Consider the following 72,089-nt stretch of genomic DNA (forward strand, 5'->3'; position numbering starts at 1 on the left):
TTATATTGCCATGAAGGTCAGCTTGTCAGGTTTGTTCAATGAACTTGACTTGGAAAAATTTCTTAAGTGTTGAAATCAAGGTTTTGATGATTCTTGTTATCCAATTTCAAACATGTTAGGAGCTAAATCAGTCAATGACCCAAAAATAAAAGTTATTCCTTATGTCAAACACTACAACTTTGCTTTAGTGAACTCCTCCATGCAAGTTCCCTAACACCTAGTTCCAAATTGGTCAAACATGTCACTTTTAAAAGAGGAAACACATCAAAGCATGGCTTAATGACCAAACTAGCCCTAGCACTAAATACCAAAGTTGTTCCTAATGATATCCTAAGCATGTCTGAGCAATTTGCAAGATCATCCTATCATTTTATGCAGTGGTCACTCATAGAGCTATCCAGGTCAACACATGAAATATCACTTAAGTGCTTGATCATGAAATGTGGCCTTCATGAACAAGGTTCCTTTTGTTAACCTAAGTGTAGCTAAGGTGTTTTAGTGACTAGCATTACCCACTTGCATTCATTTGTACAAGATCATATGCATATGTTCCAAGAAACACGAGATAACAAGCAATGTTTCATATGTTTCGATCAAATGTTTCAATTGTAAATGATGATTTATGAATGCTTGATGCTCATGCTAATGTTATGCAAGTCAAGTTATGCAAGGCTAACACCCGAGGTGTTACAGCCCCTCCCCCTTATAAAAATCTCATCCCGAGATTTGCAAGACCTACCATTCTTGGAAGAAGGCGGGATAAACTTCTCGTAGATAATCTTCTCTTTCCCACGTAGCATCTTGTTCACTATGATTGTTCCACACCACCTTATAGAACTTAATAATCTTACTCCTTGTCACTCTCTCCATCTCTTCTACTACTCGAATTGGCTTTTCTTCATAGGTCAAATCCGATTGAAGCTGCACGTGGGTGGGTGCAATCGCTTCTTCCGGTACTCGAAGACATTTCTTTAGCTGAGACACATGGAACACATCAAAGATTGCACTCATCTCTGGTGGTAGTTGTAGCTTATATGCAACATTTCCTTTTCGTTCCAAAATTTTGTATGGCCCTACATATCTTGGTGAAAGCTTCTTTTTCATCCCAAATCTTTTCACACCTTTCATGGGTGATACTCTCAAGTATACATAGTCACCTACTTCAAAAGTTAGTGGTCTTCTTCTTCTATCGGCATAACTCTTCTGTCTTGATTGAGCTGCCTTCATGTGCTGTTGGATGATACATACTTGTTCTTCGGCTTCATTGACAAAATCAATACCAAAGTATCTCCTTTCACCGGGCTCAATCCAATTCAATGGAGTTCTGCACTTTCTGCCATACAAGGCTTCAAATGGAGCCATTTTGATACTCGCTTGATAACTGTTGTTATAGGAGAATTTAGCTAAAGGTAACCATTTCTCCCATGAACCTTTTGAGGATATAACACAAGCTCTAAGTAAATCTTCTAGGATTTGGTTCACTTGCTCCGTCTGTCCTGAAGTTTGCGGATGATAAGCTGAACTTCTGATTAGCTTGGTTCCCAAAGCTTGGTGTAAGTGTTCCTAGAAACGAGCTATGAACTGTGGTCCTCTATCCGAGATTATGGTCCTGGGTACTCCATGCAATTTCACGATCTGGGATACGTATATCTCAGCGTATTTCCCAACTATATACCTCGTGTTCACGGGTATAAAGTGTGCTGACTTGGTAAGACGATCAACAATGACCTAGATTGAATCATGACCTTGTGGCGTTGTTGAAAGGCCTGTAATAAAGTCCATACTGATTTCCTCCCATTTCCATCCTGGAATAGGTAATGGCTGAAGTAATCCAGCGGTTTTCATATGGACGGCTTTCACTCTACTGCAGTTATCACACCTAGCAACATAGGCTGCGATCTCTTTCTTCATCTTAGTCCACCAAAAACGGATTCTTAGATCTTGATACATTTTACTACTACCCGAGTGGATAGACAATTTGGACGAGTGAGCTTCTTCTAAAATTTGATTCCTTAGCTCACGGTCTTTTGGCACCACTAGTCGGTCCTCAAACCATAATACACCTCTTTCGTCCAATCTAAAATGTTTGGTTTCTTGCTCTTGCATTTTTCTCTTGATGTGACTTATTCCTACATCTGTTTGCTGTAGTTCTATGATTTTGCCCTCAAGCGAACAACTAATTGTGATATTGTGTAGTACAGCAGGATGTAGCAAGTTGAATCCATCTTCCAATAGTGCTTCCATAGTGTTGCAATGGGACTTCCGACTAAGTGCATCAGCTACTACATTTGCTTTACCCGGATGGTAATGCACTTCCAAATTGTAATCCTTAATCAATTCCAACCATCTACGTTGTCTCATGTTCAGTTCTGGCTGGGTAAAGATATACTTGAGGCTTTTGTGGTCAGTATAGATATGACATACATTGCCCAACAAGTAATGTCTCCATATCTTTAATGCATGGACAACGGCTGCCAGTTCCAAATCATGTGTAGGATAGTTGACTTCATGTTTTCTCAATTGTCGAGAGGCATATGCAATTACTCTCCCTTCTTGCATAAGCACACATCCCAAACCTATTCCTAATGCATCACAAAATACATCAAAAGGCTTTTCAATGTCTGGTTGTGCTAGCACAGGTGCTGTAGTCAACAAAGTTCTGAGGGTGTGAAAAGCGGTTTCACATTCTGGTGTCCATTTGTATTTCTCATCTTTCTGAAGTAGTCGGGTCATAGGCTTAGCTATTTTTGAGAAATCTGGAATAAACCGACGATAGTATCCTGCTAACCCTAGAAAACTCCGAACTTCATGAACCGAAGTTGGGGCTTTCCACTCCATGACCTCTTGTACTTTTGATGGGTCTACTGAGATTCCGTCTCTCGATAAAATGTGACCTAAAAAAGGTACTTTGCTCATCCAAAATTCACATTTGCTAAACTTGGCATATAGGTTATGCTCCCTCAATCTGGATAGGACAATCCTCAGATGTTCTTCATGATCTGACTCATTTTCTGAATAAATCAATATGTCATCGATAAACACGACCACGAACTTATCTAGTTCGGGCATGAATACCGAGTTCATTAGGTACATGAAATAGGCTGGGGCATTTGTTAGTCCGAAAGACATAACCAAATACTCGTATAAGCCGTACCTAGTAGAGAAAGCGGTTTTAGGTATATCCTCCGGTCTGATCTTTATCTGATGGTAACCTGATCTCAAGTCAATTTTGGATAATACCTTTGCCTTCGCTAGCTGATCGAACAAGATGTCAATGTGGGGCAATGGATATTTGTTCTTGATGGTCACAGCATTGAGTGGTCTGTAATCTACACACATTCTCAGTGACTTATCCTTCTTTTTCACAAACAATGCTGGGCATCCCCACGGAGATGAGCTAGGTTGGATAAGACCTTTGTCCAATAGATCTTGCAATTGAACTTTAAGTTCTGCTAACTCATTGGGTGGCATTCTATAGGGCCTTCTGGATATGGGTGCGGTACCTGGCACTAATTCAATCTTAAATTCCACGTCCCTATCCGGTGGTAGACCTGGTAATTCCTCTAGAAATACATCCGGAAACTCACAAACCACTGGAATATTACATATGGTGGTGGCTTGGATAGCACAGGCTAAATGTTGGGGTTCGAAATCGCGGGAGAGTGGAACTAGAAAAGCATTCCCTCCCGTGGGTTCTCTCAACATAATAGTGCGGGTGCTAGTGTCAATAAGAACACCATGATCCTTCATCCAATTCATGCCTAAGATTACACTTATCGACAACCCCGGCAATATTATCAAATCTGTTGTGTACTCTCTCCCTTGTATCAAGATGAGTACGTTTTTGAATATCTTTTTGGTAGTAACAGTACCCCCTGCTGAACTTATGTTAAAACCCCCTTTACTTACTTCTATAATTTCTTGATCATGTCTAGATGCAAATGCTTGACTCATAAATGAATGAGAAGCTCCCGAGTTAAATAAAACAACTGCGGGATGCTTGTTGACGAGAAACATACTAGCCGTGACAACTTCCCCGGTGGGCACTTCCTCCACAGCGGTATAATGCACTTGTCCCTGACGTGCCCTGGCATTCACCTGCCTCTGATTGTTCTGATTTGAGTTGCTATTCCTCTTGGGGTGGGGGCACTCCTTGGACCAATGACCCAGTTGGTTGCAGTTGAAACAAGGTTGATTACTTCTAAATCCAGTGGAGCTGTCCTGATTGCCATTTCCTTTTGGTAAGGCAATAGTGAACGCCTTACAAAATGGTTTTTGTGGCCTGTTATTCTGAGCTTTCGGTGGTGGAGGCCTGAACTTGGATGCTGGTGGACGGAATTGTGGCCTAGCTGTGACAGGCGCTTTTGACTAGAAAGATCCGGATGCATCGGCCTCATATGCCCTCTTGCAACCTTTAGCAACTGCATGCAGGTTGTTGTGGTTTTCTTGGGTCAAGGCATCACTAATAAACTCATTATACGTGGCACATCTAGAATTTGCCAGTCTTCATTAATTTGGTACCCAACCCTCGCTTGAAACTCTCAATCTTTTTCTCTTCAGTATCCACGAAACTTGGAGCATATCTTGACAAGTTGTTGAATGCGTGCATATATTCTGTGAGTGACTTTGTTCCCTGAGTGAGCCTCATAAATTCGGCTGCTTTCATGCGCATTAGGCCCGGGGGAATATGGTGTCCCCTAAAAGCCAGCTTGAATTGATCCCAGGTCACTCTCGCATCAGCAGGCAGAGACGACATGAAGTGTGTCCACCAGATTCCTGCTGGTCCTTGCAATTGATGAGAAGCATATTCTGCTTTCAGGTGCTCTGTGACCCTTAGCAGACGAAATTTCTGCTCGATGGTATTTAGCCACTCATCGGCCTGCAGTGGTTCCTCAGCCACCTTGAAGATCGGAGGCTTCGTGTCTAGAAATTCCTTAAATGAACTGTGCTGATTTGGCTCGGCCCCTGGTTGCTGTGGATGGCCACGAGCAGTGTTTTGCGCGATGAGGCGTAAAGCTTCCTCCATTGTCCTTTGGCTCCCTAGGAACTGGGTAAAGAATTCCTGAGCAGACGGTGGCGGTGGGGGTGGCAAGTCATCCTGGTTGCCATCCTGGCTGCTACTAGCTCCTGCACGGGTGCGCGTCATCTACGAAGTTGCAACAATAAGCGATTATTGGTTGATGCCAAGAGATTGCAGATGAATTAGGTACTCATGCCAAATTGAAATTACTGGAGAAATTTTCTCAAAAGCACAATAAAAACAGAGGCATAATAATTCATTCTCGCAACATGACATCGCCAATTTGACCACTTATCGTGTTCATAACGCATGCAATTTTAAAGCGTGATTACCGACAAAGTACTGGAATTGCATTGACATTCAACCAAACGTGCGATTAACATTACATGATAGTCTGGTTACTAATGCCAACTTCGAAACTACCGGTCCATTACACGAATAAAGGTGATACATGAGTCCTACTACGTGCTAAGCGACCTAATCCTCATCATGATCACTATCGAGGTCAGATGCAGAATCACCTCCTTCCTCAGGTTCTACTTCTTCTTCACGCTCCACTTCTTCTTCCTCGTACCCTTCTAGATCCATTTCTGCGGCTCCAGGTGGTACATAAGGGTGGAGCTGATTGTGCAGTAGATGAACCTCTTCATGCAGATTATCGTTGTATTCTTCCGCATTGGCCAGCTGCTGTCCCAGCTCAAACTGTCGAGCCCTCAGGACATCTTCCCTGGACCAAGCTACATTTCGCTGGTGAGTTAACCGAGTCATTTCTTCAGTGAGCCTCTCTATCTCGGCGTCGTGCTCCCTCTGAAGCTGACGTTGGTCTTCGCGGGCATGACCAAGAGCACCAGACACACGTCTGAGGCTACCTTCAACTCCATCTAACACTCTCATCACTGCGAACATGGCGCTCAGGTAGGGTTATCGCTGTTCTGCCCTTCTGCTGCACCAATCTCCAAAGATCTTCCTCTTGCCTGCTGCCATGAGTTAGTGGAGGGATTACCTCTTGGAAAGACTCCAACCAAAGCGGCTGCCAGCTCCTGAGGAAAACGATCCATGATATCCCTCAGGATCCCAAAAGCTGCCCTGCCAGCTGCTTCTTCAGCAGTCCTGCCCGTCGACTCATAACACCAACCTGTCCACTCAGAATCGTCACCTCGGGGACGAACAACGGCCTCCACAGTAACTAAGAGACCCTCTCCCAACCGCTCATTCGCCCAGAAGTAGCGGGGTTCCATTCCATCAGGATAGCCTACATAGCTGAGCACTCTCCACAAGAGTGTAGGCATCCCAAACTCTCCAAGGAACGTGTGATGTTGACGGGTACGTGGAGCAAGCTGATGGCTAGGAGCTCTGCCTCCGGTGGACTTGCGAGCAGTCTGCTTGGTGCGTGCCATCTGCACCATCAACATGTACCCTTTTGTGAGACAATGCCATAATGGATAAGAGTTACATAACTGAGTAAGAATTTTATAAGGGGAGGAACCATGTAGTTATGTGAATGGTAATTTAACATGATGCATGCTCATTCCGTACGTCCTTACAAACTTAGGAAAAATTTGTTTCTAACGGTAGACACGGTGGCATACATACGTTCTCTCATATATATCGTAACTAGTCGAGCTACACGTTTCGTTGTTAGTGTACCTGCATAAAATTTCATTTCAGCCCTAAACCCATAACAAAATATGCAGAATGTAATTGTAAATACTTTCATATATGTATCCCCATACATATACTTCCGTATCAATCTACCCAACAATAATTTAAACCCATAATTAAATACGTACCATATACACATGCAAGCATGCATACATAGTCGTACCAAAGCTAACTCTTCCCGACCGCACGCTCACATCTTGCGGTCATACACTCATCTTACCTTGGCGTAGAGGCATTTGATCCATACATTACCACTCAAGTGAATGGCATCCATACTATAGCACGCCGTATGGACGATGAAGTAAAAACCCCCATGTTAGTACTTAAATAGCCACCTAATAGTCCTTACTTTGGGTATAAGGAAAGTGATCATTGGCACACTTTAGATTTCAAATACCTATTATATAACTATTAGTTGCTAGAAAAGGGTTTTTGGAAAACAAAAACTTTTATTTTAAATACACTTGTGACAATTAACGTTGAACCCTGCTCTGATACCAGCTATCGCAGAACCGACCAATTTATAAGAATACAAGTACAATGGCAATCTGCAAGCGGTCGCACTATCATACTTGAACCCATATAAACCCGGTAGTCCGTCGAGTACCACGACGGGTCTCGATAAACGATTTATAACAACCAAAATCGTACAGGATTCAACATACATACCACATATTACATAAAGTTCACAGATACTTTTCATCATCAGAGTACGAATAAAAGTTATTACAAACCAAGTTTGATAAACAAAGCGGAAGCAAATAAGTTCGAAGATAAAGTTTCCAACATAGTTTGATACAGTGCCAAGCCAGATCACGGTCCACAAAAGCAAAGATAGGAATTACTAAAGAAGCCTGCCCAAGGCTTACTCCTCATCCACAGCGGGATAGAAGCAACTCTTGCAATAACCATGATACACAGTGCCATCTGCAACAATAGGAAAATAAACCCTGAGTACGAGAAGGTACTCAGCTAGACTTACCCGTCATGAACCAGAAATAAAATGACTCCAAGGATTATGCAAGGCTGTATAAGTGGGCGTAACTTGACAACATTTTTGCGTAAAAGCAATTACCCGTTGTACAATTATGATTCCTTTATCAAGTGAATTATGACTATCCATTTCTAGATTAGCAACTATCCTGTGCCAAACATGTGGTATATTATTTAGAATCATACAATAGTAACCATAGCAGGTATTGTAATTCCATATTCATCTGAACCATCATGTTTCATAATATAGTTACTACGATGTTGGGACTAGCCAAGTTTCTCACTATCTAGGAGAGACGGCGATTCAAATCGATTTCAACCAGCTGGGAATTTATTCCTAACACAAACCCAGATCTATCAGCCACGATAGTCTTAGGTCACCTTTGGTACAACTCAGGTACACATTTCGCGGGTCCGTACCGCGTCGCACAATCTGGAACACCAGATGCCAGGATGCTCAGGCCAAGCCTGCCCTTGGGCTCAGTCTGATCGTTCCCCGGAAGGAGCGCACAACAGAACGGTTCCCGGCCTGAGTTGAATTACTCGACTTCGCGGTCGGAACGAGTTATCCGGCCAGCTAAGTGAGAGGCATGCGTTCAATCTTGTCAGAAGCGCCAACAACGGTACGGTCCTTAATCGACACAAACGGGGATAAATCCACACCCAAGACCTTCATGTCTTATCGCTTCTCTATCGACTTCCCGTCCGGTCTCAATTTACTTTTACCACATGGTTCTGTTCCACGATAGCAGATATAGCCAACCGTGCTCCGGTATCCACCTATATCTCGCAGGTGACAGGACATCACCCGACTTCTACCGGTCTAAGCATGGCTAAGCATATATTCGATCCTGGACCTATACCGGTTAAAGGGTTAATATCTGGACAAGGAATGTACATGCATCAAGTGGTTTCATTCAACTCTTATAACCTAATGCATCAATCATAAATACGTAAGTAAACATTTGTAAATTACTGGGAGACTTATAATGCTCCGGGGCTTGCCTCGCAGAAAGGAAGTAGGGCGATGGTCAGGACACTCCGGAAGCTCCTCAGGGTTCTGCTCCACGCCTTCGGGAGCTGCGGCTTGCAGATCCTCCTACGGGTTCCCTTCCTCTGCTTCTTCGAATTCCAGCAACGTGATCTCTTCCTCCGATCCTAGATGCATGAGTATGGTATAAGTATTACGAATGCATATATGTTAACAAGTGCATCACGTTGTTTGAGTAGGTGCATATCTCTTCTCGATTATTACTTAACTACTTCTACAATGCATCGATTATGCCACAAACAGTAGCTACTTGTTTCACTCATAACTGGAGTTCTACAAATCCAAAAACAGTGATCCTAGACTTTCTGGAAAGCTTATCAAATTCTCCACAACTTTGTTATTAACCATTTTTACAGTCTACATCAGTTTCAACATGCAACTCATCACATTCTAGAATCAGTCCGGAAACTATTTAACATGCAATGTAAAGTAAAAATACTTCTACTTCATGTAATCATTCAAAATTTGACAACCTAGACTCTACCACCAGTTTAAGCATACCAAATACAGTTAAGATGATGTAATGGTGAAGTCCAAACTATTTATTTAAATGCCTTTATTATTTTATTTAGATATCTAGGTTAAATAATAAACATATATCAGATGTACTTCATAAATTCTCAAAAATTTACAGTGCCTTACTAATGCTATACAAGGACTACTATAGAAATTTCATGTCATTTTACTAAGTAGAACATCCTATATAAAAATGATAAGGAAGCAAGGCTTGAAATAGCATAAATGGAAAATCCTATTGAAAAGTGTCAAGCAACAGATTTCTTATTTTTCTTAACATCCGTATGGTACTAGTATCACCTCCAATAAATTTCATGAATTTTGGACTCATAATTAATTTATAAAAATTCATGCAAGGATTAACTATTTATAAAAGAAAAATCTATAACTATAGATCTACACATGCACTGGTCCTCAAATTTTTACCAGAGTTCACATATGCTAAGACTAGCTTACCACAAAAATTTCATAATTTTTGGAGCACAGGAACTCTAGATATTAAATAAACAAATTTGAATGCATTCAAAAGCACATTTGAAATCCCTATTTAAATCTCCAGAAATTTCTACTGTACATGTTAAAAACATATTTTTCCTAAATACTACACTTCCTAAGGAACACTACAAAATTTATTTCACAAATTTAGGAGCTACCAAACTAAAGATACAAAAATAACAAAACACATGAAATTAGGGTTTAAATCTGAAAAGAATGAACTAGCTTTCTAATACCAGTCACTGGCAACCGGGGCCCACCGGTCAGCCGGGCCCGCTTGTCAGCGACTGAAAACAGGGGAGGCGGTTCCGTTCGACGCGGCACGGCCCTAGCTCGTCGCCGGTGAACTGGCCGGCGGTAGCGACTACACCTATAAGGTCTACTCATTCACCCACAATCGGTGGTGGCCTTCATATGGATCGAAGGAGCACCGAAGCACTTCACCGCCGACCATGGCGGACGGCTGTGATGGCACGGTGGGGCGGGACAACGGCAAAACGCCGGTGACGACCTCGGTGGCTCGATCTAAGGCTCGGACGAGCACCAGGGTACTACGGCGGACCTAGCGCATCAGCTATCATGCGGAATGGTAGACTACAACGGCGTGGCCATGATGACGGACCACGGCGGCGAACTCTGGCAAAAGCGTGTGCGCTGCTGCGGCTTACCAAGCTGGAACAGTGGGCAATGGGGGACGTCTGGAGTTGCTGGGGTGACGGTGGTGCTGTTGCGGTGGCGGAGGAGCAGCGAGGACGAGCTGTCGTCGGCAATGGCGCCGGCGGCTCCTGGTGCGGGAATGGCTGCAGCAGCGGCGAGGAGGAAGGCCGGGAAAAGCGAAAGGAGGGCGCGGGACGGCTCGGACAGGTGCTGACGGGGTTAAGGCCGCGCCTAGGCGCGTCGTGGCCTGCGTGATCAGAGCGCTGGCGACGCGCGGCCGTCGCCGGGGACACGCGGCGCACGGGTTCTGCTGGTGTCGGCCACTGAACGTTGTGATTCAGTCGATTTAGACCAGTAGCGTGATGCCTGACAGCGTGTTTTCCAATTGACTTATCTGCTAAACCGTGGCTCCAACTCGTAAACCGCCTTAACAAAAATCCTAGCCCTATGTAGCAGCTTCAAATATTGTTCAGTGATCGTGTTCCAATTCTCAACCGAATTCAAGTTATATTGCCATGAAGGTCAGCTTGTCAGGCTGTTCAATGAACTTGACTTGGAAAAATTTCTTAAGTGTTGAAATCAAGGTTTTGATGATTCTTGTTATCCAATTTCAAACATGTTAGGAGCTAAATCAGTCAATGACCCAAAAATAAAAGTTGTTCCTTATGTCAAACACTACAACTTTGCTTTAGTGAACTCCTCCATGCAAGGTCCCTAACACCTAGTTCCAAATTGGTCAAACATGTCACTTTTAAAAGAGGAAACACATCAAAGCATGGCTTAATGACCAAACTAGCCCTAGCACTAAATACCAAAGTTGTTCCTAATGATATCCTAAGCATGTTTGAGCAATTTGCAAGATCATCCTATCATTTTATGCAGTGGTCACTCATAGAGCTATCCAGGTCAACACATGAAATATCACTTAAGTGCTTGATCATGAAATGTGGCCTTCATGAACAAGGTTCCTTTTGTTAACCTAAGTGTAGCTAAGGTGTTTTAGTGACTAGCATTACCCACTTGCATTCATTTGTACAAGATCATATGCATATGTTCCAAGAAACACGAGATAACAAGCAATGTTTCATATGTTTCGATTAAATGTTTCAATTGTAAATGATGATTTATGAATGCTTGATGCTCATGCTCATGTTATGCAAGTCAAGTTATGCAAGGCTAACACCCAAGGTGTTACAGATTTTGTGGAGGGGTTTCCATGTGTTGGTGGCAAATCTGTGGTGCTTACTATTGTTGATCGGTTCTCCAAGATGGCTCATTTCATTGCCCTCAGCCATCCTTATTCAGCACAGTCTGTTGCCCGGGCCTTCTTTGAGAACATTGTGTGTCTTCATGGATTTCCATGCTCCATTGTTAGTGATCGAGACACGGTCTTCTCCAGCAGCTTTTGGGAGGAATTGTTCAGACTTGCTGGGGTGCGGCTGCTACGCAGTTCAGCTTTTCACCCACAGACGGATGGCCAATCTGAGGTGACTAATAGAATCATCGTCATGCATCTGCGGTGCCTAGCTGGTGATCATCCACGTTCATGGCTGCAGTGGCTGCATTGGGCGGAGTATTGCTTCAACACTTCTTATCAGTCTGCCCTCCGTGCCACCCCCTTTGAGGTTGTCTATGCCCGGCCTCCTCCAACCTTGCTGTCTTGTATACCGGGGGCTGCTAAGGTTGTTGCTGTTGATCAGCAACTTCGTGACAGAGATGCTTTCTTGGCGGATATTCGTGATCGTCTCCTGCTCGCGCAAGATGTGATGAAGGAGCATCAGGATCATAAGCGGCGACATGTGGAGTACTAGGTTGGGGATTGGGTTCTGCTCAGGCTTCATCAGCGTTCAACCGTTGGCATTACTTCAGCTTCTCCTTCCAAGCTGGCACCTCGTTTAAAGTGTAAATTTGTTGATGATTTCCACTATATAATCCCTACATGGAGTCACATCAAATTGGCAATTTGCTTTCTCGGGTCTTTGGGGAAAAGTTGGGGAACGGTTTTGGGTGTTTCCCCTCCAAGAAGCATCATGGCTAACATGAAAAGGGTACTAATTAGTGCTAAATTGGACAAACATAAGTTGAATTAACCAATAAACATGATGAACAGAACCAAACTTTGATCCTCGATTAGTAATGTAGACATGATATTGGGGCTACACATAATTGATTAACACACCTAATACAAGATTAATTAGCACTGACCTTAAGATGAAGATGTCCCTTTAGAGCAGCTGAAATCCTCGTGCCTGCTCAGTGCATGCATGCAGCACCAGCACAGGAGTTGATGGTCTTCAGGCCCTGCTTGGCTCAAAACCTTGATCGTTAGGTAGGGATGTTTAGAAGGTAATTATCTAAGTGAATAATTTAGTTAGCACCCTATATTTTTTGTGGCTATGGAGGACCTAGGCCAAGGAATCGGTCTTTGGGCACGCTTCCGATCATGTGCGTGTAGGTGGGGTTGTGACCCCCAGGCCACTGGTAACCCCTGTTTTCTGGGTCAATGTTGTTAAGCTAAAATCAACTCTTAACATGCTAATCATGGATTGTGGTATACAGATACCGTCAGATTGTGCTAGAGAAGGTTTTTGAATATTGTTACACTTGTAACTTTTTCGATTATATTGCTATTGAAAGTATTCTAACAAGGACAGCCCATATGCAACTTCATATGTAGATCCACCTGGGACGTTCATCATCTAAAAAATTGGAGAGAGATGAAATCCTCAATAATGCATCTTGTGGTTTAATCACAACAGTTAGCCAAAGGATACAAGAAAGCAGTAGCTATTATTCAGAAGGGCGAACATAAACACCAATTGCATCAAGATATATCCCAGACCGCCCAAAGAAGCCAACAATGCTGGCGGTTTTGTCTCCTCGAGTGTGAAATGGGGTTCCTGTTGGTTGCCCGAAAGGTCCATAGCTGCATAAATTAGTCACCAGGGTGAGTGATGTTATAACAACGTCCGGATGAGGAGATAATAGCCCATAAGTCCCAGAAACCTCCTTCACATACTCTGAGGGGCCAAGATCAATCTGCAGATGAAGAGAAAACAGAACAATCAAACTGCATATCCTCCCAAAGCACTATACAAATGGCTTTATGCTCCTAAGTTTGTCCCAGATGCCTGTTATTTGTCCAAAAGTCACACATGCATCAATCGCAGCATCCATCAGTAGCCACAAGCTCCGATCCCGGCCACACAAATTTGTTAGTGTTCTTGGGAACTATTGTGTTCTAAACTGTGCCTAGGTTGTGTCGTGCCATTGAACTGTTTAAGCTATTATAAACATGCTATATATGATCAAGAAAGATGTCCATATGCTACCCAGTGCAAAAAAAAAACTCCTTTAAGCAAAAGAACAAAAAAAAAAATTCAAGCGACCAACACCACCCCAAAATGGCATGCTGTGTTCCCTCCCTTATCTGTCAAGGTAACAAAAACTGAGTGCATCCACAACTGCCGCACTACAAATTTTCACACTTTTCAGACTTTGGGGTGCCACCATGATGTCACAAGTGCAACCTCCATCTCCTCCACCCCATGGCCCTCTCCTTTGAAGGACGACCTGGATTAAAGACAATGAGCAAACTTTAGTGGAACTAAAACAAAATTTTATTTCCCCAAGTGTCGTTGTTAAACAAAAAGAAGAAAAGACCTCCCCCCATCCCCGCCAGCCAAAATTTATATCTAATGGATGGAACTAGTATCTCTTCAATGTATACTGCAAAGTTCATATACTTTCCTCTTGCAATGTCCAGCAGACCAAATAAATTATTTCGGGCTGGCAAACTATAATTTTGGGGTTTTTTTTATCTGAAAAGAAGTTTAATTATTCTCTTAATATGGCAATGACTTTTGTACATGGAAGCACTGTATAAGTAATTAGGGTTCATCTATTGTGGGATTTGGTAGCGGGACTTGATTCAATTTATTTTGGAACTGCTTTGAAATTAACAAAAGAATTGGCAAAAGCAAAGATTTATTTAGAACTAGCTTTAACTTAAAACTTGATATGGTATTGGCAATAAAATGCTTTCACCACAAAGAGTATCCGCCCCCTTATTTATCAATGGAAAAGAAGGTATGTAAACAAAATGTATGATAGAACTCTGAAACACATGGCAACTGTAAACAGGAAAGTGGGGTAATAGTACTTTCTCGTTGTCCTCCTCTACCAAAGTATTTCCCCAGTGTTGTCCATCCTCCAACATTTCATCTTCGTAATATCTTATCACCTCAAGCTTTAGATGGTTGGGATTCAAATCGATTGCCTTCCTCAGGGCTAAATCAGCATCCTCCACCTCACAGACTGTGGAACCTGTACAGCGAATCCTAGCGATGATATGCTTCACTGAAGAGAGGTTCTCCAAGCCAAGATCAAAATCACCATATGCATCCTTTCTCTCCCTCACTCTAAATGTTAGCTCAAGGGTTTTAAGATTTTGCATAGACCCTGGTGCAAAAATAAGCCCCATTTTATCATTATGAAAGTGAAACTCAGATAGACAATGGAATTTTCCTTGATCAGTGCTAGTGATGATCCTTTCTTCAGCAGAATTAACAATAAGACAAAGGAACTGCAGAAACGGCAAGCCTCCAAGATTTTGGAGATCCTCCTGTCGTATCATGTTGAGTGTAATGACCAGAGTGGTCAGATCTGATAACAAGGGGCTCATCCACCTTGGCAATCTAGGCACCCTTCCTAAGAAACTTTTGAGATACTGGGGAAACCATGCTAAATCCACAGTGAACTCATTGGATATTCCTGTAGAATCAATGTGTAATTCTTGGATTTTCTTCAGGTTGCATAACGAATCAACCAATGGATTCTTGTGGCTCTCATGCAATGTGCCATCAAGTGAAATATGGAGGATTCTTAGTTCTGTTAGACTGCCTAATTCTTTTGTGAAGTTTGCACAGCTACTGGAGCCAACCGATGACAGCAATTGTAGAGACACTCCATGTTACCAATCCCAGGTGGTAGCACCACTGCCTAATTCAATATATAGGTGCATCAGTCGTCTTAGCTGAACAACAGTTGAAGGTAAATGACTTATGCTTGTTTGCTTCAAGTCCAGGGTTTGTAAATAGTTTAGATTCTCTAGTACCTTTGGGAGGTTGGTAATACCTGTATCCCTTAGTCCTAGATACCTTAAGTGAAGCAAACTCCCAACACTGCTGATCTGGTTCTGCAGGTCACGACAACCTTCTAAGTCCAATACTCACAAAACATTGAAGCTTGAAAGAGGAGACATCAGCCTAACAGCACCAGGGAACACAATAAGTGATCTCGCGTGGGACAATGAGCTCTTCATTACTGTTATTATGGAGGGAAAATCGACGAATCCTCTTTGGAAGGTGTGCTAGCTTGTGACCATGTGACACAATGACAAAATTTTCTTTGGTTGACAATGATGTGTTAGGCGCCTTTGGTGTCCCAGCATAGCAGGTCCCAAGCCCTGATAAAGGAGGCGGGTTGTGTTAGGCGTGGCGAGCCAATGTAAAAACTTTGGCTACTTAAATGGAGATGAAACCCGAAAGAAAATCGTTGGGGCGTAACCCTCTTAGCGACGCGCCATATCGGAACCCGGGTATGGTGTTAAATGGGCAAGGGCCGGGTCGTCACCCCCGTGACGCGCCGTGTCGTGATCTGGGCATGGTGTCAAGTAACCAAGGATCGGGTCGTCGCTTCCTTAGTGGCGCGCTACATCGGCGCCCGGGTGTAGTGAAAAATGAGCAAGGGTCTTCGCATCAGAGTCGACGGGTGCGAAGGGTAAGGAAGCTAGTCGAACCAATTAGGATCCGTTTAGGTAGTTGGAATGTAGGGTCACTTACAGGTAAGTTAAGAGAATTAGTTGATACCGCGACTAGGAGGCGTGTAAATATATTATGCGATCAAGAGACTAAATGTAAGGGTCAGAAGGCGAAGGAGGTGGACAATACAGGTTTCAAGCTTTAGTACACATGGACAATCGCGAATAGAAATGGAGTATGAGTTTTGATTGATAAGAGCCTCAAGAATGGTGTGGTGGGAGTGAGAAGGCAAGGAGATAGGATTATCGTAGTCAAGCTTGTCATTGGTGATATGGTCTTGAACGTAATTAGTGCGTATGCCCCCCAAGTAGGCCTCGACGAGAGTGCTAAGAGACAGTTCTGGAAAGACTTAGATGGCCTGGTTAGAGCTATACCTAGTAGTGAGAAGCTTTTTATAGGAGATCTTAATGGGCATGTAGGTACTACAAGCGCAGGTTTCGAGGCAGTTCATGGAGGTTTTGAGTATGGTAGTAGGAATCAGGAGGGGGAGGAAGTTCTGGACTTTGCGGTAGCTTTTGACCTGATGATAGCCAACACTTTCTTTAGAAAGAGAGAATCTCATCTAGTGACCTTCAGTAGCGGACAACACTGTAGCTAGATTGACTTTGTCCTCGCAAGAAGAAAGGACAAACGAGCATGCTTGGATTGCAAGGTGATACCGGGGGAGTGTGTTGTTTCTCAACATAAGCTTTTGGTGGCAGATTTTCGTTTTCAGGTGCGTGCCCGTAGGGATAAACAAGCTAAGATTGAAAGAACAAAGTGGTGGAAACTGAAAGGGGAGACGTCAGAGGTATTTAGGGAAAGGGTTATCAAAGAGGGCTCTTGGAAGGAAGAAGACATAAACAACATGTGGGACAAGATGGCAACCAACATTCGGAAGGTAGCCTCAGAGGTGTGTGGAGTTACCAAAGGAAGAGGACGCGAGGCTAAAGATACTTGGTGGTGGAACGAGGAAGTCCAAAGGGCTATTAAGGAGAAGAAAGAATGCTATAGACGCTTGTACCATGACAGGAGTGTGGACAACATAGAGAAGTACAAGGTGGCAAAGAAGACTGCAAAGCGAGCTATAAGTGTGGCAAAGGGTAGAGCGTGCAAGGATCTTTACCAACATTTGAGTACGAAGGAAGGAGAGAAGAACATTTATAGGATGGCTAGGGTTCGGGAGAGAAAGACACGGGACTTCAACCAAGTTAAGTGCATTAAGGATGAAAGGGAGCATCTCTTGGTGAAGGAGGATGAGATCCGACATCGATAGCAAGAGTATTTTGACAAATTGTTCAATGGTGAGAATATGGACACAACCTTTCAGTTGGATGACTCTTTTGATGACACCAATAGGCGTTTTGTGCGGAGAATCCAAGAATCTGAGGTTAGAGAGGCGTTGAAAAGGATGAAAGGAGGTAAGACGATGGGACTGGATGGTATCCCAATCGAGGTGTGGAGATGCCTCGGGGACATAGCTATAGTATGGCTAACCAAGCTGTTCAACCATATTTTTCGATCGAACAAGATGCCTGATGAGTGGAGGAGAAGTATATTGGTACCGATCTACAAGAATAAAGGAGATATTCAAAGTTGTATGAATTACCGGGGAATTAAGTTGATGAGCCATACTATGAAGCTATGGGAGAGAGTTATCGAGCATCGCTTGAGAGCAATAACGCGGGTCTCTATGAACCAATTTGGTTTCATGCCCGGAAGGTCAACCATGGAAGCCATTTTCTTAGTAAGACAAGTTATGGAGCGGTATAGGGAGAAGAAGAAGGACCTACACATGGTTTTTATTGACTTGGAGAAGGCTTATGATAAAATACCAAGGAATGTTATGTGGTGGGCTTTGGACAAACATAAAGTCCCAACGAAGTATGTCGGGCTCATTAAGGACATGTACAACAATGTTGTGACTAGAGTTCGAACAAGTGATGGAGACACGGATGACTTCCCGATTAGGATAGGACTACATCAAGGGTCAGCTTTGAGCCCTTATTTGTTTGCTTTAGTGATGGATGAGGTCACAAGGGACATACAAGGGGACATCCCTTGGTGTATGCTTTTCGTGGACGATGTAGTGCTAGTTGATGAAAGCCAGACATGAGTGAATCAGAAACTGGAGTTATGGCGGAAGACTTTGGAGTCCAAAGGTTTTAGACTCAGTAGAACTAAAACTGAGTATATGAGATGTGACTTCGGCACTACTACTCAGGAGGAGGAAGATGTTAGTTTGGAAGGTCAAGTAGTGCCAAGGAAGGATACCTTTCGATATTTAGGATCAATGCTACAGAGGGACGGGGATATTGATGAAGATGTTAGCCATAGAATCAAAGCAGGGTGGATGAAGTGGCAGCAAGCGTCTGGTGTCCTATGCGACAAAAGGGTACCACAGAAGCTAAAAGGCAAGTTTTATAGGACGGCGATTAGACCTGCTATGTTGTATGGTGCAGAATGTTGGCCTACGAAAAGACGACATGTTCAACAGCTAAGTGTCGCGGAAATGCGTATGTTGCGTTGGATTTGCGGTCATACAAGAAGGGATCGAGTTCGGAACGATGATATACGTGAGAGATTAGGGGTAGCGCCAATTGAAGAAAAGCTTGTCCAACACCGGTTGAGATGGTTTGGACATGTGCAACGGAGACCTCCAGATGCACCGGTGCGTAGTGGAATCCTAAGTCAGGATAGTAACGTGAAGAGAGGCAGAGGAAGACCGAAGTTGACTTGGGTAGAGGCAATAAAAGGAGACTTGAAAGGATGGAATATACCCAAAGACTTAGCCTTAGATAGGAGCGCTTGGAAGACATCTATTCACGTGCCTGAACCTTGATCGCTTCTGTTGGGTTTCAACTCTAGCCTACCCCAACTTGTTTGGGACTTAAAGGCTTTGTTGTTGTTGTTGTTGTTGTTGGCAATGATGTTATGAGATCAAGCAGCATATCATGCACACGGCAAGCTTCTACCATTCCACGAGTATTAATATGTTCCGGTTGAATAAGGCTCCTGTTGATGAGCTCACTGAAATAATGGTGCCCAAGATTATGTAATGTTTCAACATCGTTACCATGGATAAAGCCTTCGGATATCCATCTTCGTCTCAATTGATCTGTCAAAATAGTGTAATCCTCTGGAAAAATACTTAGGTACAGCAAGCAAGGTTTTAGATGGGATGGTAAATCATAATAGCTGATAGATAATATTTGCCGCATGCTCTCTATGCTAGGAAAGTTTTCAGTTCCAGAACCAATGGAACTATGCACAATGTCCCACTGACTTATATTCCTTGGTTTATTAGCCAAGAGACTAGCTATGGTGATGATGGTTAATGGCACTCCATAACATTTTCTCAGAATTTTCTCAGATATTTCTTTCAGTTCTGGGTAGCAACTATCTTCATGAGCAAATATTCTTTCGTAGAACAACTTCTTGGAGTAATCATGGGAAAGGGGTTTTAGTTTATAGACTGTACCACCATTAAGAGAGCAGCATGATGCAGCAACTCCAGCTACACGAGTTGTTGTGATCACTCTGCTACCACAGTTGTTATCAACCAGTGCATCATTGATCAAATTCCAAGCTGATTCGTCCCAAATATCATCAACTATAGTGAAGTACCTGTGGTTTTGTGTAAGAGCATGTTACCAATGTGACTACATCCAATTTTTCCTTGGAAACATTAACATGTAAATGGAATGAAATAATAATCCAACATCTTCTGGAAAGGAACTAATGCAGTGATAATGCTCACAATCTCTTATCCATAGATTCTATGTTTAAAATTAAGAAACTTTGTGTGGGACATGATGTGATAGAATATACAGTGCGCATATATTGATTACTGCGTTACCTTTTATGCTCAAGAACTTGTCTGATTTTGTTGATGATTTCCACAGCATTCCATGTTTAAATGTTAGTGTAAATTTGCTCACTAACTTGACGGAGTAAACTGCTTATGATTCTCTTCAAATCAGGCTTGAGAGACACTGGCACAAAAGCATTGCATTCGAATTGCCCCCTCAACTGTCGGTACATCACATCAGCAAGAGTCGTCTTACCCAAACCACCGACTCCGACAATAGAGATCACTTTCAGTTTCTTGGATGCGCCCTCCCGCACCATTAGCAATTCAGCTAGCTTGTCATGTGGGGCCGCCCCTATGCAAAGAAATGGCGCGCCCAAGACATACGCCGCGCCGCCAAGCGCCCTACTGGGGCCGCACCGTCTCCCTCTGGGCATGCAGGGCAGGTTGAGCCGGCTAGTGGCTAGGATAGAAGAGTATCAAATCAGTTCCTTAGATTAAGGAACAATTATCTCCTGGTTTGTTAGCCTCTAAGGCCTATTTAGTCTGGTACGGTGGAAGGAAATAAAGACAAGCAAGTTATTATCATCTAACCTTTATTCTTCCCTTCTTCCAAACCGGCTAAGACAGAGGGGTAAAACCTCGCCTTAGTCACGGATCGCGACTACGAACTACGTAGTCGGGGTCCTGCTACCCTTAATGCCGACGCTCTTGACAACCTGGTATCACGATCCCGGCGTTCCTCGCCTGTGCGTGGTACTTCTCCACCGCCGCCACCCTCTGCATCTTCATCGGTCGCCGATCGCCGCGCCTCCATCATGGGGGACAACGCCGACCTCAAGGCCACTTTGGAGACCCTGGCCGCCATCCTCAAGACCCAGTAGACCTCGGTCGAGGCCAATTCCCGGGCCATCGAATGTCTGGCAGCCGACTCACGATCGCCCTCCGGCAAGTCTGTCACCGGCGAGCACCACCAGGACCGTCCGCCACGGTTCCAGAAGATGGATTTCCCGCGGTACGATAGCAAGTCCGATCCTCTCATCTTCATCAATAGGTGCGAGTCGTATTTTCATCAGCAGCGGATCATGGAGGAGAAGGTGTGGATGGCATCCTACAACCTAGAGGAGGGCGCCCAGATGTGGTACATCCAGATCCAGCAGGACGAAGGCATCCCGTCCTGGCGGTGTTTCAAGGATTTGCTGAACCTCCGTTACGACCCTCCCCTCCGATCCAACCCGCTCTTCGAGCTGGCGGACTGCAGGCGCACCGGCTCCGTCATCGAGTACCAGGACCGCTTCCAGGCACTCCTTTCCCGTGCGGGGCCCCTTGACGAGGCTCAACGGGTACAACTCTTCACCGATGGCCTGCTACCGCTGCTCAGCTTCGACGTCGAGGTCCACAACCCGTAGACCCTCGCCGGCACGATGAGTTTGGCCCGCAAGCTGGAGCTGCGGGAGCAGTACACCGCGACGCCACCCCGCGCTGCCACGCGTGGCCTCCTGTCGACGCCCGTTCAACGTCTCGCCCTTCCAGCGCCTCTCACAACCACATCGAATACTGCCATCGTGGAGGGCTGGTCGATCAAGCGCCTCACCACAGCCGAGCAGGAGGAGCGCCGCCGCTTAGGCCTTTGCTACAACTGCGACGAGAAATTCGTACGCGGTCATAACAAGGTCTGCAAACGCCTGTTCTTGCTGGACAGCATGGTGGATGACACGGAGGAGGTCCCGGAGTCATCCGAACCGGCGCCTGCTGAGGAGTCGCCCGTGTTCTCGCTTCATGCCATAGCGGGTGTTCGTTTCAACGACACCATGCAGCTCACCGACAGCCTCGGCGGTACTTCGCTCCTAGCGCTCCTGGACTCGGGGTCCACACACAATTTCATCTCCAAGTCTGCGGCGCAGCGCACTGGCCTCCCTCTACAATGTCGCCCCCGACTCACGGCGACAGTGGCGAATGGGGAACACGTCTCCTGCGTGGGCGTCATCCGCAGGGCCGCCATTGCCATCCATGGCGACACCTTTCATGCCGATCTGTTTGTCATGCCCCTTGTATGTTTTGACATGGTTTTGGGCACTCAATGGCTGGCAACATTGGGCCCTGTCCTCTGGGATTTTGGTGCCCGGCGCATGACGTTCCATCGGCACGGCCAGCCGGTCTATTGGCAGGGCGTCCAGGGCCCCGAGGCGACCACCATCTGCACCACAACGGCGACACCATCTCTGCTGGACGAGCTCCTCGCCGCCTTCGCCGACATCTTCGACGAACCGCATGGGCTGCCACCATACCATGCCCGCAACCATGGCATCACTCTTGTTCCCGGTTCGCATCCAATCGCGGTGCGCCCCTACCGCTTCCCGGCCACGCACAAGGATGAGCTAGAACGCCAGTGCGCCGCGATGCTGGCGCAAGGCCTCATCCGACGGAGCTCCTCGGTGTTTTCCTCCCCCGTCCTCCTCGTCAAGAAAGCCGATGGTTCGTGACGGTTCTGCGTTGACTACCGCGCCCTGAACGCCATCACCGTCAAGGACGCCTTCCCGATTCCCGTCATCGACGAGCTTCTAGATGAGCTCCACGGTGCCAAGTTTTTTACCAAGCTCAACCTGCGTTCGGGCTACCATCAGGCCCGCATGCGCCCCGACGACATCGCCAAGACAGCGTTCTGCACCCATGACGGTCTGTACGAGTTCCTGGTCATGTCGTTCGGGCTATGCAACGCCCCGGCGATGTTCCAGGCCCTGATGAACGACGTGCTGCGCCCTTTTCTTCGTCGATTTGTACTTGTGTTTTTCGATGATATTTTGATCTACAGTGCATCATGGATGGATCATCTTTGCCACCTACGGGCCGTCTTCGCCATGCTGCAGCAGCACCACCTCTTCGTCAAGCTCTCTAAATGCGCTTTCGGCGAACGCTCCATCGCCTACCTGGGGCACGTCATCTCCGACGCCAGTGTCGCCATGGACCCCGCCAAGGTGCAGGCGGTCTCTGACTGGCCCCCACCCCGCTCGGCGTGTGTAGTGCGGGGGTTCTTGGGCCTTGTGGGCTATTACCACAAGTTTGTCCATGACTACGGCGCCATCGCAGCTCCGCTAACGACGCTGTTGAAGAAGGAGGGCTTCACCTAGAATGACGCCGCCGCCGCGGCCTTCTAGGTTCTGAAAGCCGTGATCATCTTGGCCAGGCTCCTCACGCTTCTGGACTTCGCACGACCCTTCGTTGTCGAGTGCGATGCGTCCACCCACGGCTTTGGAGTGGTGCTAATCCAGGACAAGCACCCCATTGCGTACTTCAGTCGACCGGTGGTGCCCCGACACCACTCCCTCACCGCCTACGAGCGCGACCTCATTGGCCTCGTCCACGCCATCTACAACTGGCATCCATATCTTTGGGGTCGTCGCTTCACGGTGCGCACAGACCACTATAGCCTGAAGTTCCTCCTCGACCAGCGCCTTGCCATGATTCCGTAGCACCATTGGGGCAGGAAGCTGCTCAGGTTCAACTTCACCGTCGAGTACAAGCCTAGCGCGCTCAATATGGTTGTGGACGTGCTCTCCCGCCGTGATATGGATGATGGCGTTGTGCTGGCCATCTCCGCGCCGCGCTTCGACTTCATCACGTGTCTTCGCCAAGCTCAGGCTATCGATCCAGCCTTGGTCGCCATCCGGGACGAGATCGCCTTAGGATCGCGCGCTGCCCCATGGGCTCTTACCGATGACCTGGTGACATATGACAGCTGCTTGTATGTGCCACCGACATTGGTCCTTCTTCCGGGGATCATGGCCACCGTGCATGAGGACGGCCATGAGGGGGTGCAGCGCACTTTGCATCGTCTCCACTGGGACTTTCACTTCCCCGACATGCGCCACCTCATCTAAGACTTCGTGCGTGCCTGCACCATGTGCCAACGCTACAAATCGGAGCACCTCCACCCGGTTGGTCTGCTCCTGCCCCTTCCGGTTCCGACGGTGGTCTAGGCTGATATCGGCCTCGACTTCATGGAGGCGCTACCACGTGTGCGGGGGAAGTCCGTCATCTTAACGGTGGTGGACCGTTTCAGCAAGTACTGCCACTTCACCCCCCTCGTGCACCCGTACTCGGTGGAATCCGTGGCCCAGGCATTCTTCACCGACATTGTACGCCTCCATGGAATGCCATAGTCCATGGTGTCCGACCGAGACCCCGTGTTCACCTCCACATTTTGGAAGGAGCTGATGCGACTCATGGGCACCAAGCTTCACATGACATCGGCGTTCCACCTGCAATCGGATGGCCAGATAGAGGCGGCCAACCGTGTCATCACCATGTACCTGAGGTGCTTCACCGGTGACCGCCCTCGTCAATGGCTCCGCTGGCTGCCATGGGCTGAGTACATCTACAACACGGCGTACCAGACCTCGCTGCACGACACGCCCTTCAGGGTGGTCTATGGCCACGATCCTCCAACCATCCGCTCCTATGAGCCCGGGGACACGCGCGTGGCTGCTGTGGCACAAACTATGGCGGAATGTGAGGAGTTCTTGTCGGTCGCGCGGTACCGGCTGGAGCAGGCCCAAGCTGTCCAGAAGCTCCATTACGACAAGCATCACTGGCACATCTCCTACGCCATGGGCGACTAGGTCCTACTCTGCTTACGCCATCGCCTAGTCGTGTCGCTGTCCCAGGCACCCAAAGGGAAGCTGCAGCCATGCTTCTTCGGACCCTACCGCGTCACGGAGCTCATCAACGACGTGGCTGTCCGCCTCGCCTTGCCCCCACGTGCCAAGCTCCATGATGTCTTCCACGTCGGCCTCCTGAAGAAGTGGGTGGGCAACCTGCCAGATGCTCCGCCACCTCTCCTAGCCATGCACAACGGTGCGGTAGAGCCGGAGCCAGAACACGCGATGCGCGCTCGCCTGGCCCGTGGGATCCACCAGGTGCTCATTCAGTGGAAAGGCGAACCTACTGTCTTTGCTACGTGGGAAGACTTGGACTCCTTTCGTGACAGGTTTCCATCCTTCCAGCTCGAGGATGAGCTGCTCGTCGAGGGGGGGGGGGGAGAGATGTCATGTGGGGCCACCCCTATGCAAGGAAACAGCGTGCCCGAGACATACGCTGCGCTGCCAAGCGCCCTGCTGGGGCCATGCCGTCTCCCTCTGGGCATGCAGAGCAGGTTGAGCCAGCTAGTGGCTAGGATAGAAGAGTATCAAATCAATTCCTTAGATTAAGGAACAATTATCTCCTGGTTTGTTAGCCTCTAAGGCCTATTTAGTCTGGTACGGTGGAAGGAAATAAAGACAAGCAAGTTATTATCATCTAACCTTTATTCTTCCCTTCTTCCAAACCGGCTAAGAGCAGAGGGGTAAAACCTCGCCTTAGTCACGGATCGCGACTACGAACTACGTAGTCGGGGTCCTGCTACCCTTAACGCCGACGCTCTTGACATAGCTCTTCTCTTGGCCCACTGATTGCAATGAGCTTTGCTGATTCTTCATAGATACCGTGCAAACAACGGTCAATTTCTGGAGCGGTAGAAGCTGTGATGATAGAACTGTCAACCTTGTACCTATTGCGTTGCTCAGCCACCTCGACTAGCATCCTCATATCTCTGATTTCTGTGGCAATCTAAAGCCGAGTCTTCACTTCTGCCAACAATGTTAAGCTCCTAGAGATGAATCCTTTGAATCTGTTACGAAACGGTGTCTGTTCCTAACAAACACCAGCGATCTCATCAACAGATGAATAGAACTAGCAGTTAACACTACGAAGGGGCATGTCCCTTCGGTAGTAGACTGTTCTAGTGAATAGTTACATTTTCCCGAACAGTCACGTCCGTATGACGCGACCCTTCACTTGTATATATATATCTAAGAGATCAATGAAAGCAACAGTTGTTCCCAAATCATTGTTCATTCCATCTACTTTCAACACATTATCTGCACTTTTGCTCTACTAGACAAGAGAACGACGACGACAGAGGCACATGCCTCTGAACCCCCGTCGGTAAGCATGGCGAGGATTGACTTACCGTCGCATGTTGTTCGTCAACTTTCTTCACCCTTCACCGTATCGGTGGAGTTCGCCGTGGCCTGATCCGCCACCACGACCACCATGGACAACGCCGCAATGTCTTTGAGCGCCTTGGGCCTCGTGTTCGCCGCAACATTGCCCATGGACATGGCCATGGTCCTTTCGGCCACCTCTTCGACTCTGCTGTTCGTGGCTTCCATTCCAATGCAGTTCCTCGCCGCCGATGGAATCCTGTTCATGGCCGCCATGCTTCTCCTCCACGCGACCTTCGTCTGTAGAGCCAGCCACCATCTCCTCACCTTGGCTTGGACGGTGCCGGCCCCAGCAACGCTGTGCCTCCAGCGGTTGAAGCCCCAGCGCCACCCGTTGATGAAGTGCCTACCGAGCCCGTCGCGATACCCGCGTACGTCCCCATGGAGCTGATGTCGTTGGCACCGTCATCGCCTCGCTTCTGGTGTGACTTCTGTAAGGAGTTCACCTCGATCCTGCACACGCTTGAGTACTCATACTCGCTGCCGATGCCCACACTAGCCTCTCCGACTCTAGTGGCGATAGGCAATGATGTCCCCCCACTCGATCCGTGGTTTCTGAACACGTGGGCTGCTCCCGTGCTTGATGTCATGAAGATTGAGGATGAGGAGGATGTGGTGATCGGCCTCGACATCGGCAACATCTTCAATAGCGCGGCGAGGTCTGGCGTCTCGCCGTACTTCTTCCTCGATAGGGCCGGACCCTTGGCTCTGCCTTCGGCACGTGCGGGCCCCTCGGCTCCTCTGGCGTGACCCCACCCTCGGCTCTTCCGCCCGCGACCCGCGTGGAGGCTATGGCCGACATGAAGGAGCAGGCTCTCCCGGTGGCTCCTCTAACTTTTGTTGAGGGCAGCGCCACCACGCCCCCGATGATTCGCTGCCTCCTTGGCCACAGGGTGACCGCCATGGACAGGCGCCCAGGGATCTGCCGGGGGACTTGAAACCCGGCCGTGCTCGGCCTCCCGTCGGCGTAGGTGCTCAACATGGCTAGCGGCGGCAGCGGCTTCTACTCTCCCGATGAGGGGGAGTCCTCCTCAAACTGAAGACCGACGGCAGCGGTGGCGCAGTGGAGTGCGGTGGTGAGGTGGTTTGCGGCGGCGGCGGCGTCTGCTTCTTACAAGGCAGCGGCGGCGAGCAAACCCTAACTGCCACTCAACCCCCCCCATTTTTATGGGTTGCTCATGACAATGGGCCGGCCCAAGGCCGATGCCCTGCCCTCCTCCACTCCCTGCGCCTGCCCGAATGGGCCAAGCTGGGCCCAAAAATCGAAAATGGACTCAATTCCATTCCAATGGCCTAGCTGGCTCCTTATCTTTTTTTATTTAATTTCAGCATTAATTCGTCAATGACTATGTTAGTCTCTTATAATTATTTGCTGTAAAATTAAGTACTCTTATGTTTAGTCGCTGACTTTAACTATAGTTGTACTTGTGATATTTTGTCATTATAAAATATCCATTTATGATATTATTCAAAGTATTTGTCCCTGTATGTATGGCAAATCCAATAAATAATATCCTTGTTATTACGACCATGATCTTGCAAATTATTTATTTATTAATCACTTTTGCAATTGATCATTTTATTTAAGCCCCTTTTATGCTTTTTGACTTTAAAGCACTGCGCGCTTAAATAATGGATGCGACATTTTATGTATATTTTCTCATCAATTGTACAACACGCATGTTCCCTACTTGTTTGTTGGCCATACACAAGGTAGCACCACTATTGCTACTGCGGGATCTACACTAAGTAAACACTTAGTGACTATCCTTAATGTGCGTACGCAACATCACAAATGAGAACATTTGGTCTACATCTTTTCACAAAGATGACTACCATCAATTCACATTCCTGTTGGCCATACACAAGGTAGCACCATAGTTGCTACTGTGGGATCTACTCTAAGTCCACAACTTAGTGACTATCCTCAACGTGCGTAGCCAATTTGTTTACGAATTGACTAAGGTCTACATCATTCTTGATGACTAGCTTAAGATGTGTTTATACAACTTGCATAATTACTTGGCATCTACTGTTAATACAGACTATGCCCAATTTGAAGTCTACACTTTTATGGTGACTACCTCCATTATTTCATTATGCACATGAGATCTTTACAACATCAATAATACAAGATTTATCTTGTCTCTATTTTGCATCTCATAATTACAACACACCACAACATTTTAATAACTTCAAATGTTTTGATGGTTTGCCTCATGTAGGATCAATGACCGTCAAAGAGTTTGATTTGCTTGCTCTAGACGGCCACAATTTATCCCACATGGCTGTGGACGTAAAGGTTAGTCTTGCGTCCCATGGACTTTATCGAGCTGTGTTACCACCTGAAGAGGGTGTTGCACCACTTGAAGATCAACATGTATACACGGCCCTATATCTTATTAGGAGCCATATTCATCCTGACCTTAAGGCTGAATACTTGTTGGAAGAGAACCCACGAAATCTATGGAATTCTCTTAAGCAACGCTATGAACAACAAAAGACACTTTTCCTGCCTGCGGCCAACTATGAGTGGACGCAACTTCGCTTATAGGATTTTAAAACTGTGAGTGATTACAACCATGCTGTTCATAGGATTTGCTCAAAATTGCAATTCTACGAGAAAAAACCTACAGATGCGGATAAAATAGAAAAGACTGTCTACTATGCTTCCCTCTGAAAGGATTCTTCAACAACAATACCGTGAAAGGCGTTTCCAGGTTTATTCTGAGCTTATACAAACTTTACTTGAGGCCGAAAAACATTATGAACTTATGGTTTGGAATAATCAGCAGTGCCCCGTAGGGTCTGCTCCATTGCCTGAAGTACATGCTTACACTCAGAATAAACTCAAATTTGATGGTGGACTTTCTAAGACCCATCCTAAGGGAAATTCCAAGAAAGGTAAAAAACAACGCAGACGCAATAAGAAATCCCAAACTCGTGTTTTCCCACAATGGTAAGAACATTTCCAAACATAGGGATGACAAACCTGTGTGTCAGAAGTGTGGTTGTTATAGCCATACTACAAAGAAGTGTCGTACCCCAAGTCATCTTGTTGATCTCTACTTAAAGTCTGTGGGTCGAGGACATGCTGCACTAGGACAGAAGTATGAAGCCCACTCAACATTCAACCTGACACCACCAGGAATGAGGCTGGTTGTTCGCAACAAGTTCCAATGGAACCAAGCAGCAACAACATATGAGCAGGCGAGGATCTTGCTGATACGGGGAATATGATCGTGGAATATGCATCAAACGATAAATTTGGAGACTTTGAATAGGCTCTCAATGCCTTAGATTATAATGTCTTTATGACCTAGTGATTATAATAGTTAAAATAATTTATGTCCTATGTGTTGTAAATATTTAATAATATCATTACTATTTGGTTTGAATATCCAATAAATGTAATGTACACATTTGGTATTCAATAAATAAAATATGTATTTTATATATCATCAAAGAGTTTTATATCAAATTCTTTATTTATATATAGTTTCTACGGGGGTCAATCTGATGGAGGAGGAATTATGCCTAGTGGACAGTGGTACCACTAATTCTATACTTAGAGAAACAAAATATTTCCAAACTCTTACAAAAAGACAAGGAAATGTTTTGACAATCGCCGGGCGTGATGCTACAATAGTTGGCTCTAGTCGTGCCGCTATTGTACTCCCCATGGGTACCCAAATTACAATTGAGGATGTATTATTGTATCCCGATTCAAAGCGTACCTTATTAAGTTATAGAGATATCCGTCAAAATGGTTTTCATATTGAAATCGGTGATGACAATAATAAGGAAATACTCCTCATTACTAAAAATAGCGGATATGGCAAACGAATTGTTGAGAAAATTCCCTATTTTTCGTCAGGATTGTACTACACATACATCAAACCCATACCGCATGTTGCGTACAAGGTAATTTTTCAGAATGTTGAAGCATTCAAAATTTGGCATGAATGCCTTGGCCATCCTGGTATAGGGATGATGCGAAAAATTATCAGCAATTCTAAAGGTCATGAGTTAAATACTGCTAAATTTCCAAAATCTTTAGATTTTATGTGCACTTCATGCGCTACAGGGAAATTGATCGTACGGCCATCGCCCGTTAAGATCCAAAATGAGCCACTAAAATTTCTTGAACGCATTCAAGGAGATATTTGTGGCCCCATACAACCAACATCTTGACCGTTCAGGTACTTCATGGTTCTAATAGATGCATCTACTAGATGGTCTCATGTGTGTCTTTTGTCCACACGTAACCATGCATTTGCAAAAATTATTGCTCAAGTTATTAGACTTAGAGCACATCATCCTGAACATCAAATTCAATCAATTCGAATGGACAATGCTGCTGAATTTTTCTCAAAGGCTTTCAACGATAATTGTATGGCTTTGAGAATTCAAGTTCAGCACTCTGTCCCATATGTCCATACACAAAATGGTCTAGCAGAATCTCTTATTAAGAGAATTAAACTCATTGCAAGGCCGTTATTAGAAAATTGCAACCTACCAACTTCATGTTGGGGTCATGTAGTCTTGCATACTGCTGACTTAATTCAATTGCAGCCAACTGCATATCACGCAGTCTCCCCATTGCAATTAGTACGTGAAATATGCCAAATATTTTCCATCTGCAAAAATTCGGTTGCGCTTTATACGTATCGATCTCACTGCCTAAGCATACCTCTATGGGCCCACATAGAAAACTTGGTATCTATGTGGGATATCAATCTCCATCAATTATCAAATACCTCGAGCCTCTTACAGGGGACTTATTCACGGCCCAATACGCTGACTGCATATTTAATGAGGACCATATCCCGGCATTAGAGGGAGACTTCAAGTACCAAAACGAATGCCAGGAAATCATCTAGAATGCCCAAGGCATCCCCCTCAGATCCACGTACTCTAGAGACTAAACAACAAGTTCAGAAAATCATAAACTTGCAACATATTGCAAATAACCTGCCAGAAGCATTTATTGATTATAAGGGTGTCACTAAATCCTCTTATCCTGCCCGCAATGCGCCCAAAAGAGTGGAGGTACCAATAAAAACCATTCGACCCCCACTTCCAAAGAAGAGGGGGAGAAGTACGACCGCTCCTAAGGATAATGCTACAAGTAAGCGTCTAAGGAAATCGAGGGCTAAATCCTCCAAATCAGTAAATCCAAACCAACTTCAAGTTGGTAGACACCCAATAGTGGATAAAAATCCAACATCAGGGCCAAATCCACAACCCGGATCAACGATGCATCCAAATTCTGATCCTGGGATATCGGAACACCCTGACTCCAAAGTTTTGGGAAATGTTGAGTCAAATAATGGGGTGAAAGAAATTTTCCATCAATTACATAGATTCTGGAAAATCATACGATCGTAAGACTACTGTTGTCGACATGTACTTCTCCGCAGCGATTGCAGAAATCTTTCTCAATGATCCAGATCCCAAGACCATGGCAGAGTGCAAAAAGCACTCGGACTGGGCTCAATGGAAAGAAGCAATTCAAGCTGAGATGGCTTCGCTCACTAGAATAGAAGAGGGGTATTCACATCTGCAATACCTACACCTTCCAAAGTCTTTCCTGTAGGCTTTAAATGGGTTTTTGTTCGAAAACGGAATGAGAACAATGAGGTGGTGAGATATAAAGCGAGGCTTGTAGCACAAGGGTTCACACAGAGACCCGGCATTGATTACAATGAAACCTATTCTCCAGTAATGAGTGGAATTACTTTCCAATACTTAATATCATTGGCAGTTCAAAATCATCTATCTATGCAGTTGATGGATGTGGTGACAGCATATCTATATGGGTCACTTGATTCGGACATATACATGAAGGTTCCCGATGGAATCCAAATTTTGAATCCAAACACAATCACAACATGTATTGTGTAAAACTTCAAAAGTCATTATATGGCTTGAAGCAGTCGGGACGAATGTGGTACAACCGACTGAGGGAATTCCTTCTAAAGAAAGGATACTCTAACAATGATGATTGCCCATGTGTTTTCATTAAGAAATCTCGAACGGGATTTTGTATTATATCCGTATATGTTGATGATTTAAATATCATTGGCAGCCCAACGGATATAGATGAAGCACACAAACATCAAAAGAGAGAATTCGAGATGAAGGATTTGGGTAAGACCAAGTATTACCTAGGCTTACAACTTGAGCACCATCCTTCAGGGATTTTAGTGCATCAATCAGCCTATATCCAGAAGATATTGGGGAAATTCAATATGGATAAATCATACCCTAATAAAACTCCGATGGTTGTTCGTTCCTTAGAAATAGGGAAAGATCTATTTAGACCACAGGATATTGGGGAAAAGATGTTGGGACCAGAGATCCCATATCTCAGTGTCATTGGCGCACTTATGTATCTTGCAAATTGCACCAAGCCTGATATCGCATTTGCAGTGAACTTACTAGCTAGGCATAGTGTGCACCCAACTCACCGTCATTGGACAGGAGCGAAGTGTATCCTCAAATACCTTAATGGCACAAAGGATCTTGGTTTATTCTTTAAGAAAAATCATGATCCTAGTATGATTGGTTATACTGATACAGGTTACTTATATGATCCTCATAACGGAAAATCCCAAATAGGATTTGTATTCCTACATGAAGATACAACTATTTCATGGAAGTCTTCTAAGCAGACTCTGACAGCGACCCCTACTAATCATTCTGAAATTATTGCTCTATACGAGGCATCATGAGAATGTGTATGGCTTCGCAGAATGATTAACCACATACAACAGTCATGTGGTAATTGTTCAATTGAATCACCTACAATTATCTATGAAGATAATTTCGCTTGTGTTACACAGATGCAATCAGGTTACATAAAGAGCAATATCACTAAGCATATTGTTCCTAAACTGTTTTATCCCCATGAATTACAAGAAAACGGGTAAACAAACATCTTGCAAATCAAGTCATGTGATAATCTCGCTGACCAATTTACTAAGTCCTTACCAACTTCTGTGTTTCAAAAATTGGTACATGAAATTGGTATGCGGCGACTTTAAGATTTGCCAGAATCAGGGGGAGACATCTCCTAAATGTTGACCTGTACCAGCATCATATTATACTCTTTTCTTTCACAAGTTTTACTTATAAGGTTTCTTGTTAAAGTTTTTAATGAGGTAATATTAACATAAGTATGTGTCATATTTCTAATTTTCTCCACCGGGGTTTTTGTGGGAAATATCAAAGACACATATTGCCCTCAGAACTCATACATGGTTTTTCCCTGAAAAGGTTTTTCATGTGAGTTATCCAAGAGGCAATATCAATAATATGTCGTCATATTTTCTCCTAATTGTCCCACTGGATTTTTACAGGAGTTTTTAGCGACATATCACTTTATATTGCTCATCATATTTTTCCTGAAATGGTTTTTGGGGGAGTAATCTATATGTCGTATCTCCTATATTTTTTCCCCACCGGGGTTTTTAATGGGATACCAATGACATAATGATTTATTTAAATCACACTCATATATGCTATTTTCTCTTTATTTTCCTATAAGATTTATAGGAGTTTTTATAGCATATCTATATATACATATTCCTCAGATTTTTCCCACAGGGTTTTTCGAGGAATTCAAGCATACAGTTACATTGATCTCAAAGAAGATTCGATTAAGGGGGAGTGTTACGAAACGGTGTCTGTTCCTAAGAGACACCTGTGATCTCATCAACAGATAAATAGAACTAGCAGTTAGTTAGTATAGCAGTTAACACTACGAAGGGGTATGTCCCTTCGGTAGTAGACTGTTCCAGTGAACAGTTATATTTTCCCGAACAGTCACGTTCGTATGACGTCCGTACGACGCGACTCTTCACTTGTATATATATCTAAGAGATCAATCAAAGCAACAGTTGTTCCCAAATCATTACAACAGAATCGCTCTGGTGTGGTTGATGGATGGACATTGACGCCCACCATGAACTGATCAATGCTGTCCTCAATGTCGTAGGACAGCTCTCTCACTTCACTTGCCCATATATTAACCTGATTGTCATTTACAGGTGCCTCCGACACCCTCTCCATTGCAGCTTGCATGCTCTCGAGCTCGGCTTTCAGGAACGTGACCTCACCCCTTAGGCCTCTCTGCAAACTGCGATTCATCGGTAAGCAGCTCTGCCATCTTGAGGAGCAGGGAACTCATTACACCCGTAGTAATCACCATCTGCATGGTAACAACAAAAGATATCGTACTTTGAACCTTTTAGACTTAAGAGTTGCTGAAAAATGTTGCCCGTGCCCAATTTTCATGGATAGGGTTGAAGTCTTTTATCTCACCTAGCACCTGCATTTACGTGGCAGTCCAATTTTCAACCATAAAGGCATAAACTAGGAAACCAGGTACTGGACAATCTTCAACTATTGAAACCGGACCAAATTGGTCTTCTAGCTGGTTTCTCAGGTGGTTTTCTATTTTCTAAAAATAATAAAAGTTCAGTTTAATCTCTAAAAATTCATAACAAACTTATTCCAAATAAAAAAAAATACGAATGAGTACCAATTTTTCTCTAAAAATGTTTTCTATTGGTTAGTGATATATTTAGAGTGATTTCAATCCTATTTATTTATGTTCTTATTGTTTTATTGCTCGTAGTTATGCTCATTATTTATTTAAATTGTCGTTTTGCACTATCTGGCCATATGAGTTTGTAGAAATATGTGGAACATGACACCAACCTCATAGATGTCATGCTCCACCATATGCATATATCCTATTTAGACTTGCATGGTAAGAGCTTTTCTTTTATAATGATTGCGTGATGATTAGGTTATAGGTTTAAAACAAGGCAGTGCCTCAAACTTCATGCAATTGACTAGTCATGTGATCAACATAAACTAGATCATAAAACGACAATTTAAATAAATAATATGTATGACTATAGGCAATAGAACACTATAAACACGAACAAGTAAGATTCAAATAACTTCAAATAGATAGATAATATTTTTAGAAGAAAAATACACTAGTTTGGTATTTTTCTTATTATGAATATTTAGATGTTAAACCATATTGTTGATTTATTACCTGGTTTCAACAGTTGGAGAGCCTTTGTACCTGATTTCGTAGTTCAGAGATGAAAATCAGCCCACAGTGCAAATTGAAGGATGGAAATGGACTTTCTTGGGTTTCAGTGTTAGCCACCCGTAACAATCTCCTGTTTTGTTGTAGTCCTCTCATGGGTGGTTTCCGCTTATTGGGATGAATCTACAACAGATATCATGTTAATTATAAGTTCGAATAAGTAGTATTTTGCCTGTTTTCAGATCAAAATCCAAAAGCCAAACAACAGTCATCAAAACACCAAGCAGAGCTCCTCAGAAGACATAATGACGAAAATGGGCAGAGAAAAAAGAGAAAAACTCAAGATTCGACACAAAGTTTCACAGGTAAAACCAATCGACAAACAATCTTTTGATATGATGTCACGCCCATATTAACAGTGAAAGGAAAGAACTCCATACCTTCTATGGTTGCCAGGGAGTATACGTACATACATGGATTAATTGTTATGATCTTGATTGCTGTCCAGTCCTCCCTGGCTGGCTCTGGCACCGGAAAATATATAGCAGCGGGCCAGAAGGGAGGTACGGTGTTGGTGGGCTTGGTTGATTGGGTTATTACAATGGAGAAGGAATAGTATGTGTTTGTGTCCTTTTTATATAATATGCGTGATGCGTTTGATTTCTTGACGCTCAAGGATAGGTGGGGTTGGTATTGACCTTCCAAGGATTGGTAGATACGTAAGCAGAAGATTGTTTAAGATTGCTGTGCCGGCCTTCAAAATATAGTATGCGAGATGAATGACGCATGCGGCCGACATGATTGAATTTGATATAGAGCAAACTTTTCAGAGAGGTGTCATATAGGTCCATCAACATTCAACTCTCAAAGTGCATTTTTGGATCCATAAACTTTTTATGTTGTGCATTTCATTTACTATATTGGTGAAAAATACTAGGAGCTTTAGAAAAATTTTCACCTAGGTTGTTTCAGACTTTAAAGAAATGCTTCGTATTAACATTTACACATTCAGCCATTGCAAGGTTGATAGAACTTTCAAAAATCCTGTCAGTCAGACATCTGCAGAAAAAAGATCTAGTATTTAGGAACTGCTCGTGCTAGGTCCAGTGAAAAAGATCAGTAGTTGAATGGTGACATCTCAGTTTTGAAATTGCAGGAGAGCCGAAAGAAATTCCAGGAGAGGGCAACCAAGGTGGGCTGGGACTTTTCTGAATTATGGTGATCAAAGCTTCTGTTTTTGAACTTTGCAGATTTGAAGAAAGAAGAGGCTTCGCTTTTTTAATTTACTTAATTGTATTGCTGTTGTCAAAGATTTATTATTCTAAACTTTTATGAAGATTATTTTCATGTTGTTGAGGATTCTCTATCAATATTCAAAAGCCCTGTGAGGTATTGAGTCAAGTCTCTGAAAGAAGCTAGTTCTTGTTCATCTCAGATGATACAATCTACTCCTCAGTCCCTAAATAACTTGTCGGTTTTGTTCCCCAAGAAACAATTTTGACTAAATATATATAAAAATATTAATATTTATGGTGCAAAATTAATATCATTAGATAGGTCGTTGAATCTGTTTTCATAATAAATTTATTTGGAGATACAAATGTTGCACGTATTTTCTACAAATCTAGTCAAACTTACGGCACGGAAATAAAAAATGATAGTTATCTAAAGATGGAGGGAGTATATTTGATCATTTATACGACAAGCTATGTGGATCGACTTTGTCGAGGTCATAACCCTGGGTGTCTCAAGGCATCGATTAGTTAGCATGCCACGTGGCCCGCAACATATCAGCTAGCGAAGGCCTGAACGACCGAGGCCCAGCTAAGCCAAGCAAACTAGGTTGGACGCTATGGCCGGGGTTAGCTACGACCCCTTCCTCCTGCCTTAGTTGCACGACGCTCGAAAGGCGCACGATGTCTCCCCCGTCACAACCTCTAGAAGGATTGGGGAGAGGTCGAGCCCAGCCAAGCGTGTCTGCTTTGACAGAAACAAGCACGCCGCACTGACCCCGTAAGGATCGAGGGGACAGGGGTCACCTCGATCCGATCAGACACCATCCCTATGCCACGCTGCATAGACAAGACAACACCGCACGACAGTGACGACCGGTACAGAGCCCGCCGTCCAAATACGGTCCGACAGGACGCAGGTATGATTCCACCCACTACGAGATGGGATCCACGATGAGGGCCTTGACTTAGAGGCCATCCAGAGCAGCGGGAGCCATGACCCCAACGATTGGGATCGTGGCCCTCAGCTCCTCAAGCCAACAAGGCAATCGACGACCTTGGGATGGCTACCAACTCTGGTACGACGCCCCAGGAAACCAGGAGACGATGATGAAGACTACGGCGGAGACCAGGTCGCACAGGACGGCCGGCGAACCACCAACGTGCCTACAGTACTGCCATGGCCAGCACAGTAGCACCACGCCACACCATGCCACGACGTGGCCACAAAACCATGACGACAACCACGCCCGAACATGTACCTCAAGAGGCGTAGCTTGCAAGCCAAGTTAGCTAGGCCCTCCCTTAGGCTCACGACCATTCGGTCGGGAGAACCTACTGCTTTGTATATGCCCTAGCCCTGAACTATATATAAGGGCAGCCAGGGCACCCTCTCTAGACAAATTCACATCCTCTACCATTTCATTCATTCTCCATCGTAGTAGGGCTCATGGAGCTTCTCTTCAGGCAGCCCATCTCCTAGCTCCAGCTCTTCTTCCTCTTCCACCATTCTTGCACCCCCATTGTAAAAACTTTAGAGCATTGAAGCAAGGAACACGCACTCGATCATATCTAAGACTAGACATAGGGCTCTAGCCTGAACCAGTATAAATCCTCGTGTCTTTTGGATGCTACCATCGTCTTCCTAGAGCAGCGTAGCAATCGTATAAATTTACTAGTCCGGTTTACAAAACATCGACAGTTGGCGCGCCAGGTAGGGGAGAGTCACACACTCTCATTGCTGAGAAGGAAGTGATGGCTCGCTGCACCTATGTCAGACTTGCTCTTGGCGTGCCCCCTGGCAGCCGCATCCGCTTCAGAAGCCTTGAGTTCACCGACATCGATGGGCCAGCGCTCGTCAACAGTCTTCCCCCGGCCAAGCCCTATGCTTCGGGGACTTGGACTTCATGGCTGACCACCTAGGTTAGCCATGACTCAGTGAAGAGAATGTGGCTCTATTGCACATCTCAACACCTAATCACGGACCATCCCGAGCCGGTCCCACGATCGTCGACTCTAATGTGCTAGCATGCAGAATCGACGCATACCCCAGGGCGAATCCTGAGCCAGAGCTAAGCTGACATGTTTTCTACGTGTTGGCGAATGCTTTTGCCCAACTCTCTGAAAGCGGGCCCCTAGCACCAGAGGCTGAATTCTAGAACCCCAGCACCACACTGCCCTCTGGAATGAGGGACGTGATCACACTCTTCGAATGGGAGCTTGCTAGGTGCAATGGTCGTTCGGTGATGCCAAAGTCTTCCGGGTTTGTGGGGATGATGGAGCGAGACCTAGAGTCCATCTACGACCTCATACTGGCGACCCCTGATAACACAGACATGGAGTCTGATTCTGAGGGGAGCAGCGATCTGCTAAGAGAATGCAACATGTTGCATCTCTTGGAGGATGGGGTGGCATCTGCGGAGGACGTAGAGGACGATGCCTATCTGATTCCATGCACCCCCAAAGAATAGGCTGAGTATGACCAGGAGCACCTAGAACGAGCTAGGGCCCATGAAGACGATCGGGCCAATGAACATTGCGACGACGGATGCCCTAGCCCACAACACCTCGATGCTGAGGGCACATGGGCACGAGCACGCAGAGTATATGATCAAATCCAGCAGGGCAAAAGGGAGACGCCTATCTTCCCTCTTGCTAGCTAGAATGTCACGGCGACCACTATGCCCATGTGAACGGTCCCCGAGCCCTCGACTGATGAAGGAAAGCGCATCCATCAGGAGCTGTGAGACCTACTGGAAACTACGGTGGTGCAGTAGGCTCAAAGCTCTATGGAGCGGCGGCATCCCGAGGCCAGCTTCATACACATCTCCTCAGCGTGTGGCGCCCCCGAGGGGCACCACGTGCCAAGCGAGCTTCGACCAAATGACGGCGGCGTGGCGCATAGGCGGGAACCCTCCCCGACGCGTAGCCGCTACGTTGGAAACCTTAATGCCCGACTAGCCTAGAGCGCTAGGCGCCCTAGGTTGGACTGGGTAGGCAAAGATCAACTACACTATAGAGATAGTGACCCGAACAACCATGGCCGACATCCTAGGGTTCGGGAAGCTCGACGCAGCCCGAGCCTAGAAGCCTGTGGACCGTAGGTGTTCGCAAAAAGGATCCAGCAAACACCATTCCCGACGCGCTTCTGCGCGCCACCAAATATCATCAAATACTCTGGAGACACCAACCCCGCCGTATGGTTGGAGGACTTCCACCTCGCCTGCCAAGCAGGCGGGGCGGACGATGATCTCTTCATCATCCAATACTTGTTGCTCTACCTTACATAAAGTGCCCGAGCATGGCTCGAGCATCTCCCCACAGACAACATCCACTCATCGGTAGACTTCAAATGCATCTTCGTAGGGAACTTTCAGGGCACGTATGTGCGCCCTGGAAATTCCTAGGATCTCAAAGCCTGTAAGCAAAAAGCAGGAGAGACTCTGCGTGAGTACATCCACTACTTTTCCAAGCAGTGCAATGAGCTTCCTGATATTGTGGATGCATACATGATTGGAGCTTTCATCTCTGGCATGACCAACGAAGCACTCATCCACGAGCTTGGACGTTGCAAACTACGAACGACATGGGAGTTGCTCGACCTCGCGACAAGCCATGCCTCTGGTGAGGAGGCCGTCCATGCAATCTTCTACAAATATAAGGGTATGGCTCAACCCAAACCCACAGACGAGGCTAAAGACCGCAATTGATGGGTGAAGGGCAAGAAGGACAGCTAGAGGTGCCACAACAGCGAGTTTGTTGCGGCGATCGATAGGGTCTATAAGCAGAAGACTAGCAAGCTCAACCACATCAGCTTTGACAAGATAGTCAAGATGCCGTGCCACAATTATGGCTATCTAGTCAAGCACACCCTTGAGGAGTGCGACCTCATCAAGCGCTACTTCAATGGCGACTACAAGGCAACTAGCACGGACGCGCCATCTGGGCCCACCGATAATGAAGAGGAGGGGATGCGTATCCTGACCTGAAAGGGTGCCTCATGATCTTTGGTGGACCGATGGTGTACGAGTCCAAACGCCAGCATAAGCTCATAGCTAGGGAGGTCAACGCGGCTGCCCTAGGCGAAGCCGTCCTGGCTTTCCTGAAATGGTTAGAAACCACGATCACTTCAATAGAAAGGATCACCTCGACCACATTCCACAACTAGGATGCTTCCCCCTTGTTGTGGACCCAATCATCGGCAAGAACCACCTATCTTGTGCCCTCATGGACGATGGGAGTAGCCTCAACCTCCTATATGCCGAGACGTACAACACCATGGGGCTGTCACAAGCGGCGATACGACCATCCGATGCTCCGTGTAACACCCTATTGTTAAGCATTGCATTTGGCACTTGCATTTCATGAGCACAAGCATCATCCATTCATTCATGAGCGTGAGCATATGAAATTTCATTTTCATTCACCTTATGTTATCACATGTGATGCTAAGTTATACATGTATATGCTTGTGATCATGTGTGACCATTGCAAGAGGTAGTTGTGAGGTCACAAAAACACCTTAGACACATCTAGGATGGTAAATGGAACAATGTTTGTATTCATGACCTAGCCCAAATTTGCTTCTAAGTGTTGGTTTACTTTGAAATGCCTTTTTCATGATACTACTTTGACTAAAGTTGAACAATAGCTTAGAGAGCTTGCATGACAGTGTGACCTAAATAAAAGTTGTATTTCATGTCATGTAGAACAAACTTTGTTTAAGGGTCATGAGCTGAATCAGTGCCTAGCTTGGTCAAATAGGGCTCACAAAAATCAATGAAATGCTGTTTTCAAACTTAGAAAATTTTGCTAAGTCAAAAAACTGTTTACAGTTTCAAGTGACCAACTTTGGAGCATTGTAACTTGAAAACAATGGCGAATTAGAGGAAACATTCTAAAGTAAAGTTGGAGATTACATGTAGCTCTACATTTCATATTAAGGGACTTTTCACCAACTTGAGCTCATTTGGAAGTTACATGTGCTTGAAGTTGCTGCGTCAGTCGGCCATCACCGGCCTAAAACCGAGCAGTAGTAGCGCAGCAGTGGCCGACCAGCGCTAGGAGCCCCGCGTTGCGTGGCCGGCATGAGCCATTGCTGCCCCCACCGCCATCGCGCTAGTGCGCCCAAGGGCATGGACAAGACGTTGTTGCCTCCCCCTCGCTCATTTGCGCCCTTCGTCCCTCTACTCTCCCTCCCATAGCAGCAATAGCAGCACGCGGCGCCGTTCCCATCACTACTTGACATCACTTAATTACCAAAATTACGGGAAGGAACAAATATTAAGGTGCTTCTGAAGTCATCACGACATTGGCAGCAGTAAGTTTTCGAAACCCTATGAGAGATACTCCTACGAATGCACGGTTAAGTTGACTGGCAGATCAATTTGGCAAGTTGCTTCACGCGTACAGCATCATTTGACACAGCAGTATCCGCACACCGAAAATGGTAAACTAAACTAAACAAACACGATTAACGAGAGGCTTGATCGCTCTTGAGATTCACAGATTTATTTGGCAATAAAAAAAGGACAAATCCAGTCAAAATGACTCGATCCGCAACTACTAGTAGTACGCCCATAATGCAAAAGTCGAGGTCAAGTAGTTCTTGGTTACTACTAGGTCAAATAGTTCGCTGATCGACAGCATCCCCTCGTGATGAAATCTAAGGTCTTGTCGGGGCAAGCAGGAAACTGCACAAGAAGAAAGCACGTGATGGCTTCATGGATACATTACAGGCCGAATGTAGTAGTCCACACCCATTTAAATCGTTTTATTAGTGTAGTCCTAGTCAAACTTCTCTATTTTTAACTAAGTTCATGGAAAAACATGTTAACATCTACAATATCAAATAAATGTATTATCAAAATATATTGTATGGTGTATACAAGAAACCTTGTTTGATGTTGAATATCTTTGTGTGTTTTTCTGTAATTAAATTTTGGTCAAAATTAGGGGAACTTGATTTAGGATGAAACTAAAATGACTTACAATTTTTATGCAGAGGCCGTACTACTACAAGAGTTAACATGAAAAGGCGAAATTGAAAGGGTCCTTGTCAGGACCATTCCCCGGCCGAGGCGGACCCTTGGGCCAAGTTGTCCATTGACCGCACTTAGCCCAAACCCCGGTTCGTATGTTGGTCCTGGTGTCCTGTAGGGAAACGAGTATGCCCAAACCACGCTAGCATATCTACAACGTTCAACCAAGATACACCGCTACAAAAAGTTCATCACAGTTGGTTCCAGACCCCCCTTCATCGACGGTTTTGTCCCTCGTTGGTAAAAGTCATTGACGATAGTCGGTGTCCATCACCGCCGGTTACGAACTGTCGGTGATATTTTACGTTCTACCGCCGGTCGGACGCACGATGCGGTGGAGAATGCCGGTACTTATATGTCCACCGCTGGATCATATGCCAGGCCAGCGGTGAAAATGTTTATCACTACCGGTGGACCAACCAGAAGGGGCCTCTCAGGCCCTCAGCCGGCGGTGTTAATTATCACCGCCTGTTCTCTCAAAACCGTTAGTGAAAGTCCCAGTGGTAATAAAACTTTCTGTAGTAGTGATAATGTGTGGGTAGAGGATCATAGATCGTTACCACTAGACACGTAGCGCAGCAGAAGAAGAGTTGGAGTAGCCCAGCATTGTGCGCATCGATGTAGTGGAAGTAGTCATACGTCCTCACATACTGGCTGCACCTCACGTTTGTCGTTGATCAACACCACAACAACAGCAGCAGCGTCGCCACGGTATCCACTCGTCCTGGGATGAAACGCCGTGACACCGATGTACTAGCACCACACGCGCAGCGAGAGGAAGGACGATGGTGGTGGCTTGAACACTCGCAACCCTAGGGAGCAAAGTGGCGGCGATGACTAGGTCATGGGGAGTGTCAGCCAGCACTAGCCCCTTGACCCTTCGTATATATAGACCCTCGCTAATGGGCTTTACCCTAAAGGCCCATTAGCATTCTAATGGATCATGATTGCTTCTTGGGCATATAATCAACATGTCCTACTCATATAACACACATCTAAGTAGCCTTCATCTAGAATCTCAATTGCAATAAATAATACACCACATGGTTCACCACAAGTTCACAGCGCATTAAGAAAAAGGTACTTAAGTTTACAACACATTTGTTCAGAACTTAGTTCATAACACCACATTCAGAGTCTATCAAAATTCTTAACAAAAGAAACATAGTTTTGATACATTACTCTTTAGAAGAGCCGCACAACTTCTAGGCCAATCAGGAGCGCCACCTCACCCAAAATTGTATTTACCGTCCGATCTTTGATCCTATGTCTAAAATTACATGGAGTCGCTTACTTCAAAAGCAGTTCTACTTAGCTTCTAGTGCTTCAACTTTAATCCCACACCAAAATATCTAGATGACCTTCTCTCTCTCCTCTCCATCTACTCCCTCCCTGTTCTCTCCCCTAGTCCCCTAGGTGACCACTACTACACTTAGACCTTTCACAGCCACATCGTAACCCCTATCACAGTCTAATTTTGGCCTCGGCAGTAAGCTATCGACAGTGATAGTCATAGCCATCACCGTTGGCATCTGAGACCGACTGTGGTATACACTACACCGTCGTATTGGCTTATCATCCGTCCGTGATAAGGTCCTTACTTCCATCGCATTAGAGAACAACCTGGCTGTGGTTATACACTAACACCGCCGCAGTGGCAAATTATCCACTTGTGTCGAGGCTATCAAAACCGTTGTGTGGGCACATCAACCGCTTGTGTAGTGGTCACCAACACTGTCGTCTTGTACTTCGATTCGACTGTCTATGGTGCGGGCGCTGTCCCTTCGATGGCCAAGATGTCTATGTAGAGGTTAACACCACCGTCGCTTCAGCGTATAAACCACTAGTACAAAGGTCATGGTCACCATCGCCTTGCACCATGATCCGCCTTTGATGATCGTTTAGTCAGTGTCGGGTTACTAAATGATTCGACGGTGATATACTTTTGATCCCTACCACATCGTACGTATAGCGACGGTATTGGACGTTTGAACCACCACCGGCGGTGGTGATAAGAAAACAATGAACGGCGCTTACATCCGACGGTGACATAATTTCATCTAGTTTCACAATAGTTACTAATTCAGCTGGGCCCTTAATAGTTTCATGAATACAAAGCATACAGATGTATAATCATTGCATCCAGAAATCATGTTCACAAACAAGAGTACTTTTTACAATAACAATGGGCGCTACTATAACATCTTTCTCAACTAATGTCCTAACACAAGCTGTACATAGAGCATACTAAAGGTACTAATCTATACAAACTTACATAACGAAATGACATAGCTGTGCTCCTTCTACGTTGCACTCCTGCTTGCAAGGAAAAATCAATATAATTAGTGCATCCTTCGGATTGGTAGCCACTTCACCATGGAACTCCTCTTCTTTATCTCTAATCCAAAACCTGAACAAAGTAGCACTATTAATAATATTGAACATACCATTCCTTTAGTTAACAAGCCAAAATTGGCCTATACATACATAGAATAAAAACAACTCCCTACTTGAACAAAGACCGTCGTGACGATGAAATACAGCAAATGCACCTTTACTGCTCTGCTAATGACTCCATGGACAAGGGAACATAAGGAAGACAGTAAGGCCTGTTCATATGGAAACGCCCTCTTGATCTACAAAAACGGATGACACGGGCATGGATGACATGAACCTTTCTACGGTCCATTTCATATGCAATTAGTGTTCTATCCTTCCCAACAACGAAAATGAAATTCCATTCTAGGTGAACTGTAATCACTCTATACTCTGCATCTCAAAGCTCAGAACCAACTTTACTATTCATGTGTCCAAATAGTTCCTTCATGTCCACAACATGCTTCAATCTCTAGTTATCAGTACCATAGTCTTCAAGTATCCACACTAAAAGCCACACATATTGTGAAAATCAGCACAAACACACACATGTGACCCTGAGCTTGATGGATGGACATTTCAGCACCACATGGTTTACGAATTGTCCACCATGTATTTCCCTCCATATCCACAGCAACTATCATAGAGTACTCAAGCATGTGCATAATACCATTAAGAAAAATACTTCTTGATTTTGAATGTAATACAATACCCTCGCCCCATTCAGAGTCCTTAACGATCCATGCTACAGTTTTAGATGAGTAGATCTCCACACCTATGCACGCACCCTCCACCTCAATAAATTCAATCACATGGAAGTACGAGGACGTTGGGTCAAAACCTAAGTGAGCCTGACCAATAGAACAGATACTACACAACAGTACATGCCATTTGTGGGTCGCCAGATTGCAGACAACATAGCGACATAATCCATCAGGCCCAGCACACCAGCAAAGGAAGAGGCCACTGCAACAATCTGAGACTAGGACTTTTTGAAGGGGAAGGGCAAGAAGGACAAGGTGGGTCATTCACCGGTGATGCTGGTGAAGTGGCGATTGCCCTTCCACCAGCTACCATAGAAGAAGCCGATGATAGTCGATGAAAGCTGCTTACGATGATAGGAGTCAAAGATGATGCACTTCTAGGAGCGACAGACACACTTGTAGTAGCACAAGGACCGGGCAGGGAGGTAGCAGCAGATGTCAGCAAGCACATCATTTGAGAGGCTGTCCACTGCATTCCTCATGTTGGAGGCCTCTTTCATCTAGAAGGACACCACCAGCCAAAGAGATAAGGCCGCCCTGCCATGGAATTACATCAATAAACATTAGTAAATAGATGAGTTTCGAGGGGAAGGGATGCGATGCAAGTAAGGCCTTATTATAGTTGCCTTTGGATCTAGCGGCGGTGGGCATGAGTGGCAACGCCGATGATAGCTGTAGCTCATTCGTTGGTGGATATGTGTGGGCAAGCCAGCGATGTGCACCAGCGATGAGCAAGAGCTAAGTAGTGGTGATGAGCACTGAGCAGGAGCGGCAAAGACGAACAGAAGCAATGAGGACAAGAAAAGCTATGTGTGTGTGGGGAGGGAGGGGGCGTCAAAGGTGGGGGTGTTGGGATAGGGGTTGCTTGCTCTCTACGTAACTTTTACGACACGAGGGAATCGAACTTTCATCAGTTCTGCGCGGGAGGGTTCAAATGCAGGATTGAAAATTTTGCAACTAAGCGGCAGTGAATGCACAGTACCATCACCGGCGGTTGGTTCCTAGTACCACCCGGACACCTCTATATGATACGGTGATGAACAGTAAGGCACACAATTTTAACGTTTGGCATTGAAACAAAGCAAAACTATGCGCTTAGAAAACTAAGAAAAGCACAATTCCAGTACTCAGATTGAAAGGAAACCAACTTGATTTCAATGGTGAATAATAAGGCACACAGATTTACATTGAAAGAAAGCCCAACTATGCACTTAGAAAACATAAGGAAAGCATAATGCCGATACTCTCGGATTGAAAGCAATCCAACTTGAGTTCCATACATTCATACCGAATAAGTAGGTTGACACTACCAAGCTAACAAGCATGCCGAAAGCTAAAATGCAAATACTAAATAGGTTGACACTATGGAAAAGTTAAAAGGACTTCATATGTACATCATTAGTTGCATAATTAATCATTCTCCATGCAGATCCTAGTCGACCTCCATGGGATCGTTGTGAATCTCCATAAGATCCTATAGATCCTTGTCGACCCCCATGGGATCATTGTCAATCTCCATGACATCCCGAACCTTGACCACTACAACCCTATCTACATCCATTGGTACACTTTCATTTAGCTCATTGACTTTGTTCACGAAGCATTGATTTGGTGAACCAATACTGAGGACAATAAGTCTCACAAGCTGCACTCCATGGAGATAAAAGGCCACAAACTCTAGAACGAGAAGATGCATTTTCATTTGTAGATCCAAGAAAATTACAATAACTAGGTTTGAGGTGAAGGTGCAGAGAGCATGAGAGAGCAATATAAAGGAATATAGAATCCAGCGAAGCAGCAGATCTAGTGTAGTTACCTTAGATCCAGATGGAGCAGAGAAGCAGGGATGGCGCGCTGAAGATTTGTGCACTCCCGAGGTTGGAGGTGAAGGAGCAGTGAGCACGAGAGAGGCTGCCTTTCATCCGATGCTAGCAGGGTGAAGTAGAGCAAGGGAGCAGAGTGGGGAATGGATGGGAGGAAGGTGTGGTAGGACTGTAGGAGAGTGTATATACAGTTCAATAAATTGGTTGCCCCTGTGCCAGAGCTAGTGTCCAGGGAAGTAGGATACCTCCAACACATCAATTCATACTTGGATGTACTAGCATTTATAGCTCAATAAATTGAACACCTAGTTAATCACCTTACATTTAGTTGGGAACAATAGTTGTACAAAAGTGACAGATTTCAGTCTGATACATAAATTGATACCTGAATCTACTGCAGTGATGAACTAAGCAACGTGCCAATGAACATGCCAAGAACTAAGGTAAGTACAAAATAGGTGAAAGAAGAACAGGAAGCACATTTATTTCTCAAAAGTATGAAATCTTCCATCATCTTCGTTGGAACCCTGGTCATTTCTTCAATCTGTGGCATAATCTCTTCCACCTCCTATAGCTGTTTTCTTCATTTGTTCTAACATTGGCCTCCGCCTTCAGCTCCTAAATCTTGTTACATAAATCCAAAATCAAAGTCTTTTGATATTTTCCATATGGGGGATCATACCACTCATAAAACCCGCAATCTAAGTTGTTACTACGAAAAAACCAAATTACCATAAGTATAGCGGGATTTTAGCATTTGCATTGTGAAAATAGAATGAATAAGAAAGAACTCGAGTTACACCATTTGCCCTACAACATCTGTGGTACCGATGTCCTGGGTTTCCATCACTCCAGGAAATGCATCGAGGAGTCTTTGAAAGCATCTAGGCCCCTAGTTGGGTTTCGGTGATTAATGACTACACAAGATAACTATGACTAATGTGTGTTTTGCAGAGGCATTATGAGTTAGGTAATGGTAATGGTGATTGATTGGGCACTTATGTATTCATGCCCTTGTCGATGAAATTCGTTTCGGTTTTCAAAGGATGGACGACAAGGTTAAGGACAGACTAGTTCTAAGTGTCGTTTGGCGTTGAGATACACTTAGATTAGTTATAGGACTTTGTTTTTCCTTTGGCCATACTATAAAAGGGGGCATGGATGGGTAGCTTGACCTCGGTGTATCTAGCGAGAAGAATGTGGTGCACATTTGTTTAATCTAGCACTAGGTAGCTCAAATGAAGCCCAAGATCATCGAAAGCTGGAAATCGATTCGAAACGGCGTTTGAATCAGAGGGCTACACTGTTTGTGGCACCGGATAGGACGGTGTGCACCACCCTCGGTGCGGCGATGCACCATCTAGGGGGTGGCGGTGCAACTGCCCTATTTATCCATAGGCTACCCTTTCTCAGTTTGTTCATAGGCAGCCATCGGATAGGGCACCATCGTAGGGGGGGCTGTGCCACCGCGGTATTTTTCCTGAGGGTGGCATTTTTAGTGTTGTGCTCAGAGTGTCACTGGATTGGACACCACCAGGGGTGATGGTGCCACTACCTCTTTTCATCTGAGAGGGGGGTTTACTAGGGCTGGTCACCGCCCAGGGAGTGGCGGTGCCATCCCAGTAATGGCTAGTTTAGGGTGGCACTAGACAGGGGGTGGCGATGCGCCACCTTGCTGTCCGGTGACCCTGACTTTGCTGAGTTGGAGGGTAATGGCTAGTTCCTTGGTTTGGGACTATTTATACCCCTCCATCTCGTGCATTGAGGCTCTCTTGTCCATTTGTTCAGCTAAGGAAACCATTTGGTGTGCAAGGGAGAGCAAGAGCCTAGTGGGGTTGTTGAGATTTGCTAATCCAAGATCAAGGACCTCATTAGTGCTTAGAGAGTAGCAAGTGTGTATCCACTCTTCTCATTAGGCTTGGTTGGGTCAAGTTAGAGTTCGTGCTTGTTCCTCTTGGTGATTGCCATCACCTAGATGGCTTGATGGTGATTGGAAGCTTGGTGATCATCCGGCAGAGCTTGTGGATGACCCAAGTCAGGGTGTGAATGGTTGTGGGCGATTCACCGCGATGGAGTGTTGAAGAATCAGCCATAGAGCACTTGATCCTTGCATGGATCAAGGGGGAGCTACACTCTTGCGTAGGTGCTCCAATGAGGACTAGTGGGGAGTGGCGACTCTCCGATACCTTAGAAAAACATCGGCGCATTCCTCTCCCTCTCTTTACTTTGAGCATTTACATTTGAGCAATTCAATTCATGTCTTTACATTCTTAGAATTGTCGTGCTAGAGTAGGATTAGAACCTAGGGTGCAAAACTTTTGTGCGGTAGAACAATAGAAACACTTTTAGGCACAAAGGGGTGAAATGGGCTAAGTGTAGGGCTTTATTATTGCAAGAAATTTAGAATTAGCCCAAGTTGCCCCCCCCTCTTGGGCATCTTGATCCTTTTAGTCTTCAAGCTGTAGCAACACAAAAGTGGTGGCTAGTATGCGTAGGGGTGGTTCTTGACACGGCACAGGATGGGCGGCCCCCTCGTGTTGTAGCCTCCTCTGCTGGAAGCCGGTGTTCTTCTCGTGACGGCGCCCTAGGATGGTGAGCTAGATGCAGCCATGGAGCAGTCAGGGTTCAAAGTGTTGCACACTCTTAGTGAAGTGGTCGGCCCAAGTATTTTGTCTATGCTTTTGCCTCCTGCCATGCACCAAAACGTGCTTGAAAACCCTCATACTCCCACCAAGATGAAATGTTGTGTCACCAGCGATTCAGGGTACTATCCGCTTGTAGATGAAGGCATGTTTTGGATCCTTGGTGCTTACATAGAGGTGTACACGTGGATCACAATCAAGACCAACTAATTCAATTAACATTTCAACCGATGTAATAGTTCAACGATTATGTAGTACTCATACATACTAATCCATAGGCTTCATCAGTACATATAAACTTCATTAATATAAAAGTTTCACAAATTATAAGACTTAATGTTGGATGGGTAGGCAGTTTCTAAGCTACTCAATTGGTTGATGCGGTCCCAAAAGCCAGAGGTAGTGAACCGTAGCGAAGATGACAGCATCTCAGTCCATGGACACATTGTATCTATAAAGTATGTCTACTTCCTGTCCAGTCCTACAAAGCACAAAAATCTCTCCACAAACAGGGTCTTCAATGATTCTTGTCAAATTTTATGGTTCGAGACGGTGACGAACAACTGCTTCAACAATCAATAGTCGGTTCGGGTGAATGCTCCATCCCCAAGTAGCAAACAACATCATCTGGGGTCCTGGTGCTACCCCTAGCTGCTAAAATGCAAGGTTGCTCCCATTGAAATGTTTTCTTCTAAAGTAAGACATATGTTGCAATGAAAAAATTCCTAATATGAACAAAACTGATACCGAACCCAAAACCAATTGGAACCAAATGCGAATAGGGGGGTGACCAATTCCATCGAACCTTTAAGGGTTGTTGTCTAGGATGACAATGCAAGGTGCTTGAGGTAGGGCAAGTACAGGCAACTGGTCAAAATGAAGATGAAGCAATAGGTGGGGCGAATGAAGATGAAGCAACAATGGGTGGGGAGAACTAATGGATTTGTATTGGGGCTTTTTAGTTGGCCGAACCGCCACCAAGGCGCTGACAGGGGCTAAGGGGAGTTAGGAACGGGTCAGGTGCTTCTAGGTTTGTTGCCAAATGGATGGTCTAGATTGATCGGCAGCGAGAATAGATGGCACGGGATAAGTTAAACAGTGTCCGTATTAAGCCGACCATTGGCATGCTAATCCAACGCTATAATACAGCGATTGTCAGTAGTTAAACTATTTTAGATTCTCCTAGAAATAACCACAACCGTACATGACATTTTTTCCTTTTCATTCATATATATATATAAACAAAAAAACATTCGTCAAGAGATCAAATCCGTGCACTGGCATTTTGGAAGTAGTATTGGAAAGAACTTGCTTTGCATTTCATATAAAAAAGGTGGCATTGAAGAGATCAAGTCTGCATGAATAGATTTTTTTCATTGATTCATTATATATATCTAACATATAGATGCAATTTGGACGAGTATATGATTGTACTCGTCTAGAAGCATAATAACTAACCAAAAATATTAAAACAACTTATACTAACTATAAACTACTTAATCTAAATATGATCCTCTCGTACGCTCACTTGCGAGGAGGCGAGTCAAAGTTGGAGTTAGAGTCGGAGTCGTCATCATCATTGTTGTTGTCAATGGTGACAGCATCGGCATCTGCATTGTCCCCATCTTCGTCCTCCTCATCCTCTTCCTCTGGGTCCTCCTTATTGGAGCTCCACGGAGGACTATAATCAGATGATATCTAGTCATTGGAGGAGACATCCTCCTCAGAGGAGTGGTGGGTAGGCAAGTCGTCCTCACTGGACGATGGGCTACATGGAAACTTGATGGGGTTGTCCGACATTTTCTTTGTAGATTGGAAGAGAAGGGGATGATGGATAAAGAAGAGGGCTCATTTCAGAAGGCACTAGGCTTGAAGTATATGTAGAGCAGTGGGTATGGCTCTTAGGCTTCAGCTAGCGGAAGTAATAGTGATTTGACAGCCTTGGAAGTTGAGGCAATTCAACAATCACACTAAATTTATTGTTGGTTGACCAAACGCTAGTTTAGGGCTGGCAGACAAAATTTGTATTCTAGTCAGCCTGGCTTTTCATGCGATGGATCAAATGCAACCCCAATACCACTGCCGCATCTATTGTTAACCTGTTGGTGGTAGAAGTCTGAACTTCTAGTTTCATTCCTAGGAGGCCTCGCTGTCATTCCAATCGACAGTGGAAGTATCACACCATCACTTCTATCACTACGGCAATGAAAGTGACGATAGCGGTATATCAATCTGTAGTAGTGGAGGAATCTAGATCCGTAGAGGCACGGGACTTGGGGCACCTGAACAATGGCAGTGTTGTAGGACATCATGGCAGTGCCAGATCTAAACCTGTGGTGGCACTGCCCCTTCTCTGCCCCCATACATGGTGAGCTAAATCTATCGCTGCCACCCTCTAAGATGGGTCAGCGGAGCTTGAATCTCCCACCACATGCAGTGGTGGTGGTTGAGGACGAATGGATAGCAGTGAACACGACCCCTATGGCATCCTAACCAAGGGTATGATGAGCACAGAGGGGTGCCTCGATGACTGCTCACTCGAGGGGCCGAGGGGAGAGGAGGCGGCGCCCCGGTTGAGGGTGTGGTGAGGGCGGTGGTGGTGGGGACAGGCCCTCTCTAGGTAGCTCTAGGTATATCCAGCACGACGTGGGAGGCGACGACTATGCCTCCACCACTACTGATGTCCTATGTCATGCCGTCGCCACTACACCTAACGGGAGGGTGTTGATGTTGAAAATGTCATAAATCTATGTCCTCAAAACACCATCAATAGCCTTGGTTTCAAAGGGGGAATAACATGTCATGAGCATATTTTATCCAATAACTAGTTCCACATGTACCTTGATCATTTGTATGCAGGATGCCATAAATTGAAGAAAGTTGAACCTATGGACCCACATGTAGGGGTCGCCCGACCCCTACCTAGGCCCAACAAGCCATCCACAAATGTCACCATGATGGGCAATGCTTCTAGAAGTTGCATGCAGAAGATGGGCCTGATTGGCCACAAATGGCCATCGCCTAACCTCCCCATGGAGCTTATCAGCCTCCCCAAACTCCTATGATCCTCCCACACACTCAAGAGTCAATCTCCACCCTAGGATCCCAAGCTTCTTTTTCTCATTGGCTAAAGAGGTGATCACATGGATCCATGGACCCACATGAGAAGCAAGCCGACATGATAACTAAAGAACATGAATCATACACACCTTATGACATGTGGGACATGCTTCTAGAAGAAAGGGGGAGGGCCCACCTATCATTGGGAGGTCGGCCAAACTACCTATGGAGCTAACTGGGCTCAGTTTTCTTCTACCGCATCTATGCATGGAGGCATGCATCCTACTACATCCACACCATTGATCAATGGCGGTTCAAGTTTGGTTTGATCCAAGGGCAAGGAGGAGATGTCACCTGGATCAATGATGTGGCACTAGAGTATCCCCTACTCCACCTCCACCTATAAATACCCCCTCACTCCCTCTCATTCAAGACACACCATAAGGGGCAAGCCTCTCCACTCTCTCAAGATGTAGTAGTGTTAGTATAGTTGGGAGTAGAGTGAGTAGTGAGCTTAGTCTCTGGGTTTCTCGATCTGGTCTCCTAGGAGGTCTGGTATAATCTTGTATTTCTCTATCTTTGTAAGACTTTCCTCTTATATTTATATTCTTCCTTGACTTTACTTATCTTATGCTTTGTGCAACATTATACTTGCTATATTGTTGTTATGGTTTATCTTAGCCTATGGTTGTTATGCACTAGATTGTGATCCTGGAGACAAACACCTGTATGCGATCATTGGCTGTTGTTGACGGTAGTTAACAACCATTATAAACCATCAAAGAAACATGAATAAGAGCATAAATATGATCACTAACAAAGGTCTAGGGGTTTAAACTAATAAATTCTATAATTTTGGTGAATCTATATTTTCTATAGGGCTTAACCAGAAAACCATCAAGGTGGACCTACATGTCAGATTTAATTGCGCTTATCCACTGCGAAACGGACACTAGAAGGTTCTAGAGGACACCTAAGGACACCATACCAAGGTGGAGAGGCAGAGGATGCTAGGTGGGGCCGCCTAGCCCCACCTACATGCCGCCCATCCCCTAGGCCCACCTATCGGACTCCGCGTTGCAATGTAGGTTCTCCACCACCTCCTAGGTTGCATCTATGCTGTTCCTTAAGTCGGTTTGATTCAAGGGCTCACATTGCACACTCTAGCCTATATATATTAGCCCTGCCACCACCCTGAGGCATCAAGTCATTTGAGAAGACAGAAACTCTAATCATCCTCAGAGCTCCATCAATTCTAGGGCATAGCTAGTTAGGTTAGATCTAGAGGGAGGTAAGCAGGCTTCACTTGGATTCCCGATCATGTCAAGAGCGTGGTTTGGAATAATCCTTGTACCCCCTCTCTTTTGTATCTCCATTATTTTTATATGCTTGCTACAATTGTTATGACAATATTAGTATTCATCTTATTCATGTTCTTTGTTATAATGTTCTTTGTCTACTTTGATTATATACTAAGTATAGCGAGTTTATCATTATGTTTATGCATAAGTTCGTATTGCACTCGCTCAAAAGTACATGGGGTGAGTGGTCGACATTGTGTAAGCGTGGTGCTTATACATTGTTTATCTGCGGATACACCCTATATTCTAGGCCATGTGGTAGATTGCGAATGTGACACTCCCGTTGAGTCCTTTGTAGTCCACTCCTCAAATATAGGTATACAAGTAGGATCTAGTTATGAATGAAGACAAGCTCTGTTCTTAATCTTGCTTAGTAATATCCCTTATGTGCAGATATAAAGATGATCTTAGCCATGATTACTAGGTGTAATTGCACTAATCAATGTATGCTTTGACTTGTAATTAAGAATGACTTAAGAATTATTCCTCTAATATTCTACCTGACCAAGCTAATGCCATAGAAAGGAGTACTCTGAGTGATTTATCATTATTGATGATTAATACTTATCATATATATATATTATCCTATGACACTCCTGTTATGAGTAGAATATTGGTTCTGGTTTACTTCTCCATCAATAGTATAAGTTATCAATACTTGTCCATGCTAGACCTTCCCTATGGTAAAATATAAATAACGATACCTAGAATACTCCTGGGTGAAGTGGTACAATGGTATAATTATCTGTGCGCTTGTAAATTCCTTTCCATTCATATATCTTTGTATTCCTTCTAGTCACATAAAATGATAAAGAACTACTTAGTATCATTCTAGTTGTGATGCTAGGCAGTACCAATAAGCATCTCTGGCACCATCACTAGGGATGACAACCTAGTAAAGTAATGTTAGGAGATGTAGGTAATTAATAGGTGGCTACTAAAACAAGTGATAAGTTAATAAATACTAACAAGCATTTCTGCCGTCGTTGCTGGGGAAGGTAGCTAGACAAAGGAAGTATTGATAAACTTATGCTTATTGATGTGATCGAGATAAACCGCTGACCTCTGCTCAAATTGGCTTACCCTTGTTTTGTCTAGATGTGTATCTTATGCAGGGTAATGTATGATCGGTTTTAACCTTCTGACAAACTACATTGAAGATCCTAAAGCATTAATCAGAAGAACTAGAGTCAAACTCAAGAAAGTCCTAGCTTCAGAATCGGAAGACAACTGGATAAGGTGAAGCTTAACACCAGAATTTGAAGCCATTCTTCGTGAATTCTCTGCTCCAACCACTGCCAATATCCGTACTAGACCTAATGTCAATGTTGGAGACAATGGATTCAAGCTCAAGCCATCTCTCATCAACATGGTGCAAGCTAGCCAGTTTTGTGGAAAGGCACATGAAGATACGAGTGCACATCTCCAACACTTCCTGGAGATCTAGAGCACTTTCACCATTAAAGGAGTAACCAAGGATGCCATACTACTTCGCTTCTTCCCATTCTCACTTTTGGGGAAGGTGAACCAGTGGTTCTACAGCAACAAAGATTGAAATACTACGTGGGATAACTGCTCCACTGCCTTCCTAGCAAAGTTCTTTCCCACAGGCAAGACCAATGCTTTGCATGGGAGAATTTCAAGTTTTTAGCAACAACATAACGAATGTATCCCTGAGGCATAGGAACGCTTTCAAGACTACATTGCAGAATGTCCCCATCATGGGATGGAAAATTAGCTACTTATGAAGACATTCTACCATGGGGTGACCAACAGTACCCATGAGACTATGGATGTTGCTGTTGGAGGTACTTTCCTATCACTCACACTTCTAGCTACGACAGCTCTCATGGAGAATATGGCCTCCAACCAAGGTTGGAATGAAGAATGCGTTTAGACCCGCAAGAGGGGTGGAGGTATGCATCAACTCAAGGAGGTAGACATGCTATCTGCCAAGCTAGACCTACTGATGAAGAAGCTCGAAGACCGAGCTAATGAAAAGAAAGAAATCATGCACATTCATGATTCTCACATGACATGTGAAGAGTGTGGAAACACTAGGCATTCAGGGAACAACTGCCCTGAAATTCATGAGGATGTGAACTTTGTCAACAACTACTATCGTCCTCTACAAAATCAAGGATGGAACCAGCAATAGAGGCCAAACTACCAAAGTAACTACCAATGTAACAATTATAATAACTTCAATCAACTACCCTTGAGAGAATTAATTGCTAGCCAATCTAGACACATGGAAGGATTATCTAAGAAGGTAGCTACTAATGATAAAATTCTAGAAAATATAAGCAATAGAATGGATAGCTTTGCTTCTTCCATTAAGAACCAACATAGCTTTAATAAAATAATAGAATCACAAATACCTCAGCTGGCAGCTACTGTTCCTCCATCCGATAAAGATAAGATTTTGGAGCAACTGGAAGATCTAGAAACTACAAATCTTGTCGATATTCACAATGTAGCTTACTACTACATGAAGCCATTGACAGGAAGGTGGATAGATTATTCCCTATCTGACAAGAAGAGCGATCCAGGGAGACTTGACATCCCCATCGCCATTGGACCTCACATCTTCCAAGAAGCTATCTATGACTTTGGAGCAAGTATCAACATCATGCTGAAGGTAATTTATGAGAAAATCCTAGGAGATCCTTTGTTGTACACAAATATGCATTTATAGCTTGCAGATTAGTCACTCTGCTACCCCAAGGGAGTTCTTGAAGATGCAATCATACGAGTAGGACAATCATATGTTCCCATAGACTTTGTGGTTTTGGAAACAGGTGGAGGTGAAAGGGCACCCATCATCTTGGGTCGACCTTTCCTAAACACCGCAAAGGCCATCATCAACATGGATAGTGCCAAGATCTGTTTCACAATCAAGGATAGAAAGGACAAGTTTTCTTTCAAGAATCGTATCCTACAATCTCCTAGACATCCGCAGACGTCGTACCCATCTGAAGAGACAAACAGTGACTAAGAAAACGAAGAACAGAAGAAGAAGGAAGACCAAGGTTAGGCAGCCACAAGAAGAATCAGTCAACATGATCAACACACTCAGATTAGAGTACGACCATCTCCTCGCTTCACCATTCCTTGCCAAGAAGGATGATCTTGGTGTACCAATGATCGAGTGTACCATTGGACAAAGAATCTTCCATAAGACCTTCTACGGCATTGGATCGGGTGTCAACATAATGTCCAAGGTAACATATGAATATTTATTTAGTAACAAACCCTTGTACCCTACATATATGCAGTTGTAGATGATGGACCAATCAATCTGATTCCTGAAAGGAATAGCAAAGGACGTGGTAAGAATACACGACCACTTTGCCCCTGCCGACTTCATGGTTTTGGACAAGTCCACTTCCAATTCCTAGGAGAAGAAGATGATACACCTATCATCCTGGGAAGACCGTTCCTCAACACCACCAACACGATCATCTACGTCGGATCTAGACAAGTCCACTTCCAATTCCCTAGAGAAAAGGTACATTGTTATTTCAATAGTTATACTACTTATGAGTAGCCGAAGAAGAACCACTCTAGGAGGAGACGTCGATCATCCCGATGTCAAGGGAACCAACCCCTATGGAATGAATGGGAGGAAGATGAACAACCTAAAGAATTTGTGAAAATGGAACCTACACCGCCTAAGTCAAGCCCACCATCCAAGTAGGTGTGGAAGGAGAAGGTGACATCATTAGATTCACAAGAGGTGCAACCATCAGGGTCTCCATCACCAAGATCAGATGATGCACCCCGAAGAATGAATAAAACTGGAGTAAAGTCCTATCTGTAGGACTTGAAAATCCAAACCCTCGCCGTGAGGTAATATCGGTTGTTGTCCATATTTATTTTCAGTATTGCATGAATTGTTCTTACTTTAGCATATGTAGTTTTCTACATTAGCATTGTATTAATTAAAAATATATGCATACGTCTAGTTATATTTCATATAAAGAAAAATAAAAGTTTTATTACTGTAGATCATCATCGCCTAAGAAAAGAAAATAAAAATATTATTGCATCCTTAGGCCCCATGTGAATAATTTTCATGGTGTAACAAGCCCAAGGAATATTTACCGTGGTGGCATAAAAATAAAATAAATATATACTATGCCTACATTTTTTTTCTTGCATATAAAAAAATAGAAAATCCAAAAATATTAGATAGACATCCTGTTAAAATTCTACCAATAGAAAATCTATCTAAACCCACAAGAATAAATCTCTGAATGGTTGATCGCTAACCCCTTATCTTAATTGAACCACGAGTTTGTTCCTGTTGAAGTATTTTGCAGGATGATTCACAAGATCAAGAACAAGTTCATTCGGTTGTCTTCATCTCACTCCACTCGTGGATGAGAAGGATATACGCCGACAAACCCGCTCTAAGAAAGATTAATTAACATCTAAAAATAGACCACGACAACATCCAGCTTGGGGGAGGAGCACCCCCTATGTATCTAGCTAAGTATTTCCTTCCTTTAGTTTTACTATTAGTAAGTTTGCTTTATATTAGCTAAAGAAATAAAAAGATGCATAACAAAATAAAAAATTATCTTAGTTAATTAATTATATATATAAATATTATTAAGGTGTGATCTTAAATCTTGAAAATAAAATAAAAAGTGCGTGTCTAGTTTTTTGTTTTTAAGAGCTGAATAAATAGACTATGAAGATAATCTCTTACAATAGAAATGATGAATAGTTGCTCTATCATAATTCCTTTCAAGTACATAGTTTTTAGCCTTGAATTCTCCCGAGTTTTAGATAAGACTATTTTGATATAAGAATTTACTCTGAACTTGAAACTCGTGGGTACCATATGCTTGATCTAAGTCTAGGTAATTGACAGATATGATATGAGAAAGTCTGAGCTGTTGTTTATCTTGTTCAAAGTGATACTAGAGTTCCGGAGATTTATCTTTTGAAAAATATAAAAGTGCTTCATGATGAGTTCCTTGTATGACAAAACTTAAATTCCTACCAGAACCATAAATGATATTTAGACCAAGAAAACTTCCACTCATATATGTTGCTTGCTTTTGCATTGAGTTTAGTCAAGCTTTGTTGACCCTTATGAGAGGTTTGTCATGCTCTTAAAATCAAGATCACCTACACACCATCCACATATGCACTACTTCTACACTAGAGGTAGGCGCAAAAACATGCCATTCCATTAAGATCCACTCAAAAATGTTTTACTCCTACACTAGGAGTGAACACCAAAAATATACCCTATAGGATATCCCCTAAATAAATGCTCCAAAGTTCTTGTTGCTATCTCTCAAAAGTTTTGTTGCAAAAAAGAAGCATGTGGCTATACAAAAGTTATTTAAAAAAAGAAAGTGTATTGAAAAAATGGAGAAGTGTCCGAGATATCTAAAACAATGGGTACTCAGATGCCTGTCTGAAAAAAGAAGAAGAAAGAAAGAGATGAATAAGATAGCCAATATTTTCTTGCTAGGTTATGTTTCCAAATTCTAGAAAAAGAGATAAGTTTTCAAGGAGCAAAGTAGAATTAGGTTAGCCACCATATATACACCATACATTCACACGCATGCACATCTTAATTTGATTGTATGACTCAACTCTCTTTGGATCCGAGGTTTGACTTTATAATATATGTAGTGCAAGTATGCTCTTTCATGCTTTTTCCACTTCTATGAGCTCCATATAAGCCTTAGTTGTAGGAAGAGAAAGGCATAACATCACAATTGCCTTTGGTGAGGATCCATAAATACCATATATATTGAGACACTTGAGAGTGTCATACAATGAAAGCTCTGAGTTTTATTTTGAAAACTTACAAAAACTCTAAAATAATGGTTGAGCAAAGAACTAGAGACATATTGCTTGACTTGATCGTTCTGTCTTTTGATTGCTCAAGACCTAAGTGAATGCTAAAAAGCCCCATGGTTGAAGGTAATATGGGTGAGTTTCAAAGTCAAATCAGTTTATTCTAATCTAGAGGAGAATTCTTGTTTGAATGCATGTGTACTTTTGAGGAGTGAAAGCATTGAAGTAACTCCTGATCTAATTTTTGCTAAGTTTAATTTTGCTAAGGGACTAGCAAAGGTTAAGCTTGGGGGAGCATGTTGACGGTAGTTAACAACCATTATAAACCGTCAAAGAAACATGAATAAGGGCATAAATATGATCACCAACAAAGGTCTTGGGCTTTAAACTAATAAATTCCATGAGTTTTGGTGAATCTATATTTTCTATAGGGTTTAACCAGAAAACTGTCATGGTGGACCTACATGTCAGATTTAATTGCGCTTATCCACCACAAACACAGACACTAGAGGGTTCTAGATGACACCAAGGACACCATGCCGAGGCAGAGAGGCAAAGGCTTCCAGGTGGGGCTGGCTAGCCCCACCTATAGGCCGTCCAGCCCCTAGGCCCACCTGTCGGTCTCCGCGTTGTAATGTCGGTTCTCCACCGCCTCCTATGTTGCATCTACGCCGTTCCTTAAGTTAGTTTGATCCAAGGGCTCATGTTGGATGCTCCAGCCTATATATATCAGCCCTGCCACCCCCCTGAGGCATCAAGTCATTTGAGAAGACAGAAATTCTAATCATCCTTAAAGCTCCATCAATTCTAGGGCATAGCTAGTTAGGTTAGATCTAGAGGGAGGCAAGCAGGCTACGCTTTGATTCCCAATCGTGTCAAGAGCGTGGTTTGGTATAATCCTTGTACCTCTTTCTTTTGTATCTCTATTATTTTTATATGCTTGCTACAATTGTTATGACAATATTAGTATTCATCTTATTCATGTTCTTTGTTATAATGTTCTTCGTCTACTTTGATTATATACTTAGTATAGCTAGTTTATCATTATGTTTATGCATAAGTTCATATAGCGCTCGCTCAAAAGTACATGGGGTGAGTGGTCGACATTGTGTAAGCGTGGTGCTTATACGTTGTTTACCTGTGGATACACCCTATATTCCAGGCCATGTGGTAGATCGTGGATGTGACACTCCCGTTGAGTCCTTTGTAGTCCACTCCCCGAATATAGGTATACAAGTAGGATCTAGTTACGAAGGAAGACAAGCTCTGTTCTTAATCTTCCTTAGTAATATCCCTTATGTGTAGATATAAAGATGATCTTAGCCATGATTACTAGGTGTAATTGCACTAATCAATGTATGCTTTGACTTGTAATTAAGAATGACTTAGGAATTATTCCACTAATATTCTACCGGACCATGCTAATGTCATAGAAAGGAGTACTCTTAGTGATTTATCATTATTGATGATCAATACTTATCATATATATATATATCTTATCCTATGACACTCCTGTTATGAGTAGAATATTGGTTATGGTTTACTTCTCCATCAATAGTATAAGTTATCATTACTTATCCATGCTAGACCTTCCCTGTGGTAAAATATAAATAACGATACCTGGAATACTCCCGGGTGAAGTGCTACAATGGTATAATTATCTGTGCACTTGTAGATTCCTTTTCATTCATATATCTTTGTATTCTTTCTAGTGACATAGAATGACAAAGAACTACTTAGTATCATTCTAGTAGTGATGCTAGGCAGTACCAACAAGCATCTCTGGCACCATCACTAGGGATGACAACCTAGTAAAGTAATGTTAGAAGATGTAGGTAATTAATAGGTGGCTACTAAAATAAGTGACAAGTTAATAAATACCAACACCTGTCATAGGGTGCTCTAGTTAATCTATGTGTACACAACTAGAGTAGTGGGAGAAGGTGTAAGCGTGGGGCTTATACACTATCTTGCCTTTGGTTACCGCTTGTTGCACATATAGATTGTGGTGGCTAGTAGGTCGTGACAACCCTGTCTACCCTTTGTAGTCCACCACGTGTTGTAGGCAAGTTCTTAAAAGGTTAGGCCCCCATAAAAAGGTAGTCGCTTTGGGTAGGGTTTCATCCCCTACTATTCGCCTATCGCCTAGCATACTTGTTGTGGGGTGATCAATTTGTGCATTTCAATTGTGTGATTAAGATAGAACCGTAGATGTAAAGTTTGAACCTTTGGAAACTTATACTCACTCATTGTTCTCCCTACTAGCTAGACAATTTATCTTTATGTTTGGACTTTTCCTATGTGTGTCATTGCCCATATCATATATGTCATTTACCCCCACTCTAGTCTAGTTGGTATATTAGTTGGTAGATACATGATGGTTATAAGCTATCACATTCTTTAACCATTGCTTCCCTGAGGATAAATACAATACCCTGGAATACTCCTGGGTGAAATGCTACAACAGTAATTCTATGCACTTGCAGAATATTATACATGAGCATAAGAAATAACAACAGAGGGGTTCCACCACACACGTACATCACTTGCGGCTGCGCGCGTAGGGCCCAACAATGGGTGTGGCGTGACCGAGCTAGGTTCACGTCATCACCGTTGTCACTGCTCATGCCTCATCCTCGACATTTTTACCATCTTAGTGCCACCTCCTCTGTAGCTTAGTGACCTAGTACAAGGTTAGGTTGGTGGAGGCAGGAGGATATTGTTCTACCCTTGAAATGTTGACCTCCTCTTTCTAATTTTGTGTTGCCTAGTACTTTGCTTAGATTGTAACTTCCCCAATTCAAACAATGCCTTCTTATTGCAGATTTCCTTGACCAAGCCATTGTTGTAGATTTCCTTGGTTGTTGACCAAACTTTTGTATTGCAGGTACATGTGAACAACTTTGGACATGCTGCATATGATGTGTTCCATGCAATGCCCAAGGTGTGTGTTGCTTAATAAATACATACATGCAAGGAGTTTCACACTAGTGGATTGCAATGTTGTTTGCTGAGAGGCTACTGCAAATGGTGGAACGATGTTGCCAAAAGGATTGCCCTTGAGTTTGATAGCATGAGGGAATCAACAGGTGAAATTGTGAAAACCAGTTTAGGATGCAATGCCCTACTTGTGAAGGTATCGACCCCCCTTAACCATTTTTCATATACAAGTGTACCCTTCTCTAAATATGTTTTTCATTGGTCACATGTTTGTTGGACTAGTACTTAGAGTGCTTGGATTTATGGAAGGGAGCTGTTGAAAGTTTACTTAAGAGAAGTAAGCACATTCAACTGAAGGATGGTTCCATGGTGTTGTTAGATAAGAAACCAAAGGAAACTGTCCTAGCAAGCCTCCATGAGATGTCGGTTAGACAATGCTCCTACTTTGAGCTACATTGAATAAATTGTTTCTACACTCCACAATCTAGAATAGATAGGAGTATATCTCTTAGGGACAAAGACATGCATAATGTGTCAAATACTATTATCAACACTTGGGTTTCTTACAAAATTAACATTGCTTTCTCGTGGATGCTTTAACTTACTAGGACTCTCCTAGGGAAGAGGTCTATGATGCTATTGAATATCAAGGCCGCAGGCATCCATGTTATGGTGATAATAGGGGCCAACAAAGAAACTGCTGAGGCAATATGGTGTGAAATTGGTGTGTTTTCAATTGATGAGGATATCACCTTCAAGAGCCTTATAGGGAAGGAGTTCATGGCACTTGAGGACAAAGACGCTGCTATCAAGGAAAGGTGACCTTCTACTATCTAGGGCAGAACCTAGGTATAGACAAGAGATTGTGAGATTGTTGATAGAAGATGTGGAAAGTTGTCGCCATGACTAGAGATGGTGTCAATGATGCCCCTACTCTGAAATGATCTTGTGGACTAGAATCATCTCCTTCTTGATCTCCTCCCTTGTTCTTAATTCTTGTAACCCTCTCTTGTAAGGGAAATTGAGCTTCCCTAGTGAAAGTGCATCTAGCCCTTTAGTGGGTTTTGGATGATTGAATGACAATATGATTAAAGGTCTAACCTATTTGCTAAGAGTTGGACAGGAATTTGAATATCTTACAGGTACTTGATAAAAGCCAAAATGATGTGTTGATTGTATAAACAATCTAGTTCAAACACAAGACAACAATGCAAATGTAATTCATGCAAGGCTTATTCATTGTGAGATTTCTATGATTTATGAGAAAGCAAGCATGTTGAGAATTGATTAATGAGACATGAGGGATTGCATATGGAATGGTCTCTTATTTGAAGCTTCCTACATTGAAATGAAAAGACAAATATACAAATGAATGAGTGATTCAACACAAGATGTGACTTGATGGCTTGAGATGGTGAAGATAGCAAGGAAAGGCTTCGAGGCACTAAGCAAGGGTGAAGAGCAAGCGACGGCTTGGTGGCCGAAGAACCTAGCTATGGTGAAGAAGAAAGTACTTGCATTTAGTTGAGGTACTAATTAAACTATGATGGTCACATTGAAGTGGAGGATCAAACTTGTTGGATAAATTGTTGAAAGTGACTTGATACATTTGAAGTTATTTCTCATCTATTGAATGGAATCAAGTCACATGCTGAAGATGGCTATGCTCAAGGAGAAAATCAAAGTTGACATGTTGACACCCTCACTTGATGAAGATTGAGAGCTATGGCATTTGGTTTGAAGGAAATCAACTCAAGCGATTCAAACTCCGTTTTCATTTGATCTTGAGTTAATAGGTATGTCGTACTATTAAGAGGGATGCATCATGTTAATAGATGATTATTCATAAGTGCTCAAGCCAACCCATGTGAGGTTTGAGTGAGAGAGAGTCACTAGAGCTAACTCAGTCCTGCTGTGAATGAGCATACCGGACGTGTCCGGTATTTTCCCAGTCACAGCAACTTCTTCGATGCTCTCGAGTTGGTTCGTCGGAAGTTCCGATAAGAGTCGGGAGTTCTAGGAGTCAGAAGTCCTGGCAAGTCTCGGGGTTTCTGATGCCTCGCACGCTGCTAACTTTCTAACCATTGGCGCTGTGCAGGCAAAACCGGACGTGTCTGGTTTGTCCCAACGGCTCTCTAACGGCTAGTTTTTCAAAGGGGCTACAAATACCCTAAGCCTCCACCTTTGGAGGCTGCTAATTCTGCTTACTTCCTTACATGTTTTTGAGCCTTGAAAACACTCCCCAACCCTCTCTTAGTGAGTGATTGATCCAATTTGCAAAGTCATTTTGTGGGTTGAGAGAAATTCAAAATTGAGAGCAAGTCACCACTTGAGCACTTGTGCATATTTGTCGATCTAGTGATTTGCATGTGTTACTCTTGGACTCTTCGGTCCTCGATGGCTAGGCGTCGCTAGAGAGCACCCAAGAGATCGTGGTGTGCCTCGGGAAGTTTGTAATGGTTAATTCCACCACCTCAAGGGAAGGAATCAACTAGTGGAAGCAGAAAAAGGAGTTGGAAAAACTCTGGCTAGAGTTGACCTTCGTGGGTCCTCTAGAGTTGACCTTTGCTGGGTCACTCACAGCCCCCTCAACGGAGAGTAGGACTTGATGGAGTCCCAACTTATGTAATACAAATATCGTGTCTTAATTCGCTTTCATTTGATATTTGTGTTCCCCTTGTGTTGCTTGAGGTTTCGTGCAGGTTCTTTGTGTATCATTCTATCTCTAGTAGGTACTTGCAGCGTGGATTGAAGATTGAAATTGAGAGAAGCAAGTTTTGAGCTGCCCTGCAGAAATCATGAGCGTCCAAATAATTTGATAATCGCTCTTATCTTTTTGTGTTGCAGTGTTGTGGCTTCTAGCTTAATTTAGTATCTTTCATATCCTCTGTGGTTAAATCGTGAGGGGTTTCTTTCTCTGATCTGAAATTTCCGGGTCATTGAAAATTCCTATACTAATCGTTTCCGCATTTGAAGGTGTTAATTTTTAGAAACGCATATTCAACCCCTCTCCTCTAGGCGACATTCTCGGTCCTTTCACCTAGCAAGAACTACCATTTGTGGCATCCTTGCTATCATCCCATCCCCTTCCTTCTCCTTGCTTGAGTGGTGCTCAAAGTGGTGGAGAAAGCAAGAACTAGAGAGGGAGAGAGAGAGTAGAGAGTGAAATAAAGAGTGTGTGGAGAGAGAGAGAGAGAGAGAGAGAGAGAGAGAGAGACAAGCTGGCCTCCTAGTGGTTTTGATTGTGGAGGAGATGCCATTTGTGATGCGGTGGGTTCAGGAAGGTTTGGAACTTAGCGACTCACAAGTCCATGCATGAATGAGTACTAGCGGACTGTCCTTCGGTGCCGTGCACTGTGAAAGTGTCGTACTTGGTCCAAACTTCACAAACTATTTGTCAGTGACGATCGGCGGGACGGACTATCCATTGACCAACAACAAAACCGAGAAAATACAGTTTTGTGATGGAAGTTTCAAAAATATGAACTTTAAAAGCAGATTATGCTTATGATTCATATGATAATATTGAAATGCATAACCAATTAATTGAAATGCATAATCAGGTCATAACAGTCTTAATCCAGAGGGGAGAGTGAATGGGTGCCAATAAAAAAAATCTTCTTCTTGAGAGAGAACTTGGTCTGTTCCCTAAATTGAACTCGAAGTATTGTGGAAGCAACATGAGGAAGCATCAAATAGAGATACGAGAACAATATATCAATTAGACTGAGATAGCATAGATACCAAAACAAAATCAATGCATCGGACGATCTGCTCCCAACAAAGAGACAAGCACCAAACAAATCGATGTTGTGACTATGCTGGAGAAAAGTTATAAAAGGACATTAGGGTCTGATGTAGAATTGAAGCACTAGACAATCTACTCAGTTAGCACTGAAGTCTAGAAGAAACACATCATTGGATGGTCCAGCCTGGCCAAATATGCACGCAACAAATATCGAAATTGAGTCCCTCTTGAGCCCATTTTTGACACACACACACACACACACACACATTAGACAGTCCAGCGCTATCAGACACGCATGCATTGGACTGTCCGATGCTTGCCTTTTTTGCGAGTACTGCCAAATCTGAGTGCGAACATATGACTCCTTTTTTTTTGCAATGCCACGTGCCAAAAATAAACTTCTAAAGATAAGGATGATGATATGCGACAATTCATTAGCTATATTTGTTCTAAGGGCGATAATCACATTATCGCTCATAATCCTTGATCGAACTCAAGTAGAGGTAGAAACACCTATTTTGGTTTCCGAACCTTCTTTATGATTGTTGCCTTTGCTTGGGCTTTGCTAGAATTGCTTCCACTTGTTGCTCCTAATCTTCCTTTGTGCATTCATTTTAATTTCCTCTTTTGTGTATGAGATAAGCCTAAGGGAGACACCTCAGCTGTTGATGTAGAAATTTCCTTTCTACCCTCTTCTTCTTTTTGTGGTTCGAAAATGCAACAATAACCAGTCATAGTGATGAATTATAATTTGAGTGTGTAACAATATTTTGAATTATGTAAGGCTGCATATACATACTATTATAATCCCAAGGCGAGTAAGTGCAAGGATAAAACCAAGTCCATGGAGTAATTGGCCCAAAAATAGTATGAGGTATAGCGACACAATTACATTGTGATTGATGACTCGATTCTTCTTTATGCTCCCTTTGGCCGATTCCTTTGTTTCTGAGTAGTCTCCTTCTGATATTTGGTCAAAAGTTCTTCAAAGCTCAGCCGCACCTTGTTTTTCCATTCACCTTTGTCCAACGCTCGCAAATCTGACACTGGTGGACTGTCCTTTGGTTGCCTTTTCACCGGGTTTCTAGCACTTCAGTTTCTGTTTTGCCTCTCGAGTGTCGAAGTCTTCTTCAATGGTTTTTGCTGGCCTTTTTCCAAGAGTTTAGGCCTCCCTTGACCAATGATTACATTTTTCCTGTGGTTGATTTAGCTTGACTTGGCCGAACACGTTAGGGCACTCCCAATGCAGAAACCACCATAGTTTCTATGGACATTAATTGTACTGCCACATAAGCGCTTTGCTGATGTGGCAATGTAGTTATTGAAAAGAGAGAGCAAAAATCATAGAAACCAGGTCTAAGTTAGAAACCATGTCTACACGAGAACCAAGACACGAAGGAATGTGATTGATGGAGAATGGAGAGAGAATGTATGTGATTGAATAAAAAATTGTTCCGTAGAAACTATCCATTGAGGCTATGGTTTCTATATGTAGTGTCTATGGAAATTAATAGGTATAAAAACTATGTGTAGTTTCTAGCATTGGGACTGCCCTTATGCAACTCTATGGTATTTATGGGGAGTGGAATATGGTCAACTGGCATCCCTGAACGAACAGCCAACGTCCTTCATTAATGTTGCATTATACTTGTCGATGGAAGATATTGCAATCGTTGGTTGCATGTGAAAAGGAATTATGCCATTTGCATTAGGCTCTCTACTTTAACTCATCAAGCGGTAGTATAGTTTGAGTTACCGTGATTTTCCCAATGCACTGTTAGATAATTAGGCATTTTCATGGTCAATTTAATCCAGCAATAAAACATCAGCAAGTTTGTGACGATATATATGTATATGTGTGTATCACTAATAAACGCTACAGCATGCAAGTATGACATACAGATCGATACAGTATGATCGCAAAGTACAGTAATCACAGAGTTAAGATTGTACCCAGTGGAGGGTTCCATGCCGAGGGCATCGGAGACTCCATTCGCACTAGTCGACATAGTGCGTTGCTCGAAGTCGTGGACCACAGTCGATGCAGGAAGGTGTTCGCAGTGCAGTCCCACGAACGGTCACCAGGAAGAAGACATCGGACGAGCAGTCGCAGAATCGCTCCCCAAAAACCTAATCGCCGCACACTCCTGCAAGGTTCGCAGGCGGACGAGGGTTCCGGAGGCACCTGCTCTCCCGCTACTCCATGCGCGCAGAGGTACGGGGCAGGGAAAGCCAAAAGGCGGCTGAGATGTGGTCTCTCGGAAGCGAAGGGGAAGATCTAGACTGACGGAGGACTTCAGATTTATGGCTGCGGCGGGGAGGGAGAAAGGCAGCGGAGGAACCCAGGAGATAGAGACACGAATAGACGGTAACTGGCGCAATCAGTTCGCCTCCACCATAAAGGAGAGAAACTCCTGTGATTATGTGGATTAACTGGCAAAACCTGGCCACGCACGTTCGCTCGCTCGCCGCCCGCCTGCCTCGCCACGCCACGCCACGCCACGCCACGCCCACGCCCACGGCCTGGCCTGGCTGGCGGCGGCGCGCGTGCGTGTGGCACTCCTATGTCTTTTTCTCAGCTTCTCAATTAAGATGGATAATTTGCAACCAAATAAGCTGAGTAAACGTTCAGTCAAAATTCTATACGGTATTAAACCATACAACGCTTAACGTTACTGACCATAGAGTTTATTTGATTTATTAAATATTATACGGGCCAAGCCCATAATATATCCAACAATCCCCACCAAACTCTAGGGTTTGTAATAAAGTAGTATCAGAACCATATTTCTTTTATATACCAGTGTTTCAATGGAGACTGTTAAGTTGAACATCCATCTAGAGCAATAGTTTCACTCAGTCACAACTGAACAATGGACTAAGCCTTGAATTGACAGTTTTATGTGAGGTGAATGTCACTAACGTCCTTAGCTGATACTAGGCTGCAAAAGGCATCCCCTCTATTTGAAGCATATAAGTCATACTCCAGTGCCTTTCATGAGTATTTAGAGATCACCCAAATCTCATAGACTATGACCAGTAGTCTGACTCATATAGGTGTGTTCCTCAAAAGATGTTCTGTAGGACAACATCTTTGCTTTAGCAAGCCACTTAGAACACATTAAGGTAAAAACCAACCTGCCTTACAGAAATGAAAGATATGCATCAGAAATGAGTCTTACTAAGGATCTTTCCTCATAATTTACTACTAGCTTGTTTCACCATCTTACTTCATGGGATCTCCGATCACATAGAACAGGTTACCATTGTAGTAAATTTCATGTGGGTCTTAAACCCATCTCTCTCGATGTACTTTCTATCACATTGCGTGATAGACCCTTAGTGAACTGATCTGCCAGATTGTTAGACGTATAAATATAGTCCAACGCTATTACTCTGGAGTTTCTCAATTTTCTGATAGATTTTAGTTGTCTCTTAACATGCCTTGTAGACTTCATGTTATCCTTAGAACTGTTAACCTTCCTGATCACAGTCTGGTTATCGCAGTTCATAGAAATAGCCGGTATGGGTTTTTCAACAACCGGTAAATCCGTAAGGAGATCACGAAGCCACTCGGCCTCAGAGCCAGCGGTGTCTAATGCTGTGAGTTCTGCTTGCATTGTAGACTTCGTTAAGATAGTATGCTTGCAAGACTTCTAGGAAACAACACCACCTCCAAGCGAAAACACATATCCACTTGTGGCATAAAGCTCATCAGCATCAGAGATCTAGTTGGCATCACAATAGCCTTCTAGCACCTTCGGGTGTCCGGTATAATGAATACCATAGCTCATAGTGCCTTTTAGATAATGCATCACTCTCTCAAGAGCACACCAGCGATCATCTCCCGGGTTTGACACAAACCGGCTCAGCTTGCACATAGTAAATGAGATGTCAGGCCTTGTTGCACTAGCAAGATACATGAGCGAACTAATGATCTAGGAATATCTCAACTGATCCCTTGCTATTCTCCAATTTTTCCTCAATAACACACTCGGGTCATAAGGTGTAGGAGCAGGTTCATAGTCACAAAACCCAAAGTGACTCAGCACCTTTTCCACATAGTGGGATTGTAACAGAGTTACCCCACCATCACCTTCTCTCAGAAGCTTGATATTAAGAATAACATAAGCCTCTCCCAAATCTTTCATTTCAAAATTATTAGATAAAAATTCCTTCACCTCCTCAATCACTTTGAGGCTGGATCCAAAGATCAGTATGTCATCAACATATAAGCTCAAAATAACTCCTTCACCCCCACCATACCGATAGTACACACATTTGTCAGCTTCATTCATAACAAGGCCAGTAGATGTTAAAGTTCTATCGAACTTCTCATGCCACTGCTTAGGAGCTTGTTTTAGGCCATATAATGACTTTAATAATTTACACACCTTGCCTTCTTAACCATTTGCTACAAACCCATCCGGCTGATCCATATAAATCTCCTCCTCTAACTCTCAGTTTAGGAAAGTTGTCTTAACGTCCATTTGATGAACGATAAGACCATAAGAGGCTGCCAGGGAAAGCAAAACTCGAATTGTAGTCAATCGGGCAACTGGTGAATAAGTATCAAATAAATGCTCACCTTCCTTTTGAGTATAACCCTTGGCCACAAGTCTTGCCTTGTACCTCTTGATAGTACCATCAGGCCTAAGCTTTTTCCTAAACACCCATTTGCACCCTATAGGCTTGCACCCATAGGGACGATCAACTATTTCCCAAGTTCCATTAGACATAATAGAATCCATCTCACTCCATACTGCTTCCTTCCACAAGTCAACATCAGGAGAGGAATATGCCTATTCAATGGTCGTTGGTGTGTCATCCACAAGGTACACAATATAGTCATCACCAAAAGACTTTGCAGTCCTCTGTCTCTTACTTTTTCTAGTGACTATAGTGTCATCCTCCTCAGGATTTTGCATATAGGGTTCCTCAATTTGTTCTATCGAAGTAAAATTTTCATGCTCATGGGGAATTATAAATTCATGACTAGTCGTGCTAGGTGCATTTTTCATGGAAAATTCATTCTCAAAAAATGTAGTCTCTAGATTCCATGATTGTATCAATAGCCATCTTAGGAACACTAGAATTTATAATTAAAAACCTATAACCCACGCTGTGAATAGCATAACCAAGAAAAACACAATCAA

At 44.0% G+C, this 72,089-nt stretch overlaps 1 non-coding gene and 1 pseudogene across 1 annotated transcript; both read right to left on the reverse strand.

The window, feature by feature from the left end:
- Positions 1-13,184: 13,184 nt before the first annotated feature.
- LOC136488989 (disease resistance protein RGA5-like) lies at positions 13,185-34,268 on the reverse strand (annotated as a pseudogene).
- A 21,770-nt stretch (positions 34,269-56,038) lies between these two features.
- On the reverse strand, positions 56,039-56,147 carry LOC136490379 (small nucleolar RNA R71). The gene has a single exon (XR_010767671.1). It is a non-coding gene; the product is annotated as a small nucleolar RNA R71 (small nucleolar RNA).
- Positions 56,148-72,089: the final 15,942 nt, after the last annotated feature.

The sequence above is a fragment of the Miscanthus floridulus genome, chromosome 10 (assembly GCF_019320115.1).
Source record: "Miscanthus floridulus cultivar M001 chromosome 10, ASM1932011v1, whole genome shotgun sequence".
Taxonomy (NCBI): Eukaryota; Viridiplantae; Streptophyta; class Magnoliopsida; order Poales; family Poaceae; genus Miscanthus; species Miscanthus floridulus.